General features: G+C 44.0%; 1 protein-coding gene across 1 annotated transcript; it reads left to right on the top strand.

Moving 5' to 3' along the window:
- The first annotated feature begins 1,319 nt into the window (after positions 1–1,319).
- On the top strand, positions 1,320–30,255 carry LOC144931073 (actin-related protein 3-like). The gene is made up of 12 exons (XM_078854995.1): positions 1,320–1,461; positions 3,933–3,988; positions 4,579–4,703; positions 5,974–6,084; positions 8,902–8,997; positions 11,870–11,977; positions 14,368–14,511; positions 15,870–16,043; positions 21,055–21,147; positions 25,529–25,654; positions 26,278–26,361; positions 28,486–30,255. Exons 1-12 carry the CDS (start codon positions 1,418–1,420, stop codon positions 28,579–28,581), a joined length of 1,257 nt encoding a protein of 418 aa, XP_078711121.1. The 5' UTR covers positions 1,320–1,417; the 3' UTR covers positions 28,582–30,255.
- Positions 30,256–61,668: the final 31,413 nt, after the last annotated feature.

Genomic DNA, 61,668 nt, shown 5'->3' with positions numbered 1-61,668 from the left:
AGTACAGTATATTAGTTCACTTGTTAGTCCTCAATTGGTCAAAGTGTCCCATTCAGAGACAGGAGCCCAGTGGCATCGTGGTATAGCCACTAATTATATTTTTGCCACGATTTGTTTCGGGTTGTTGCTTAATAGAATACTGTACAGTATATGAACAAATGCGAAAACATTTTTTGTATCATGTTGAATCTTAACTTAAAGCTTTCGCGACTGCAGGAATTCATATTATTTGTGTCTTTCGGTAAAGTCACGTAGAACAAAACAACACGAAACTATGCCGATTGCTTGTGTTGCGATCGATACGAATTTTATTTTTTTGTTGGACGTGACTTTACCGAAAGACCCAAACAATATGTATACACTTGATTTAAGATTTGACTTGGTATTTATATTTAGACCTGTTTCTGACATTAAACAGTAAGTGCAAGACGAAACCAGACGTGGACGTGGGAAAGGGAATATACAACGTTCCAGAGACACATTTTGTGTACCTATCTTCAAACATGAAAGGAAGTTAATGTGGAGGACACGACGACGCACGTGTAGCCAGGCGTGGAGGGGAATGGCTCTTCCTAGGGCCCCCAGCTGCATGTCGTAGCTCAGATTAGCGCGGTTGTCTACGTACGGTGCGAAAGAAGTTCAACACAGTACGTACAGTACCTATGGACAGTATATGCACGTCCCCTAAAGGGGCCCTCCTCTTCCGGGTCACGTGCGCCACAAGCGCGCGACATTTCACCTTTAACCCGGAAGCGGATGGACCCCCCATGTACCCCCTGTACCCCCACCACTCACCAACGAACGCGTCACGATTCGCGATTCTCGATCCGCGATTTTATCAAAGAATCGATTTTTACTTTATCCGAGGTGCACGTCGTAGCGGCCGCTAGCCGCAGGACGGCGGTTTCCCGCGAAAGCCAATACAATACGACGCATATGAATCTACACACACACATGCACGACTCATATTTTACACAAGCGAGAGCGAGTCAATGCGTGGATCGTTAGAGAGCTGAGTCGATGTCGCGAGGGGTGAATCGTCGATTCATCATTTCGCCCCGGACCCCCCTCCCCCACGCACCGGGAGGTGAGGGGGTGGTGAGCCCCCCCCATCCGCCCCACCAGCGCGTGCCGATCCTGTCACGTGTCCGGTGCGGCGATCACGTGATGGGCACGCGCGGTTATGGTGGTGGTGGGGGGGGTCTTGAGCTCTCCAGGGGTCAGAGGGGCGGGGCTGTTTGATGGTGGTGGTGTGGGGGGGGGGTCAAACTGAGGGGGGCGTTGCGAGCATTAAGAGGGCGGGGCTGACAAGAAGGGGGCGGAGTCAGTCGGAAGGGGGCGGAGTCAGTCGGAAGGGGGCGGTGTCTTCCGTGAAGGCGTGGCTCCACCGTCGTTCCGGCTCCTCAGCCCCGCCGACATGGCCGGACGCCTGCCAGCCTGCGTGGTGGACTGTGGCACCGGGTAAGACGGCGCTTTCACACGCACCACGGCAAAGTCGATCCCGCGCCCGGGGCAGTAGTCAGGGTACGGGGAAATCACGGAGCCCCCCCCCCCCCCTGTCTCCTGCGTCTGGCAGCCTCGGGGGCTGTCTTCCAACCCTGTCATTGCGTGAGGAAATTCCGCCCGGGCGGCGCGGGGGTGAAGAGTGAGCCGGGGACTCACTCGGGGGGGTGGGGGGTTGGAACACCGGGACCAGTTGACTTCGTTCCCTTCCCCTGATCGCTCGGCCCAACTCTGCTTCCAGACCCGGTCGCCAACGCTGACGGATTCCCACTTCCCTGAGAAAAATCCTCGCCGCCTCCAACGCTGCCCCAATTCCAATCCCGACCTCTAACTCGTGACTGATGGCCCCAGGGCGCAATCCACACACCCCATCGCTAACTCGACGCGTGCCATGGGACCCCAACCTAATCCTATCTTAACCCGCTACCCAGAACTGTGATCCCAGACCCCGATTCCTAATCGTAGGACCTGAGCCCCCAATCTGACCTCGGCCTTCACCCTGACTCCGTCTCTGACCTCGGGGGTCACCCACAAACCTCTCGGATGGGCCCCCTCGTCCAGAGCCAACGCGACGTGGCCACAATTCGCGTTAACAAAAATTCGTCTTTGCATGTTTGTAATGCGTTTGCGTTTCTTCCCGTCCGGAACTTTGAACTACGCGGCAGTATTCGTCTCCGGGCCCTCCTTCAAGTGTCCGTCTTTCTCACCACAGGCATTCTAACCACTGTTGCATTGTAATCTTTCAAGTGACATTTTTCAAGGATCTCGTGTGTCAAAACCTCTAGGCTGTGTGCGGTTTCTATCTTCCCCCGAAACAATGTTAAGGCTCTGTTTCCACAGCCTATATTCTTGCATTCCATACTGGTTATAATCAAGACACCCTTCAGGGATCTGTCATACGGTAGTCTCCAGTCACTATTCTGTACTGAACAATTTTAGTCTTTTCTAGACATTCTTCGAGAGTCTACTCACGATGTCTAGACTGCTCGAATATTGAGTGTACCTGGAATCCTTAAGGCTTTATTTTACCACAATATCTTGATCACTCTGTGTATCCATTCGCATTACACCCTCAAAATTGTGTCTTTGTAAATAATCTGTTATATTGGGAATTTTGCCCGACAGCTCTTTTACTGGATCATCTTGACTCAATCTTTAATCTGCACTCGCTTTATCCCACCCACATACATTGTTTCAGGGTCTATTTTACCATAGCTTCTAGGTATTATTGGCTGTGTAGTCTCATTGGCTGTGTAGATGAGAATGGTTTGATGTGAGCCTCTTGCTTCGACCTGGGGAAGCTCAGTTTGAGTTTACACCAATATGATTTTATTTTTGTTAGTAATTGTGTTTTTGCTGAACCACCAGCTAAACTCATCGGCCTTTTGAACGTGTGTGGTGTAATCAGGATTGGCAGCGTCTCAAAACTTCGGCAGTTTTCTCATTGCTCTGATAAGGGCTTTGTGCGCCCCCTTGAGCCACGCAGCTTCCTTGCCTCCTCACCCTACGGTATTATTATCACATGAATTGCGAGGGAGCTGTAATGACGGTGCCGTCGCTCAGGATTTGCTTGAACCCCCAGCACGTGAAAGTGTAACTCATTGGCACAGCCGTAAAATGTATACTGCCCAGTTGTCTGTAAGAATATCGTTTTACAGCAGTATGGTTATCCAACAAACGTGGCCGTGCCATTGGCTTTGTGAGCTCCGCAGTTGAGGTATATTTCTCGCATGTCAGGGAAACCTTAAGCAGATGATTGATTGAGCTTAATGTAGGGAAGGTATGCATTTACATCACATTTTGGAACATGCTCTGATCCTTGGAATGGTTGCTGCGAAACTTTTTGCAAGATGCATACCACAATTTAAGACGATATGGTGTTGTGCATTATCTTATTTTACATTTATCATGCGCCTTTGATCAACATCCAAAGCACCTTGTCATAAAGATTTACATTGTGATGAGGCAGAATAACAGCAATCTGACAGTACTAGGACACTGTTGGACCAAAAGTGGAGCTGTAATTTGTAATATCTAGTGCACATGATGGTTCCAATACGGGTGGCGTTCTCATTTTTGAATTGCATATGGCTCAGCTAAAACTTGGAAGGTTATACATTTACATCGCAGTGGTTTGTTGCTTTTCATGCCTGCACACTTGTTCCAGTTTGTCAGAAGTCAATGGTCTCTGGACAAACTGGTTGTCACTGTAGACATTTCATATTTCCACTTCTGGTCCACTGGTTGAGCAATGAACCACTTTGATTTGAGTGTTCCAAAGTTTTTGTCGTGTTGAACCATTGTTGAAATTATGCTCTCCCTGAGGACCCTGTGACTGATAAGAAAACAGACGTATTGTCTAATACTTATTTTCTGACTTAAGGCACCATTGGAATTTGCTGCCATTGAATACTTTACTCTTTTCTCAGGTACACGAAGATTGGCTATGCGGGCAACACAGAGCCTCAGTTCATCATTCCGTCATGTGAGTTTTTCCAGTGATAATATTTTTATGTGTTCGTAATTTTATTTAGCTGTTGTGAAACTACACAAGTGCAAATTGATGTAATTTAGAAATGCATTTTTCAACTGGCAGTGAATTGTAATTTGTTGATGGATATTGACGTACATTCCTGTAAAAAATTGTATACTATATTTGATGTTGAATTAAGTTAGCTATATTATATGCCAAACAGTAGTTTGTGAATTGTAAAGAAAAGTTTTATCTCTGTAAAGTATGCCCTCTAATGGTGACAGCGAAGACTACATGAAATTCAGCATGTCCCACTCCGCTACAAATGTGCTGCAAATGTATAGTATCCATTACCACTAAGAACTGCACATGCACCTTCTAATGTAGTGCAGTCAACTTGTTATTCATAAGGAAAGAAAGCATGCCTTTTTAGAATGTAAAATTAAAATAGATTTTTTTTTTCTGGAACAACAAGGGTGATGTTTATTATGGAGTGATGGTTCAAATGACTGGTGCATGTAAATGTGTTTTGTGGTACCAGTGATTATGGTAATGATAAAACCGTAGGACTGAGACTGATGAATATTTGTCTCTTGTTATAGGCATTTCCATCAAAGAATCCGCCAAGGTGGGCGACCAGTCCCAGAGGAGGGTCATGAAGGGTGTCGATGACTTGGATTTCTTCATTGGTGATGAAGCCATTGAAAAGCCCAACTACTCCACGAAGGTATGGATATCCACATCCATCCACATTTGGAATTGAAATTGAGGGTTGTGCTGAAAAACCTCAGCCCTTGCCAAATGAGCTGTGATGTTTATTTCATATTCTCACCTGTATGGATAAAATCATAATTTTGGTCATGTCTCTAATACTATCACAAACACCTTTGTAACTGTAAATATCAGATGTTGGGCAGAGGTATCATGGAACAAATTCTAAAGTATCTTCAAGTTATCTCTTATTCACAGGTGTCCAGCCACCTGACTACAGAGAGAAGTGTTTGTCACATGACAGTTAAAATTATATTTGTATTTCTGGAAATTAGCCACATTAACTTTAATACCAACGTTAATGATGGGTTTTTTCATCAGTCGTTGGTGACTGCACTTGATAACCCAGTTTAATCATGGGGAGCTGCCTGGATTCGAACCCAATATCAGAGGTGCCAACTCAGCTTAATGACGCCTGAGCCAACTGATCACCTTATTCTATCAATTATTTTAACATTTTTAAGTGAGATGATGCCTGTTATTGACGGCCCTTGTCCTTGGTATAGAGTTGTGTTGTGGAGAGTTATACTATAAGCTTGATTTATTTTACATAACCAAGTAATTACATCTTTCGGATTCATTTTAAATATCGAAGGCAAAGATTACTTATATTTTTAATTTTAAATAAATGGTTATAATTGCAATATGTTCTAACATGTGAATGATTAGATGAGTAGCTGGGAGAGATATCTTGTGCAGGCTGAAAAGGCTGTCTTGTTACAACTAATTCATGAGTGTATTCCATTGATGTTAAGCAGCCTAGACTTGAAAATCTGGAAAATAAACCAATTGTATTTGTTTATCATGAATGGCATCATGTGCATTTTGTTTTTTTCCCACAATTGTAATGGGTTTTCTCTTTGTCAGCATACACTGATTATAATAAAAAAAATTACAAAGAAACTACAAAAGACAACTTTAAATAATTAACTCCGTGAAACAATGGTTGCTTACTTGTACTGCACTATCTAAAGATATTGTCAAATATGTTTGCCAATAAATTACTAATTAATGAATCAACTTTTGACTTAACAGAATATCCATGGAGGGGAAGATGCATTCTAATTAAATGTAGCTAATTGGGCATTTGAACATGCAGTCTTTATGTCCACAAGTTATACTAAAACCCTGCTATTAAAAGCAAGCATGCACTCTTAAGTACTCTTTCACAGGCCTTAAATAAGACTGTTTATATGTTTGTAATGTTTTTCTTGTTGCCGTTATAGTGGCCGATCCGTCATGGCATAGTGGAGGACTGGGATCTGATGGAGAGGTTCATGGAGCAAGTGATCTTTAAGTATCTTCGTGCTGAACCCGAGGACCACTACTTCCTCCTGGTAAGTGCTTATCAGTCTTCCGCAGGCATGAGCCTGGCTTTACCGCACCCACACTGTGTTAGTGTTTTACGAGGATGTTACTTACAAGAAAAACACATTTGCATGGAAAAAATACTTTTTTTTAAAGTCAATGTCTGTGATCAACTTAACGGGACCTTTGCTGATCCCATTGCTAATCCTGAGCCAGGGGTGGAAATCCTCATTCCTGTGGTGGAGGCTAGTCTATCCATAGGACAACCGTTTTTGAATAGACACAAAGTGTTACAAATTTTATAACCTTGGATTGATGATGAGCCCAGTCAATCTTCATTTAGATTTTAAACTCCCAGCCGTCTGATTGTGAGTTGAGTGGTTTCACCACATCGCCACACGGCCGTGCATATTATGCATGTGTAGTCACTCGATATGTATTTACAGCACTAGATAACACACACTAACCCAACATTACACCATCCAGTCTTCCTATTTCGCCTCTACCCACAGGCCACACATTTCCATTGATTACCACATCCTATGACTCATTTTTCTAACTCGTCAGTAATGAGGAAGCTGTGCAGGTTTTGTGTAAAAATGCAGAAGCACAGTGAAAACTGACTTTTAGTTTTAGAACTTTCGTGACTGCAGGAATTATTATTTGTTTCTTTCGGTTAAGTCACGTCTAAAGATAAAATAATAAATTAAATTAAATAATAGAATAGACGTTTCGATTGCAACACAAGCAATCATCATCAGGTATAATGAAATAGCGACATAAAATCTAACCAGAAAACTATAGACAGACATATTAGCAGACAGATATCACCAAGATACATAGCGAGAGCAACACAGGTAACAGAGAGGGGTGATCGTCTCTGTGTGGTGGCCTTAAATAGACAGAGGGGGGGGCGGAGGCAGAGAGAGGGAGGAGGGTTAGAGAAAAAATTAGCATATCAATGAGTGGACCAACCACGTCTGTTGACCACTCATTGATATGCTAATTTTTTCTCTAACCCTCCTCCCTCTCTCTGCCTCCGCCCCCCCTCTGTCTATTTAAGGCCACCACACAGAGACGATCACCCCTCTCTGTTACCTGTGTTGCTCTCGCTATGTATCTTGGTGATATCTGTCTGCTAATATGTCTGTCTATAGTTTTCTGGTTAGATTTTATGTCGCTATTTCATTATACCTGATGATGATTGCTTGTGTTGCAATCGAAACGTCTATTCTATTATTTAATTTATTATTTTATCTTTAGACGTGACTTAACCGAAAGAAACAAATAATAATGACTTTTAGTTGTCCATCAGATAATTATTATTTAACTAAAGGTGCAACCTAAAACGAAGTTTCCTTTATGTTAAAATATTATCTTAATCCACATTTTGATAATGTCCATAGTTATACCATCTGGTTCAGGAGCTTACATTTTTTTCTCATCGTATGGGGTGTTGTTTACTGCTTTAGTTATGACATCGGGAGCCTCCATTTGTCATGGGTCATTGGTCCATGTTTCTCCCTAAGGCCAGGATCCACTGGGGCAATTTGAGGCCAATTGTTTCTGGCATTCATCACCGGCAGTGGTTGCTGCAGGATTGATTATTGCAAACCTTTTGTTTAGCAATATCTGAATAAATGTGATCACATCCCCCTGGTGGTCAACTGGGACAGCAGCATTAAATCGGATCACGGAGGTCACGTGACGTTTTTCAAATGAAACGTGCTTTATTTGAAAAATAGCAGCTTCAAGCCTATGCATGGTTTGCTTGGTCTTGTGATGGTGTGATGTATTGGTGTGATTTGATAATGTGGAGAGGGGGTGTGGCGTGCTAGTGTGGTGAGATGGTGTGACAATGTTGTGACGGTATGACCTGATGGTTTGGATTACTGGTGTGCCATTAGATAAATTTCAACAACAGATTAATTTCCAATCTGTAAACACATAAATGTGAATCAAACGCATTGCTTTGATTGACTAGAGGAAGGCCTGTCACTCCATTACTGGTGGCTGGCAAGTTGTCAAAGTTACTGATGGTTCATGTGTTGCTAGTGACGATTACCGGCAATGGATTTCCCTTAAAAAAAATGTCATGCTCGCATTGCTTCATACGATGCCTTCATTAAATTTTTATCTTGTGCTCAATGAGTTTTTCTCATTTGTTTTTCTGAATATGAAAATTATCTGTGTCTAGTTACATTATTTTAAGGCATGTGCACAATGATCCGACACAATTACTTATTTAAACCCAGAATCAGTTGTGGATATAAAAACATAACATAATCTCTTAAGAAGACAAAGCAGTGTTAAGTGACTTTGGTCAGTGGCAGAGCCGGGTTTCCTGGATAAATAATGTCTTAATTTTGTCTACATTTACAGGATTGTTGGGGTTTCACAGCTTTCTCATAATTTGAAGGACATGGTTTCACATTTCAGTTAAGGGTGAACTCATATTTATTATGTTTGTATTCCAGTTGTTGCACTCTTGATGAAGATAACTGATTGGTTTGTGCTGATATCGGTTGGCTTGCATTGTGCTATTTCCTGTTTGCTATGAGCCTATAATCAACAACTCCTGATGATTTCCTGGTCAATTGGAGATGCACTATATGATAAGCAGCCCACACGTAAAGCTGTGGTGGGAGTGCAATGTTAGTGTTATATACAATGTAGGACAAAAACATCACTGGTCAATCTCATACTGTGGCATTTTATATATATATTCTGCTTAAGAGAGTATTGTAAACAAAATTGTATGACTCAAATGTTAAAAATGCCAAGTTGTACACTAGAAATGCACGTGCTTAATACATTTGTGAATGGATGTTTTTCTTTGACCACAGACCGAACCTCCACTCAACACACCTGAGAACAGGGAATATACAGCCGAGATAATGTTCGAGTCCTTCAATATCCCTGGCCTCTACATAGCTGTGCAGGTGAACCTCCAGCTGTGAATGTTCACATGTATTTATACTCTATACTCTTGTACACCCATAATAGAGGTTTTTTGGGTTAGATCGCGCATATATAAATGTGTCGTTAAGACCCGCCACCACCTGACACAGCCAACTAGTAAGGGTTGTCACGTAAACAGAACATGCCAATTTGTCACGAGTATGGCACACTGGTGTGTTGGAGAGCCAAGCCACAACATTTACAAACTTAGTATGACGTTTCGCCAGTAATTACAACTAGCTTCATCAGGCGACAGCCAGATTTGTGGAGAAGTCTTATTGTTTCGTTCCTTACATAGAGGCGTAAATGTGTTGACCACCCTTCTGCGCTCTTGCACAATGATGGGGGGGGGGGGCGGGATTACTGAGGAAACGTACATTATGTATGTGCATTATGCGAGCCCTTTGAACTTGTCCTTCCTGTCTATTGTGTTTTTTATTATAATAGCCCTACCAATGGTAATCTCTATTGAAGTACGCTGCCCTTTGTAGGCATGCATTTAAATAATGTATTATTTGATGATTCGCTTCCAAGCAGAACTAAGACGGTAACTATCCGAATGGTTAAAGTTATTTCGATTTCTTTCAATTTCAATAGATTTTCTAATTAGTCTTGGCCAGTAGTAGCTAGTTTTGCACAAAACATCAACATCAAAATCAATTGCGTGTCCCTGTTGGCATGCGTGTTCTGCTACTGCTGACAGTTGCATTTGGGAGAATTTAATATTTCTCTGATGTTCTTTTTGTCTCCTGCTGATTATTCGTTCTGTTTGCCCAACATAACATTTACCACACGTGCAGTTAATTCGGTACACAACTTCTGTTGATAGCTTCAGTAATACATCTTTTGTACCAGATATTAAATTCTGTATTTTATGTACCATGCCAAATCTGACTCGGATGTTTTGTTTTTCTAAATATCTAGCTAGATTATCAGTTACTCCCGCAATGTACGGTATTTTGATCGTTTTAATTACTTGGGAAGTTTCAATGCTCTTGTTATTTGATTTGGTTTTGGTATTCAGAACATGCGTGCCAACAAGGACACTCAATTGATTTTGATAATGTTGAAGTTTCATGCAAAACAAGCTATGACTGGCCAAGATTAATTAGAGAATCTATCGAAATTTAAAGAAATCAAAATAACTTTAACCGTTCGCATAGCTACCGTCTTAGTACTGCGTGGAAGCAAATCATCAAATAATACATTATTTAAATGCATGCCTACAAAGGGGAATGTACTTCAATAGGGATTACCGTTGGTAGGGCTATTTTAATAAACACGATAGATAGGAAGGACAAGTTCAAAGGGCTCGCATAATGCACATGCATAATGTACGTTGCCTCAGTCATCCCGCCCCCCCCCTATTATTGTGCAGGAGCGCAGAAGGGTGGTCAACACATCTACACCTCTATATAAGGAACAAAACAGTTAGACTTCTCCACATATCTGGCTGTCGCCTGATGAAGCGAGTTGTTATTACTGGCGAAACGTCGTACTCTGTTTGTAAATGTTGTGGCTTGGCTTTCCAACACACCAGTGTGCTGTACTAGTGACGAATTGGCATGTTCTGTTTACGTGACAACCCTTACCAGTTGGCTGTGTCGGGTGGTGGCGGGTTTTAACGACACATTTACGCGATATAACCCCAAAACCTCTAATATGGATGATATTGGTCGCGAAAGCCTACGTGTTAAACTGACTCTTGTACACGTGTATTCTTCACAGCCAGCATTCTTTCCCACTGATAGTTGTGAAGTATACTGACTTTTCAGTAACTGTCAAACCAGTTGCCACAGAACTATGCAATATTAATTTGGGTCAATGATCTTTCATAAAACCCATGGTAATATATGACACGATATCAGTTTTGTACAGCAAATGAGCCTGGAATGTATGCACGCTCTGATCTTTTTTAAAATTCGTTACCAAGCATATGCATATGAATTGTGAATACAACTTAAAGTTTACACAAGCATAATTATATTTTGATTATAATAACAAGTGCATTGTTTCAATCAGTTTATTGCGTTGGCCTTGCAGTTACTGAGCATATACCTCCTTTGCAATTGTTTCATATGACAGTAGTAAAATGCTTCAATTTGTAGTGTAATAGCACCGTCTGCTGTCCAGCAACGGCAACTGCGGTGGACGAGCAGTACATACGCCGGTGAGCATATATGCGGGTGTGTTGGCAGGGTGGAGAAACTGGGGCAAGGGTCATGGAAGACCCCATCTGGAAGCCCCTGGAACCCGCTAGTGGGTTCGAGAAGGGAGGTGCGGCCAGGGCAGAGCCAGGCCGCGCCGGGTAGCATAAAAGCAGCTGAGAGCGGGTGCTCGTGGCTGCTGGTCATGGGAAGTGGACTCGTCTTATCGTCGCTGTCGTCTTCGCCGCTTTCGTCGCTGCCGTCTTCGCTAGATATTGTGTGGCCGGATAGTTGTTGGTTATCTCAGTCGGCGCCGTCGGTGTTACACGGTCAGGGTTGTGTTAAGGTTAGGCTAGATGACTCGGGAGAGTGCGAGGGTAAACCTGTGAACCTGAAGGTGTTAATAAGGAAGGTGCTCCTGAAAAACCTTGTCTCCTGCTCCACTGACACTATAAATGAAACAGCACATTTTGAGTATATTTTAATAAGTTTACAACAGTTGAAGTGTTACGAAAAAGAGTCATTCATAGAATTAGTACTTTTTTGCCCAAACGAGTTTTTGTAAAGTGACCAGCTAGGGAGGGAGGTAAGGGTACCACCAATGATTGACCACTTGGCTCTTAGGGGTGCCGGAACCCATGATATGCATCGTAAATCCAGTTAGGTTTTACCCAGCTGATGACCGTGAGTGTGCGCACACCTACAGGCAGTCCTGGCGTTGGCCGCCTCATGGACGTCACGTCAGGTTGGGGAGAGAACTCTCACAGGCACGGTCATCGACAGCGGCGACGGCGTCACCCACGTCATTCCTGTGGTGAGCTATGTGTCTCCAGTGGGGCTGAGATTGTGGTGGGGAAGGCTTTTGTTGGCTTCACAGTGTGGTTTAGTGAGGTGTGATGTCAAGGTCAGGGATTTATCACAGCCAGTGTTGTTGGATGGCAACCTAGGTTACAGGTTGATAATTCACAATGTCTTATGATTTGTGGTCATATTGCTGAATGACAGGAGAAGTATGATTACAATACAATTGGATCAAGTTTAAAACAGTCATTTAAATATGGTTGAAACGTTTGAAAATGTCTTTAAGAAATGTAAACTAGAATTTAGCAGGGTATTAAATTAAATCAGGAATAAATTCGGTTATCAGCAGCACAAAAAAGGGGAGGTAGTCAACAAGACATACAGCAGTAGCTGTTCAGGTATGAAGAACAACTAGGCATATGATAAAAAAATCTCTCTTTTGATGTCTCCTTTTTGAATGTGTTTAGTATTGCGAATGGTTACAGGTTGCTAATTGGTGATAACTGACATTCTGAACGAAAATAAGCCGCAAAAAAGGCATCCTTCTTGCTATACTCTGAGCAGCTTCCACTTGTATAACATTATCTTCATAACTTAAATAAATAAATAACAGTCATAAGTTTACAACACACTGTAACCTCAACTATTGAGCAGAGACGGTTCAATTAAAATCGGAAAAATCTGTATATTTATAAGATGGATGTGCAGTTCTGAGGGCTCATGCTGTAACCCCAGGGTTTGTCTTGCAAAACAGACAATGTTTCATATCTCGGTGGGTTTATTTCAGCTCCTGGTTACAATAAGGATACAAAAACAACTTGGTATACCCATATCTTTGTACTGAGAGTAAACCTAAGTCTGAATAGAAACAAGGGGTTTAGAGATTTTGAAAACAAATCTTCCAAATAAACTTTGTATAAGCCCAGATCTGGGGACACTTTTTCATGCATTTCTCTATGCAGCTGAAGAGGCAATCTCATGTGTTCCCTTTTTGGATGTCAAGCAAAAAGGCTGTACTGGTTCTTTTTTACTGCATGGGTTTTAGAACCTGTTTTGTCTTTTTTGTCAATGGCACAATGGGGATATCATTCTCCCAGATAATTGGGTTTCCTTTGTGTGATCATCACTATTATTTATTTAGTGTGGAATACACAAGGATGTATTGCATAACATACACAATTAAATCTGAATAATGCCTCTGTGGGTAGAGGATAAACACATCATGTCGGCATTGTCTATAGCGCAACCATAAATTGGATACATGCCAGCAATGTGGAGCCCTTATAGACAGCACACTGAAGTAAAACAGCTAGCTCCACATGATGTAAAAAACTGACGAGGATTTATGGAGATTATTTGTCCTTTTTGTGCTAATTTTCTACCATGCTTAATAACTGCACCATAAACATTGCGTGAATGTAAGTCATATGTGTATGCAGTTTACAAAAGTGTGCCTTGTATTTCACAAGGTGATTTTTCACAATGTGACCGAAGGGTGATTCTCACAATAGCATTATTATTGCCCCGTCACAGGGTGTCTCACCAAGACTCGCCGATTAACACCTCGCCACTGTCATTACCACTGCCTTTTGATCGAAAAATATACCCTAGGATAATGTTGCTCTCCATTATCTATGACGACTAGCTATTGAGCTTAACATTATCCTTACCATTTATTTTATTTTATGATAATAGTGGTGAGGTTTATTAGGTCTGTCCTCATACAACACTGATAATGTAGGCCTTGAAGATTTGATCAACATTCTCAACTCTTTGATATGGTGACCCACAATACTCCATCCTCATCCTCCTGCTTTTCTCATCTCCCTATTTGCAACAATCTCCCGTTTTAATGTTAACCATCAGTTTTATGCTGATGACACCTAGCTCTACCGTGAACCTATTCGGGCAGTGATCTTCTCCATGGGTGACCAAGAGTAATTGGTAGGAATTCCACATTCCCATGGTGTGGCTATTTTATCCCTTAGAAGCCACTGTTGATTTCTGTTACAGCAAGATGTGTCAGGAAGAGGTTGGGGTAAACTTGATAAGTATGCTAACACACGGTTAGGCCTTCTGTTACCAAAACCAGTATTGTAATGTTGAGCTGGTTCATCTGTGCATGTCCTGTAACAGTCAAACATGTTGAAAGGTGTTCTTAACATTTTAAGTATAATTTTAATTGTATTTAAACTGCTATCCATCTGTTTAGATCCCTTGTAAATTAAGTGAAGCTGTTTAATACATACATGAACCTGACATTGCTATGATATATTATTGTTATTCTGTGAAAGAGATATTGTTTTCATTAATTAATACTGTGTTTCTCATAAAAAGATCATTACCAATACATTTAAAGTAAGTCAATGGCTGCACCAAAATCGTCTGCTGTGGCCCATGCAGGCAGAAGGATATGTCATTGGAAGCTGCATCAAACACATCCCCATAGCTGGCCGCGATATCACCTACTTCATCCAGCAGCTGTTGAGGGAGCGGGAGGTGGGAATCCCACCAGAGCAGTCACTCGAGACAGCCAAAGTGATCAAGGTAAGAGAGATTTGACACGCGTTGCCTGCTTTAACTCATAGTTAAGCATGCTTTGTGTCGTCGTTCTTGCCACAGCTTTCATGGAGTACAAGCAAAGATATTTGTGCAAACGTCTATACAAAGTTTACACTGACCAATATCAGCTTGTAGCAGATACTGTACATGGGTAATTATCAAAATATATGTTTTTGATGAACACTGAACCACTTATGGACATGTCAGGTTTCAAACTAAATGGGCACAATCATATGAGGAGTGTTCTTGAAAGCCACAACTATGATAATTGGTTTTTTACCCTTCTATCTGGCAACAAAACTGACACCTTTTTACAAGGAGTCATGTTTGCATAGACCGCAATACCTGCAGTCATAATACAAACAAAAGACATAACTCTGATAATGTGCACTGCCCTTGAAGTTGATTGGTCCACACCCGAGACAGCTTTCCTTAGAGCCTAGTCTCACATGGGTTGGACCAGATGACTGCAGGTATTGCGGTCTATGCAAACATGACTCCTTGTAAAAAGGTGTCAGTTTAGTTGCCAGATAGAAGGGTAAAAAAACAATTATCATATTTTTACTGGCAAATGAGGTTCCCATAAAGCCACAACTATGTAAATATAGGTTGTAGATGTGCAGCCAGGACTATAAAATACAACTTCATCATTAGAAGCGACTCTGATGACATCACTGTGCAGTTACTCCTGTACACTTTTATGCCTAACTGGCAACGGATCGTAGAGGCCTCCACTCTCACAAGAGTCTGTGCTGCCTGAGCCGAGAGGCCTGTGCCCATCTTGACCTACTGCCAGATGTGAAATGTCCGGCATGCTGGACACTTTAGATTTTGATTTGGTCCCATGCCACACTTTTGACTTTACACATGGGTGCTATGGGCCAAGGGGATTGTAGGGTACCTTCCATAGGTCACATGGTTGCGGTTTCTGAGGCCGGAAGGTGCTCTGATTGCGTTGTTAGTCAAAAAGTGAAAGGCTATGTGACTGCGGACATACGTGCATGGGGTGAACAGTGCTGCGTTCCTTTAAAATGTTGCGTTCCTCTAAAATGCGACTACCAGTAGAGGGCACTCATCATTCATAGACCCGACATAGGCTCCAACTGCACCATTGTTAGCTTGGCCCTGCTTGTTTTCTTTCCAGCACTTTTAGACATGTGACTGCACTCTTTCACCACTCAGTACTTTTGTACTGCTTATTTTTAGTTGACACCCTTTCATACAATATCACTCATTTAACACTTGATACTGTGACCCAACTGCTTTTTTTGATGGTGTGAGCTATATATTGTGTAAATATGTTGGCATATGTGGTGACATATTGTGTTGTCTTTGTTTTTAAGGAGCGGTTCTCATACATATGTCCCGATATCGTCAAGGAATTTAGCAAGTTTGACGCGGACCCTAGCAAATGGATGAAGCAGTACACAGGCATCAATGCCATCACTAAAAAAGAGTTCACCATTGACGTGGGTTATGAGCGCTTCTTGGGACCGGAGATCTTCTTCCATCCTGAGGTATTATATGAGCACACAACATTCTACACAGTGGCATGAGTTACAGGCGTGGGTGCATGTGCAGATATTCACACCAAGCTGACACTAATTAAACATATAAACATGTGAATACATCATTCTGTACACTGTCTATATTTGGCACATGCTATGGTATTGTTTATTAAGCAATGGTAAAGATGCTGGTTTTCTCAAAGTACACTGATTTTATTCAGGAATTGTCCAACCATCCCAGGATTTTCTGTATTATTGTAATATCTTAAACAGCCTTGCTGTCAGAAATCAATAGGCTCAGACTCGTACACTTTGGTCACATGAGGTCTGGATTAACCTGGAGAAACCGTAGGTCATTGGGAGGTCAAGTGCTGGGTATCAAAAGCCAGCGATGGATTAAGAAGGCTTCCGTAGGCATAATAATGCACTATAGGGTACATCCTTGGTCAGTACCGTAGCGAGATATTTTAGTGTGTTGCAAGGCGTCCTTCTGTCTCTCCCCCCACTCCTCCACTGCACTGCCCCACCAAAAGTTGTAGCTACCATTTGTCACTCTTGCTTCGTTTCGAATTGTTCAGCTATACATTCGGGTGGTGCTGTAATACAATAAACTGGACACTCCGGAATCACCGATAAGCCCATATATGGACTAAAGTTGGTGTGGTGTTGCCCGTAGGTGCATGTCTTTGCCCATACAGTGATACCTCGGTTCACGAACTTAATTCGTGAACTGACTCTGGTCGTGAACCGAATTGGTCGTGAACCGAGGCACATTTTCCCATAGGGTTCAATGTAAATCCGGTTAATCCGTTCTGACCCTTTTTTTTGGTTTTTGAAGCACAAAAATATGAAACAAATGACAATACACATTACTGTAGTACTGTACAGTATAGTAATGTATAAAGAGAGAACACTAACCTTGCTTGAGATGACTTCTGGCATGGAGGAAGGCAGGTGGGAGGCGGGTGGGAGACAGTAAGCACTCAAACGGGTGAACTGTACAATACAGTAAGTACAGTATTGTACAGTACAGTAGTACAGTACAGTACTGTATGTGCTAAAAAGCACACCAAAAATCAAAAAGTCACTGAAAGTGTCTTCACAGTACTCACAGTACTTCTTTGTGTGTCTCTGCTTCTCTCCACGATCTTCCTATAGGAAGTCACGACCATGTGACTGCCTGGAATTAGCATAAAAATGGGAGCGGCTCCTGTTCGTGAACCGAAGCGGAGTTCGTGAACTGGAGCATATTTTTATGAAATTTTCTGTTTGTGAACCGAGTTGTTCGTGAACCGAAGCGTTCGTGAACCAAGGTATCACTGTATATGGTTTTGTGAAACCTGAATCGAGGTATATTGTATCGATTCTGCTCATAGTCGATCGGACAGCCATGTTAAGAGTATCGATTCATTGAGGGTTAATCAATGCTTAGGTTAATTGAGTAATTCCATTGGTTCGTATAGGCTCATGTGAAACGGCCTCTTTTTGTTGATTTGCATGATTGGTGATTCACTCGCAGTCCGTTTTTTTCGCATTACAATGCCCCTATTAGGAGGTGCAACCGTGGTGGCTGCCTTGCATTTGTTACAGCACTATCATCAATCTTCGTTTCAAGGCAGTGTTAAACTAGCCTCTTTCACAACCTTAGGTGTGAGATATCATGAAATGCTAAGTAAATTATACGGTCCCAATTAATCTTATAAAGAGGGAATATCACTGCATCACAACGATGCAGAAAGGCAGTTGCAAGGAGGGGCATGCATATTTTCCTGTACTGCATTCCTAACATTGCTACACAGTTAACTGCTTGTGTATCTATTTTATAACTACTATGCAGTACTGCCCATTCTTATAACATGAACCACTTGTTCCTCCTGATTGTGGAGGCACTATAAATAGTTGTTTTGCTATGATGCAAACAAGTGTTTAGAGTAGATCAGTACAATTAAATAATTGTGTAAAGAGAGTTCCAGCCCAGGTTAGTCTTGAACTTCGACCTTTATTACTTCTTCAGCATAGCACATAACACTTAAGGCAATTAACTCCATTCAAATGCCACAAATCCATTCTATCCGCTTCTTTTAACCCCCTCTCCATCCTTTCTGGAACTTTCCCTTATTCCACCAATCCCCTTGGTTTCTCTCAACGGTCTCCCAACCAACTCCTCATTTGGATTTGGGTTTTCGTGGTCTCTTTCTTATTACCCTGGTAACCAATCCGATTTTTAATGGTTCTCCATATTCAAATCAGATTGCGTGCCCTACATCGTCTCCCCCTGTGATACCTCGCCAATGAGTCGAACGTGGTGTTTGAACTCACAAGCTGTTAGTGTATATTGATTCATAAATAGGGTTCACCTCTTGGTGTCCCTTACAATGATATAATGATGAAGCGATAACATAATTATTTGATCACAACAGAATAAAATTCAGGCTAAAAATTTGATTTAACAACACACAAAGGTGTGCTTTACATTAACAAAATATCTCAATTCAAACCACCGACTCAAATAACTAAATATGTGGCCATTTTGTCATTGAGACTACCAACTCAAAGAGTTGAGAAAATGACCATTCCAACAAGCAGCAGTGAAACAAAGACAATCGTCACTGCCGCCATATACCTCCCAGAGGCTTATAGCGGCAGTGAACATTGACTGCTGCACTAATGAGACCTAATGAGTTTTAATGAGGTATATTGCAGCATCAAACATTGATTACTGTCCTGATGAGTCCTAATTAGGATGACAATGGTGCCTTTGTTCTAATGCTGTCTGTGAGGATGGTCACATTTTTTGAAATCTAGGAGTTGATGGTATAAATTACAAAATGGACACACATTTACTTATTTTTTAAATCCTTTATATTAAGTTCACTTGCTTGCTTGCGCGCTTACGACCGTGCAAATCTTTCGGTCGTTTTTTAACCCACTTCCCGTAATCCAATCGAGCTGACATTTTGCACACAGACTCGTTGTGCGTGACAATTTATTTTCGTGAAAAATGTTTCCTAAATTTTACACTTTTTAGGATTTTTTTTTTATATTTAATTACCAATTGCTTAATGGTGGCAGGCAATCATCTGACCCATAGGTGGCAGCCATCTCAAGCCAGAGGACGAGAGGACTCTAGCTGCCACTCATATAAAGGATTTATAGTGAAAAACTTAGTTTTTACGGGTTAATTTTTTTAGCTTGCGGTCTGGATAAGCCTGAGAGCTTTTGTTTCAAGATGATTGGATGAAATTTCTTCATAAAATTCACATTTTATTTAACAGCAGCAGATATCTATGGTCACACATACGTGTCCTCATGTTATTCTTTCAATTATACATGTGTGTTACACATGTTGTGGAGTCAACGGCTTTGGCCGTGTTGACTGATCGTGAAATATCACGGTTTGTTAGCATTATTAACATTTATTTATGCATGAGTATAATGTGTAATGGTTGTCTCCTCCAGCAGAGGGTATGATTGGTAAATGTTTTCATGGGTTTGGTGGCTCACATCGTTTTCATGAAAAACATGCAGTAATTTCAGGGCTGCACCCTGTCCTGCATACAATTTCCATGCAGTTTACAAATATGTCAATCAATGCAACTTAGTGGTTTGAGTTGCAACAATTTTCGCATCACTTGGGTCCATATTGTTCTTAAATATTGCCTATCTTAAGCATTTGCACAAGGCTATGCACCTAAAGCTTCACTCTTGCTCGATTGGCACACTCCAAAAGCATATCTGACCTACAAAGGGTGTCTTGACAAAAATTATAACCTACTTACATAATGGAAATAATTGAGACATTTCAGAACAATGTAAAAAACCCTATTGTCTTTCATGAAATAAATGAAATAAATGAAAAGGGTGAGTATTATTATTGAATCTGTAACCTCCCCAAATTTAACACTCCTTTCTTCATTGAGGCGTTGGTTGGGTTTAACAGCACTATCGTAGGTGCTGGCCCCTCATTACTGTCAAACCCAGCCCATGACAGCGATGTGTCTTCATCATGAAACCATTTCTAGCTGGTTGTGTACAGACAATACTGCTTGTTACAAGCGAAAATGAATTTTTCCAGTGTTAGATATAATGTTAATGCACTTGTGAAGTGTGAAAATTCCACGTACTTATGTTGAAGACCAGCAGCTTACAAACACATTCAAATTCACACCATAGCTAGCAGAATATTAACTACTTTTTAATGCACAATTTTAACAAGAAAGCCAGCTTGTTGGATTTCATATATCACCGCACCAGGCAGGCTAATTAAAGAAATAAAAAATGTAAAAGAAATTTTACTAAAATGTATATATAGTAGAAACATTTACCTACTATAGGATTTTAAAGATGTTATTTAATGTACAATGTATAATAGCAATGCATTCGAACATGCCTCATTGTTATAATGTATACAATATGTAATTAAAGTATAATACATTTACTTAAGGAAATATGTAAGTGGTTGTCGATGGTGGGTAGGGGGTGACAGGGGAGGGGGTGGTGGTCTGTACAACAACGCATGCACTGCACACATTCGTACATTTACAGTAATACATTTACTTCATATAGTAACACAGGGTTGTTGTTGTTTTATTTGATTAGTTTTGCAGCAAGTTCGACTTTTTAGTTAGCCAGACCAGAGCTGCCTGCTCCTCATCCGTATTGGATTGTTTGGCAAATACTGATTTTGAAAGTGGCAAGTAACCAGAGTAGCAAAATAAAATGTATACCGGTAAATACCAGAGGATGACACATAAAGATCCGTAGATATAGGTCAGCGACCTACTTTGTGTACCTATAGCTACTGTCTACCTCACAGGCCAGCAGATTTGTATACAATAAAATATGCATGGTATATTTGTACCTTTCCTGTAGAGCATTTAAATCCAGGTGTGACACCACACCCGAAATGACATCATATGCTTCATGAAGCATGTGAACTGTGTGTCCATTGTAAAATATACCTTATACTGTGTTTGTTTCAAATATGGTCTTGACAAATGAATAATCGTATTTCTTGCAGTTCTGCAACCCAGACTTCACCCAGCCCATTTCAGAGGTGGTGGACAATGTCATTCAGAACTGCCCCATTGATGTGCGGCGTCCACTGTACAAGGTGAGTGCTCCTGTCTGTCAGATGGGCTCTGCTCTTGTTTGGTCAAAACATTCCACCAAATCTCAGGGCTTAAACTGTCAGAACTTATGCTTCGGACTCTTGCCTAGCAGAAAAAAGGGAAACATGCTTTTATGTGCCCTTTAAAAATATACACACATGTACGTGCATGCCGGTATATGTTGTCAAGTATAATTGCTTTTTTTAGGGCATGTTGTATTTCCCTTAGGCTTGGTGTTAAATTATTAAATGTGGAATTAAAATGTTTTATTTATTAAAGACTTCACATCATGTCAACTGCTTATGTTCTGAGAAGGGATATGTCTTTGCAGCCTATATTATTCCTCACGCGTTATTTGTCTGGTTCTACATACGAAAGCACCACTTATTGACAGCTGATAATTAAATAGCTGGCCTGAATATTTGACCAGCATTTTGCAGAGCCAGCTCACAAACGACTGTGCACTCCACAGGTGGCCTTTTTCACATTTACTGTACAAAAAGCTGGCCAATTGACCAGATATTTGAATACATCTCCATTTGCATCCTGCAGCCAGTGGTGGAAATTTCACATTCAAATCATGATCAAAAGTTGACTGAACTTATAATTACTCGAGAATCAACAGAATGAGCACCGCTCTGCGAGAAGTAAAGAAAACCCGTAGGCATTCTTTCTAGAGAATGGCCCTTCCTTGCCTTTGAAACATTAAATGTTCACGTTTTAAGCAAAGCCACCAACTTTTGCTGAGCACTACCAAAGGCTAATTTTAGCACTGACATATACAAATGACGATACAAACAGTGCAAATCGTGTTTATTATAGTGAAACACTGATTCCATAACTGGAAGCCTATCAATTACAGTGAAATCACCTGTTGAAAAAAGCTGAACATTGTAAAGGCTCGTATCCTTGTAATTTTGTTTTATCAAGTTCTTGTAAACATCTGTGCAATATAATTTATTCCAGTATCTACATTAGACAACTTAATAACAGCATATCAGCTTTTAACTTTTTTCTATCAGCTTTTAAGTTAAGCTTTTAACTGTCCAACAGTTGCAGCAACTGGCAGAAGAAAACAAGCCATGGTGAAGTGTGGTGGCATATTTTACTGTTGGCCAAGCTTTGACCTCTTTTATTGTTACAATATATTATGAATGTGTGCCAAGCACGAAGGTTAGCTAACTCTGGATTACATAATTAGGCAAATAGTAATTTGAGTTGCCACTGGACGACTGCTTCACTCCTCCCTCTAGAAGCAGATCTATAAATCTTCTTGGTTCTTTCGGTAAAGTCACGTAGAAGGGAAATAATAAAATAATAAAAAATAAAACATTAAATATATTATTGTTTTATTTGTATTATTTCCCTTCTAAAAACCATCCATTTTAACTTCTTTTCAAGTCTCTGAATACTTAAACTCTGCACACCATTACACATTCCTATAAAAAAAGCACATAATATATTTTATTATGTTGTATATTGTATTATTTTATTATTTCCCTTCTACGTGACTTTACCAAAAGAACCAAGAAGATGAATCCCTGCAGTCACGAAAGCTTTCAATCGAAATTCAGATCTATAACTTTTTTCTCCCTCCTAAAACACAATATTGGGAAAAATTGAAATACACGTCAACGATATACCAATTTTCAGGGTCACATTTGGGGAGCTTCCATCGGATCCGCCACCAACTTCCCCGCCTCCCCACCCCCCTTCCAATCTTGCACTACATTTTTTCTCCACCAATAATTGCATTCGATCATCAGCTTTGACCAAACCAATTAGTTTGACTCGTTGGTTCTTTCGGTAAAGTCACGTATAAAGATAAAATAATAAATTAAATACTAGCATACGACGTTTCGATTGCAACACAAGCAATCAGAATGCTAAATTTGAGAGAGAGATAAAGCACAGAACCAGAAACATATAGACAGACATATAAGCAGACAGATATCACAGAGATACATAGAGATAGAATTCTCAGGAAGAATGTAATAAACCAGGTAGGGTGTTGACTGTTATGTTATCCGACTCTCTGTTGTATTACATTCCATTTCTAAGTATACTAGATTTGTGTTTCTATTTCATTTATACCTGATGATGATTGCTTGTTTTGCAATCGAAGCGTCGTATGCTAGTATTTAATTTATTATTTTTCTTTATACGTGACTTTACCGAAAGAACCAGAGTAATTCCTGCAGTCACGAAAGCTCCAAATTAAGATTCAATTAGTTTGAAACAAGTATAATCATTGATGGAATATTCAGCGTGTCCCTAATTTGTGCAAACTAAAAATGCACTTATTCTGCCATGGTGGTCTTCATTTGGAAAGGGTGGGGCAAAGAATTTTGCAGACTGCACGCATGTTTAAAAGGCACATGGATTGGATCGCCAATTTCACTTCAAATTCACTTCGGTGGCTATGTCCTCCCCCCCCCCCCAGATACAGAGCAGTGCGGTTTCACACTGGAATTGTGCCTTTTGAGTTGTGGGTACATTTTTAACACTTCTATAGCCCCCACCCAAACTCTGGCTGAATCATTCCACCATGCAGAACGAAGGCACAAAAATGCGTTAATTCCAAACTTTCTGCACAAAGAGCAATTCACCACAAACCAGGCCTCAGACTTTTATCAGAAACTTGTTTGGCAATAAACTCTGCAATAATCAAGCTCCTATATCGGTATCAGAATGTATTTAAGGTACTTCATGAATTCCAAATAGATCTCATGTGAGACTTAGAATGTGTTAAGTTCCCCCATTTTTGGGATTGTTTTGGCTATTTTTGGATGGGTGGCTCCGTTGTAAGGGCACTCAACTTGCGACTAGAATGTGATCACTTCAAATCCTGACCAGGGCTGGATGCAGCCTGTTATTTTTCTGCAGTAGATAAAATATATAGTAGTATACATTTTTGTTTTGGAAATCAAAAGTGGATTAACTGGATTTTCACCACTGACTCAGGACTGCTAACAGAGATGAGCACTACTTCCCACGTAATTAACCGCTTTGATTTCATTTTAATGGTTTATTTGAGATAGTCAGTCAAACATCAATGTAATAGGCTATTGGTATCATGACAATGCAATAACATTTTCATTGTTATTCAAAAGCAGCAAAGCATGAAAAGTTGTTTTCAAAATGCATTTTCCATTAATTAGCTTTATATGAAGACCGTTGATAATAGGTTTTCCACTTTTTTCTGGCAACATAACAGGGATTAAGATGTTAAAACACCAAACTGAAACCTTTTACAAGGAATCATGTCTGCATTAACCACAATGCTTGTGGTCAGAATGCAAACAAGGAGGTCCCATGATAAAGACCGTTATTTAATGGTACAGCAAGACATGTATACACATGTCAAGTCACTTGTTTTCACCATTGGATGTAGCCTTATTTATTTTCCTCAGGATTTTCGAGGTTCTGCATATTTCGCTTTGGACACTAGATGGTAGAATGCAGCAGAGCTTACTTTTTTTTACCTCGCCACTACTGAGTACTGTGGAATGACATGTGGAATAGTTTGCTGAAGGTAAACATATTCCTGCAGCATTGCAGAAATTATTAGATGTGGTGTTCAATGAAAACTGCCCATGAAATGGAAGTGAGCAACATAAATGCATGAGAGGTTACGCATGATGCACACGCGTATTCCTCAAGTGTTTCCATTGCTTGATATGAATGCTTTGGAGCGCTACGCATGATGCATATGTCCGTCAGCGAGTGGCTGTTGTGGTTCCAACAAGCAACAATTTCCGATTATGTTTATGTAATTTTCTGAAATTGCCTAATTTTTGCCAATTGTTGCAATGTATGGAAAATGCAGTTGAAATTCAGGTGGGTGGTGAAGCGTAAACATTGAATCACACTTGGCGAAATCGCGCGCAATCACTTGCGGAATGAGGTTTTTTCGGTGCAATAGAAAGAGCTGGATGTTTCATCCGCTACATATATACACATTCGTATGATTCATGTAACTTAAATACCTTTGCTTAAGGACCTCATGAAATTGGTCGTTGAATTTTAACCTGCTTGGTCGTGACGACATTTTGATGTTGGATTTATTTCAATTTCTAAGTGTATGTTTTAATGCGTTTGTAAAGAATCTGTTAACTCACAGCCAACACCGGTGACGATTATCCAAACCAGTCCTGGGGCTCCCCCAGGTCGACTCAGCCTCAAATGAGTACCTGTGGCAGTGTGTAAACATTGCCACTGGGGAGACAAAGGCGTCCGGGCATGGTGCTGGCCACCCATCCCCTTGTGTGCTGTGCCATCCTTCATAGGTGCTGGCTTGCAACACTTGCCCCAACAGTCTGTTAAGGCTATACGGGGGACATCTGTGTGTGCATGCGTGCATTCATGTGTATCTGCACCCAGAATGTTGTGCTGTCTGGTGGCTCCACCATGTTCCGCGACTTTGGGCGTCGTCTCCAACGGGACCTCAAGCGCACTGTGGACAGCCGGCTGAAGTTCAGTGAAGAGCTAAGTGGAGGCCGGATCAAGGTGATTATACTGCCTCCAGCGGTACACAATCGTACACAGTGTGGGACCTCATTGTTCCAGTTGCAGCTCAGACATTGGGCAGATTAACCATACCGTGGTAGCTGTATGTCATAAATTCACAAAATTCCACAACCGTGCACGTCATTTGCAAAACGAGCTGCAAAACCTCTTTTGGAGCATGTGTATGTGGAGCCAAGCCTTGGACTATGCATACTATTTTGGCTGCAGGTGCTACTCTGTGCCGAGTACCAGGTTGTGGGGCATGCACAGAGCCACGTGCATTAAATGAGGCACACCTCAAAATTACGGAGTAAAGTACGTAGAATCCGGAGGTGGCTAAGAATCCGTAGTGCTGGCTTAGTGCTCTGATTAAGCAAACTCTAACAATGTTTTGGTTTGCTTTTTCCAGTGGATACATTTCACACTTATATGGCAGGGGTCTGTGTCCCCATTATAACAACCACTGTTGACTTCTCACGATTGGTAGCTATTATTTTAATCCTGTAGGTAAGATATGAACTTAAAACGTGCCAATTGTGGGTTGTGTACTCTTACATCACTGTTACCCAGTTGGGTGTAATGATCACTTATGTTGAATAAGAATGTTGTCTTTTTTCTTGCAGCCTAAACCCATCGATGTGCAAGTGATTACCCATCACATGCAACGCTATGCAGTGTGGTTTGGGGGCTCCATGTTGGCTTCCACAGTAAGTTTCCTTTCCAAAATGCCCCAAACTAGATGGCAGCGACATGAATTAATAACCACGTGCACATTTTTGTATGAGCTTTCAGGAGTATTTTATGTTACATATTAGTGAATACCATAAACATTACAGTTATAATTGCTGAAGCTGTTGGAGACAATATTGAACTAATACCACATTTTCAGTAGTATTATTTCACCATTTCCAATAGCCTCAGTGATGAGACAAGAATCATCTAGCCTACATGTCAATGTGGAATTATTGTCAGTGGAAGCTATTCTTAATCCTATCATTGAAATCAGTTTACTTGAAAAGCACAAAGTGAAGCATTATATTGACAAAATATGGATAGACCATGTTGAAATGTTTTATTTAACTGCCATATCACATTGGCTGCAGATCACCAGCGAAAATGTATGCATTTAAGAGATCAAAACTACAAATCCATAGGGAGAGACTGGCAAGTTCCCTGCTTTACCGTCAGCTATTTGCCACCACCTAATACTGCAGGTCGGTGTGCTTCTTGCACAAAATGTTACAGATCCTATAATTGTACCAGCCCAATGTCTCATCATTGCTGGTTTTGGGTTTTCCTCTTGCTGACTCGAATTAAATAACTGAAGCACATCTGTTACTTAGTCGAACTATCATGAGCAATAACCTATCATTTATAGGTTGGCATTAACATTTAATTCATTCTGTAGATTTACAATTTTCCTTAGATAGCCAGAAAATATAAAAACATTTTTATCTCAATCACTGGCAACATTACAAAATATGAATGTATTGAACATACCAGTTAGCTATGTAGTATACAATGTATATCATCATGAATCTTCAAGCATCTTACAGTCAGATAAAATATGCCACATCCATTAGTTCTTATAAAGCATCCCTACCTCTGCTGGTCATGGCAGAAGCAGTAGCCTCCTACAACGGGCACAAGAGCTGTATCTTTGTGTGTATTTTATGGCTGAATTAGCACTTTTATATTTTTTTGTGCTCCTGCAAGGCACAATTTATTGCAGTGACAGGTATATTGTTGGAGGAAAATTGTGTTGCATATTTTAGATATTACGAGGCCATGTCAAATGTTATTATAGTATAGTCTTGCTAAAATGCTACGATAGCAATATAGTCTTGTACAAAAAGGTCCAGACGCATTGGCAAGTTGTTATCCAGGTTAACTATAATTTTGTTGAATCATGTGTGAAAGAATCTTTTTGATATGTATATGCTGTATGTAATGGGGTCACGTTACCCATGCAGCAACAAGAAGTGCTGCAATTCAATGCAATGCAATGTAAAAAAAAGTATAAAATTGTGATCTTTAGTCATAACAATTTTAAAAAAAAACGTCGTGGTCTATTATTTTTTAAACCTACGTGACTTTACCGAAAGAACCAAAGAGTACGAAAAGCATTTCTAAAGAAATGAGTTTTCAATGTAGACGTCACACAATGTGTGTTATCGAGACGCACATATATGATGCAGTGAACAATCACACACATGGCTACAAACACTCTTTCACATTTGTTCAGCGCTGCAAGGCTGTTTTCTCTCTTCCAACTCGCTCAAACCCGCTGAACACCATTTTGTAAATTTTCAGGTGTGATGACGTCACATTGAACACATAATTAGACCCACCCCTGGCCCTGCCGGGCCCCTCGCCAGATTCGGATGCATTATGAGGCCAGGGTATCATAGTTTGGTTCTGGTTCGGCACTGCAAATAGCCAGTGGAAAACCACCTGTACCGTGAGGGTTCTGTGTTGGTGCACCTTAGATGTACCAGTGAAAAGGGGCTATTTGTCATTTTCAACATGTTACTCAACACATTCGTCAATAACATTGCCTGAAAGAGACAATTATTGGTGTTGTTATTGTACTAATGTGAGTTTTTTTGTTTGTGCTTGTGCACCACTGCCAACGCATTATCACCAATAGAAAAAATAAACATGTTATAGGTCTGCCGAATGCTGTATGCACTGCTGTTTCTATTGAAACACTTGAAATGTCAAAATGAATTAAACAAAAATTCACTTATAATATGAGCTTAGTTTCAGTGAACTTTGAGTAGGTTGGACAATTTTCTAACACCATGCTTTGTCACCCCATTGACCCCCAGCCTGAGTTTTTCCAGGTTTGCCATACCAAGAAGGATTACGAGGAATATGGCCCCAGCATCTGCCGTCACAACCCAGTGTTTGGCGTGATGTCCTAACACTTGCACATTCCGTTTGAGTTCTGCCAAACAGGATGTTTCCAAGCCTTCTTCCCAGCTCTTTCTTCTTCAGTGTAGAGAGCTCAGACACAACACACTGTAAACACATACCACCTACGAAATACCTTTCCGCTCGGTTTGATTTTTTTATTTTGTGACAAATGTTATTTGTATGCAAATGCTTGCATTGCATTACTCAAGTATTTCAATGCAGATGTCATGGGCTGCCCCTTGATCATCAGATGGTTCTTTGCTGTCTGGGATGTTATGAAAAGCCTTAAGTACCAACATTTTATCTAAAAGGTGGCTGTCACAAATTGTGACTTTAGTGGTGGGCAATAATCTGCATAGCACATTACCGAAGTGTCAGCTTTGCTCTGAATTTGCCAAAACACTGAATATTTTTTCCCATTCTGCCTCATTTAAACGGTTCATAAATGTGTTGCCAGTCTTTTTTAAAACGCCAATTTCAAAATAATGTTTTGAGGATTGCTTAAAAACAAAAATAAGTGCTTCATTGAAATTGCCACAGGTTGCCACCATTTGTGTGGGCTTTGGAGATGGATTGAGCAACAGGGTTTGAATAAAAAAAAATAGATGTCTGCTATCTTCTGAATCATTGGTTTCCTCAAGAGAATCAGGACCCGCTTCTAAGCTTTGCTTGAAAGAAAACATGTTACGAACTCTACATGATTGATCCTCTGCAGAAATGTTTGTTGGTTATCGGTTGTGATTGATAATGGTAAAGCAATTTTTTTTATTACACTGTGTCTTGGCACATGCACACAGAGTGGTTTATCAGGACAGGCTGGCCAGTGGTTGATTGTGAAACAATCGGCCTGCCATTACTTTTTCTACTTGTACATCATGCATTATATAAGGTTCCAAGTTGGGTAATTTCGTTTTTTCTGAAGATTTTCTTTCTGATCAAAATATAAATTGGCGCCATTTTGACACAAATTTGCAGTAATGAATGACTAAACTTGTATATAAGTACATTTAAGAAAAATTTAATAATTAACCTTGTCACTGAAAATATACTTTTTAATCAAAATCAAGTTGGCATTGTAATTTGGGACTGCAGAAAACACATTTTGTTAGTTGTGTTTGTAAGATAAGATTTCCTCCAAAGATCCAAGTTTTGATGTTAAATTGATTATGTACTGACCAAACAATATACTTTTTTTCGTAATTACTTTAAACAGGGTTTTGGCAAAAAAGTGCAGTATTGAGGTAGTCTGCTTAAATACCTATCATTGGATTGATATTTTTGAAAATGCATTCATCGAATGTGATTTCACATGGGTGTGTGATAATTCAACATCCTCTTCTGCAAATGATGCATTCCCTTGGTTTAAAGCAAAACATGCCAATATCTATCCTTACCCCTGAGAGTGGCTGTATTTCTGATAATTCTATTTTTCAATTACAGCGTGGACCAAACACTCTTCTATATCAACTGTAATTGGTGACACTTTCAGCTGAATGCCAGAAAAGGTGTTTTAAGTGACTAGAAATATTAAAATGTAAAGTCACTGGATACTCGGAAATTAATACCATAAAATGGCTTTTCATGTTGTTGGATCTGCAGTATAGCCTTTTGTTATTTTTCACGTGATCTAAATACTGATTGTATGAAAGGTACAGCATTCCAATAAAAGGCACTTCTTTGCAGCTGAATGATTTTTGAATGTTATATACTAAAATATGTGGTAGCAGTTGTAACGATACTTTTCAGCCCATTAACCCATTCCTGGACAAAAACCTCCCTATGCCGTGCTGGTCATGGGTTTATTTATTTATATCATACTTCACTGTGCTAGCTGATATTGGTTGATGTGAATACTCTACTGCAAATAGCCAGCCTACTTTTCTGATGTGTCCAAAAGGAGGCTTTTCAAAGTACATCACCACGAGACTCAGAAACTTGGCTGCAATAGGAAATTAGAAGACGGTACAAAAAAGTTAACTGCTGTCCAATCTGCAGAGTTTAAATGGTCTCTCAGTTGTCACATTTCTCGAGCTATGCCGTTTTCCTCCAACACCCAAAAAGTTATCAAATGTCTGCCTAGTAGCTCATTGAAAAATGTTACGACGCATTTGAGCCAGCTGGAGGACTGTTACATGCGGTACTTAGTCTGAGGACATAGAGGTCATATCATATACTAGATAACCAGCTCATGGTGGTGCACACCATACATTGTTAAGCTGTTTGCAGCGTGACCATATACTGACTTTTGACCTCGGTATTGGCTCTTGGGCCAACAGAATAATGCGTTGCTATGATAGAGCCATCATCTCCGCGTAATTTTCAACAGTAGAAATGCAGCTCCATGTTTCACAGCATGTCTGGATGCTGCTGTGGTGAGTCAAGCTGCAGACCATCAACACAGAGCCATCAAATACTCAGGCAAGGGGTATTTAGGATGGCAACATCTCCAGACTATCTTTGTGGTCCCACGAGCATATAAATGCACAAAATGTACTTGTGCCGAGTGATTATTGTTAGATGGACAATTAAACCTTATGGCGGGACCCCGGGGTCCCGAATAAACGGAGGTCAAAATCGTTAATATTTTATTCGAATCAATTCATCATTCTGTTGTCATATCGTCCAAGCGCAGCGAGGACGAATGCGCAGAAGTGCTGAACAAGCGAATGCATTTCATGCTCGGGTATGGGCAGGATCATAAGTCTTTTCCTTAGCTGCTCAAACTGCCTACACGACTTAAGTTCTTTATTTGTCATAACGGTATGCATAATACAGTGAAACTGCTCTCTTATCTTCATTAACACGTTCCTTCGGAGTGGGCAGGTAGGAACTTGGTTGGACAGCGCATTCGTGCACGACAGACAGACAAATAATCCCTGGTGGGCAAGTGTGGAACCTGTTGTTCCTACCTGTATAAAATATAACTTGACTTGAGGTAGCCAGGCAGCCAGCCAGGTAGCCAGCCCCCTTAACTATCGGCATCCTCCCCCTTGCTTAGGCCCCTCCCATTACCCCCTCCCTTAGGCCCCTCCCCTGACCAACCCCCCATATCCTTAGGCCCCTCCCCTGACCCCCCCTCCCTTAGGCCCCTCCCCTGACCCTCCTCCCTTAGGCACCTCCCCTCTCCGTACCCGGCAGTAGGTCTCCACCAATCAAAGAGCTGTTTGTAAGGTCTCCACCAATCAAAGAGATGTGTGTATTATATATTTATTTATGCACGACAGACAGACAATAAATCCCTGGTGGGCAGTGTGGAACATTGTTCCTACCTGTATTATTTGTGACCTACCAATGTCTGCAGCCAGGATCAATCGATGGCAATCCTATTACCTGCAGGTATTTAACAGATGAGATGCGTTGCACCGTTCATTTCTCCTGTTTAATAATACTTCTCTCGTCCGTATGCATCTGTGCAGATAGGGTTTTTTTTACGGTTAAGCCATAGTCCCCCACATACCGCTCATATCATTGCGGATAAGAGGAGCGGCGACCCACTACTCTGCAGAGTAACATTGGTATAAACACTTATTACAATATGAGCCGTGCATTGAAAACGCGTACTATTTTATGTACTGTTTACAAAGTGTATTCACAAATCCATACTAAGAAACTGATTGACAGAGGGATGTAAATTATTTTTTCGATAGTGTATTTAAATCGAGGCACTGCAGGTAAGTAGTTTTCAGTTTTAAAGGCATAGTTTAACAAGACAACACTTGCCACCATCCTTCAAACTCATTGGTGAAAAAGAGCAAAGTTTTTGTTACATTATAAAATAATGCTTATGCGAGAGCGGGGGGCTATATGGGAACCCTGGGTCCCGCCATGAGGTTAAATTCGAGCCGTACAATAAAGCTGCATAAAATATTGGGCCCTGGCATTATGGATGGTTCTTACCCATAACATTAAGCAACCCAGTAACACTCGTTTCATAGGACACTCTGCTGGTAAAATTTAATAAATACAAACTGGCCCCACGTTTTTACTTTTGAATAAAGTAATACTCCGATTTACGTCTCCCCCTTTAACGTCGTTTCTCAAATATGTCGGTACTTTATTAATACCACTAACTGATTTGCGTCACCTCAACCTATACGTCACTGACAGCATCATTCATCTTTTCTCGTATCCATCGGCTCAGCCGTCGCCTCTACCTACCCTGTAAATTGATTTGATTTACGTCGTTTTGATATTCGTTGCACTTTTCAGGAACGCATCTCCGATGTATACCGGGGTGTTACTGTACATAAATTGATCCAGAAGGCCAATTGGTCACTTAAATAATTTAATTGGTATGTTGATTAAACAATCTCCCTATATCATTACTTTACAGTAGTTAGTTTCATATAGAGGCTTAACAATTCGATCTGGTTACCAGCTCAGAATATAAAGGAAAATTATAATATTATGCAGATATTTCTGTTATCCAATCGCTTGCAGGGAAAGTGCATCTGAAATCCCATTTTCTGTGCGTTCCAAGTAAATCCCATTTAAATTGTGGCTGCTCGTGAATAATTAGGCCCATGCTCTTCGGGTTTTTCAGGAAATACTAGATAAGAGAGCTGCTTGGAAATTTGTTGCTGGCCCAAAGTGCACTTTGCCTAATCTGTGCCGAATCCAGGAACCAAATCGATTATATTTTTGGTGGGGTGAAGAGTAAAGGTAGAGGGCACCTGACTGCTTCAAACACATGTCTTTATCCTAAAAGCCTCACTTTGTCTAAATACATTTTCAAATGGGTCTTTATGTATGTTGAAGATTTTTCACACCGCATGGAGCCGACCATGCTAATCGGAGGCGGGTTTGTGTCGAGGCAATCAGCTTGAGTGTCCTCGGACCGCCCGCTAACCTTGGTTAGCGGTCAGTCTTCAACAATGTACGTAATTTTCTCTCCTGCACCACAGCTACAGGCTTGCTGCACACAGGCCTTGGTAATTTCTTGAGCACGGTGAGCAGGGCCCATTCATCCCACTGGATCATAGGATCATCCCCGAGGAATTGGTTCCTTGTTGTGTATGAGAGCTACCCGTGCTCCAGTGACTTTGCTGATGCGTCCTGGCATGGCATATAGGCCCGCAGTGCGTGCTGTGATGATAGCAGCAGGTGAGCCAAAGAGATTGACCGCAGACTTTGAGTTTGTGTGAATATTCTGCAAAAGCGTGGCAAGCCTTAGCCTCCCGATGGATGTGAGGAGGGGTGATGTCGCTCATAGATGGCAGCCAAATGGAGGGTATGAGTCGAATACTTCTGTAGATTATGCCAATTTTTGACCTATCGATATATATAGGTTAGAATCCTACAAGTCACACTGACATCCAAATGGAGAGGGGATCGCAACGACTTCGAATAACAGCACATGAGTGTATGTTTAATGTCGATTATGTTTACATGACCCATCAAGCCCGTCTCTACACTGGATTATATAGGGTTACAAGTTTCTGTGTAGACAAATGGATACTGCATAGTGGCTATGGAGACATGTTGGGCTATGGGGTGCAGACCAGGCGTAACAATGGTGCAGTTTTTTCCCGTGCTGGAAGCCCATGGCAAAACGGGCCCTCTACAATGTAACCCACACAACCGGTGTTTCATCCGACCGACCTCCCACCTTTGGAACCTCTCTGGGTGCTGTTAACTGGCCTCTAACAATCTAGGCTTATTCGTGATTTGATGAACTATTACGATGTCGAGATAACAAAGAACCATTTTGTTTTCATTGTGTTGCATTGAAGCACCTCTAGTGGCTGCAGGAGTCACGAATGAACGAATTACATACGAATCAAAACCATGTTGATTCTCACATGCACAATTGTAAGCGTGCATCGTGAGCATTAGACAGTCCCTCCAGAAAAACGCGGAGTTTTTTGGTGATTGTTGCGGGCAAAAATCGTTGATTGTGTGGCACGTTTTCTTAAAAAATGCGATGGAATATGCGGGATATTTATGCAATTTTATGCGATTAAATTGCGGGAACTTGCAAAAATTGCGGGAACTTGCAAAAATTGCGGGAACTTGCAAAAACTGCGGTTTGATGAAAAAGAGAAAAAAAAGTGATTCCCCCAACACCCTATTCACTAGGCTACTACTTTAATGTAAAGAGTCATTTCTTATTACTTCCTATGATAAGCAAGCATACTACATCACAGAAAGTGCTGGGAATATTTAAGTTCTCATCTTGTTTTATTTCAGACCTTAACAAACAGATGGCTCAAACTTACAAAACATTGAGTCGAACAAGTTCTGTAGCTTTACAAAATGAATATGCTACAACTTCTGTAAAAATGAATACTAAAATATTAAAAAATAAAATGTGTGCTTCCTGTTTTACAGAGGTAGCTATGCAAAATAATTTGCCCCCACTGTCATGTAACACACTGGGGAACTGCTTTGCGCGGTCTTTTGCGCTTATGTTTGTTGGCAAATGAGAAAGATTTGCGGGCTTCATCATGGTTTCATTGGCATCGCGGGGTTTGCAGCTTTTCAATGATGTCGCGTAATGAGTAACGTCACTTCATAACGTTCCCATGGCAACAGGGGAAATGGCTGCGCTTGTGTGAAGTAAACGCAACATTTTTCAACTTTCTACTAAGATATATGTGACTTTTTGCAACGAAAATGCGGGGATTATGAAATCATGCAAGCCCGCATATTTTGCGCGCGGAAATCTGCAATTTATGCGGCGAAAGTGCGGCGTATTTGAAAAAACGCGCCCCCCGCATAAATATGCGGACTTTGGCTGATTTTGCGTGAAATCTTGCGATCGCATAATCGCGTTTTTCTGGAGGGACTGATTAGAACCAAATAATAATCGAATCAATTCATCATTACATCCCAACTGCTAGTTCTCCTGCTGCTGTCGAACCTACTTGAGTAACCCCAGTAAATTTAGCATTATTTTTGGAGCCACCTCAGGGGGTGTTATTTGCCGACCACATGCACCGAAAGTACTCTCAGATGAGGACTTTACTTGTGACAGTGCTGTGGTGAGCAATTTCCCAACCCGTGCAGTCTGAGCTCGAGCACTGTGGTTGGTGGGAGCAGTGTCCTCACTCGCAGTTGCCCAGAGAAACAAGTCACATTGTCCCCTTCACATGGAGCTGCATGTTCTGATAGGTTTAATTTTATCAGCAAAATGGGATGGCGCCAGTACAAACTAATGAATCTACAGTATTGTGCACCACTACTATCCTCATCAACACTACCACCACCATACAGTATTGCAGTACCACCATAATTACTAATCTCCTGACCACCATCACAATTATCCTTACCAGAACTAATATCATCCTCCACCACCACCATAATCTACGTAAGCCAATGCTATCCTCACCACTAGTCAGCCATTATCTATCATCATCAGCCAATGTGTATCATCATCATTACCATCAGGCAATGCCTTAATTATTATTACAATTACCAAAATACGATCGTCATCCTAATTAATTTCCCGATGGAAACCGCGAACAACGCACCCTGAGCAGAGGGATCTCATTTGCATAAGGGCTGTCCTTATGGGAACAAAGCATCCTAATATGTGATTAAGGCCCCCTCCATCTCTATGCTATATATTTTTTTTCACGCAGGGGTTAAACCATAACAGTTCATGCAAATTTCCTGTAGACATTTTCCTGCCTTGAATAATTTTGGAATGATTGCTGCAGTCAGTTAAACATAAAAAAAATAAAAATCTGAATTTCCGTGTAATTACGGTCATTAGGAATATTGTAGATAATCTAAGTAACGGATTGTCGTTTGCAATTGACAGCGATTAAATTACTGTATTAGTTCTGAATTATTACTACAATAACATGAAATTCTGTAAATATCGAAAGAAATAAAAGCCAAGGAATAATAGTAAACTGCATTTCGAGACAGGACTGCAAGTAAAAACGTTCGTGTTGAATGGTGATTTGTATTTTAATAATTACTGAATAAACTGAGAGCCATGCAATAAAAAAAGTAATTTACATAATTTTCGGGAATTCTGCAATAATAAGTTTAAGTTCATACATTTGGCATTGGCTTCTTTACAGTGTTGGATAATAAAACATGTAAATGTGGATAAAAGTATACTCTGATATAGGATGACAGCATTGGAAACATCCTGAATCTGGGTAACGGTGAAATATCTTTTTTATATATAAAAAATGCATTTATGGATTTTCCTAGGGAATGTTCGAGGTGCTGGTTCGGTATCAGCTCGACATTTATAACTCTATCGTGTTAGCTAATGTTCTCTCGTGATATTTTTGTGCAAAAAAGTATCAATGTCTCCAATGTGATGTGTTGCAGCTTCAGTATATTAATTTGGCCCAATATATACTGCATGGGTTTGTTATAGATGATGCTCTACTTATATTGTGCCATTTCGGTGCGTCTATGTTGCCTTATTTGTAGTTGTTTGAGTGACATAGTTATACTCAATCGGTTATACGTAGTTTGACATGGGTCTAAAAATCCTCAATGTCAATGTGTCAAAAGGTTTTTTTCTCATTGTCCTGCCTCTGACAAGAAAGATTTCACTTTTGTTGGAAACGCTATCTCTTTATTTGATGCGCCATTGTGCGTATAGACGTAAGCCCATCTTGGCAAATAATCTTATGATGGCGACTCATATGTAATACATGTTTTGGTTGTGGAATGCAGTGTTACTCTGCAAGTTCTGCAGTGTAAAATGTGGAAATCTTGTTTGGTTTGCTGATACCTAGAGTGATGTAGGCTGAGCTGCACGTCAAAAGTAAGTGTCCAATACTCAAATGAGCATTGTAAATTGTAAATGCTCATTTCCATGTTGATTCAGAGACAGTGGTGAAATTCAACATTCTGCATAGGACCAATTTTGACTTGCTACCAAGTGATATACTTTTTTACCATTTTAAAATAACATGTGTAAGGCTTTTTACTGTTGAAGTCTGCCGCCAATCATGCTGTCATTTTTATTTTCTTAGCCACAGCAAAGCACCTAATTTTTCCCTCTATTAATGCCACAATGAACCCAAGCTTAAAAGGTAACAATCACAATTACGTGTTTGCAGTAGGAATATGTGTATTGCATTATTGTTTTGTAAATGCAGAGAAACAAAGCTATTTTTCTCAACAACATATTCTCTGCATGGCTATGAAGAGTCGTTTGCTCAGGGGACATTTTGCAGATCAAAACCAAATAATAATTTGAGAAAACTGTGTTGCCATGCAGTGTGAGCAATTGCATCTAATTGCCTTTGGAATGAAAAAGACACAATGAACACTGCAGGATAGAGCTTCCCGTGTGGTTTTTAAATTGCTGAAAATGGGTCACAAGACTTGAACAAGTCACTGAGTTTATAACACTACATTAGGGGCATGGCAGGTGGTCCAAGAAGTGGTGATTTCCTCCGCAAGCCTAGCAACAGCTGTGACAACTCTTTATTTTTTTCCCCAGCTGGCTAAATGCACATCAATATGGTAATTGTAGAAATTGTCCCTTTATTGGTTGATTTTCTGAATAGCCGTGTGGTCAAGCTTTTACTGCAAGAACTGTTTTATTTATTTCCGGCCTTCATATTGACACGGTACAACTGAGGCCTTGAACAGGACAGGATCGCACCCCATCAACCTCATTTACACTTTGTGATTGAACAATGCACTGTAAACTACAGTGCTGTCATTGACCCTTCTTATGAACATTAGACATGCACCACATTGTAAAATGTGATCTTTTATCTTTAAGTACTGTGTCGAGCTGGCACCACCGAGATCCTGGGGTTGAATCCAAGCAGCTGCATTTGATTAAACTGAGTTCTCAATCAAGTTCATTTTAAAGTCTCAGTCTAGACATTAATGACTGCACACCATTATCACATTCAATTTGTTTCAGTTTCTAATTGGAATAAATTCCAGCTCCGAGAATGAAAAACATAATTTCGATTGCCCTGTTGCAAACATTACTCTCTGTGGTAGGGTGAATGGGAAAGTGCCACCCTCTACTATACGAAGCAGGTCAGTTGAAGGGATCTTAGCAGTAGCTCTAAATATCTGCATCTATGGAGTGGTCTTTAACATGAAGACTTGCACTGCACTGCAAGAAATCGGAATGGCTATTTCCTTACATGTGTAATGCGAGCGTAAATGGGGTTGTTGCTGGGCTCGGGTCCAATCACACGGCCCGGGGTATTGGGGGGCGGAGCCTGGTCTGCGGGGTGTGTGGGAGGGGCCACCGTTCACCTCGGCTCCAATGGGAGGCGAGGTGAATGAGGGCGGAACCAGCGGGGTAGTATGGGAAGGCCGGATCTGAGGGATCCGGAAGGGGAGGAGTCAGGGTCACGTGGGGGGGAATGTATATAAGTGGGAGCCCGGAAGAGATCGGGGCAGTCGGGGAAACTAAGAGGCTGAGCGACGTTGGGTGGTGAGAGGGATCCGCGCCATCGGCCACGTGGCCGAAGGACCTCTGCACGCCGTCATTCAGCGGTGTGCGGAGTGCGGGAATAGGGGAGTGTGCGGGGCACGAGAGAGAGAGAGAGAGAGCGTACGCTGGGGCGTACGCGAGACAGGACTGGTCCGGGAGAGGGAGAGAGCGTGCGTGGGGCGCACGTGAGACAGGACTGGTCCGGGAGAGAGAGAGAGCGTGCGCGGGGCGCACGCGAGACAGCACTGGTCCAGGAGGAAGGCCAGTGGGGGTGCGGAGAAGAACCTAAATAAAAGACGAACGGAGACCAGCATCGCCTGACAGAGTCCTTTATTACACATGACTTGGCACTGAAGCAACATCTGGATAATATTGGGGAAAAAATAAAATACTCTCACGAGAATACTGTTTAAACGTCTTACCTGTGTTATAAGGAACATACAAATATAAGGAGAACTTTATTCTGTCTCCACATATATGTAAAATAAATAAATAAAGTTTTAGTCCATCACTCGATTAGCCTTATAGACCAATACTATTAAGCAGAATGTATTAAAGTGTAATCCATGCCAACTATGCCAGTTTCAACAATTTTGGACCAGTTTCAACATTTTGGTCTCATCAACATTCAGGCTTGTTAAACAAATGCTGCTGGATTTTAATGAAAAATGGTCAGTTGCCTCGAACATTAGCCCAATCTACAGTATATTATTGCCAAATGCAAAAAATACCCCCATATTTAAAAAATCATTGGGTGGTGCCATCGCCATTGATGATGCTGAGAAAGTGAAAATTCCACATTCATGTGGCATGGACTAGTTCCGTCACTGGACAAACGCTGTTGACAGCCCACAAAGTGGTATTCAGCTTATGAACTCCAAATCTATTATAAAGGATTACTTACAATGGCATTGCTGAGTAAAAAAAGAAGTGCTTATATACCCGTTCCATGAGTTTACGTTTATGGCCAACTTTTCCCCTGGTACTTTTTTCTGTCCAATCAAGTTCAGATCCTTGTGTAAAGAAGAATTTACACACTTTTCTTGGGATGGTTTCTTTATTGACGACACGTTCACTCGAACAGGCAGAGACCCCATTGCAACAACCCCGAGTCTCCCGCGCATCTCCCTTATGTACGGACCGAGGCCACGCCCCCCTTCCCGAACCTTCTCGCTGACTCTGGACGCTCGCTCAACCAGCAGATTCTACCATCCTCTTCCGTCACCTGACCACGCTCCCCTTCTCGATCATTCCCATAGCCACCAGTCCCTTCGTACTCCCGTGGCCACTAGTGCATTCACACCGCAGCTAGACTCTACTGTCATTCCATCACCCCTATTTTTTGGTTCTTTCGGTAAAGTCACGTAGGTAGAAAAAATAATAGATCACGACGTTTCGATCTCAATGCAAAATGTAGCCATCCCGGCTAATACCAAGACTTAAAAAAGACAAAAATTCAACAATTAGGGGCAGAATGACAACCACATCTGAATAGAAGAAGCCGCAACTCGACTATAGAAACCAACAACAATACAATGAGTGAGTGGTGCAAGCCACCTAACACGAACAGCACAACCACCCCGGGGTACACACGAAAAAATGTTTGGCCTTGGGAATAGAAAGTTCACTTCGTGTTTTGGAGAACCGCGATCACAGCCGTAAAGTTATCGACCAGGTCCTTGATGCCGGTCCATTGCACATGGCAGAGTCTTGTGGTCCTCTGAGACTCAGAGAGTCGCATTCGGTGGGCGGCACAATGCGTTCCCTGTGTTTTACAATTACTTTGGATGACTGCCCTGGCACCTCGGACACACCAGACCCCGGCCGCACAGGATATGGAAATGAGATGTCTGGGCGGGGATGGACGTATGGTTTTAGGCGCGATGGGTGGACAAACCAACAGCGACGCCCTGCCTGTACTTGCACGCACTGCGGACGATTCACTTCCACAATCTCGACCGGTCCCCGCCATAGGCAGTGCAACTTAGGTGATGTACGCAGCGGCACCTACAGACAATGCAGCCACGCTGTCGCCGAAAGCCCAAGGAAGCACGTGCTTGCACCGCCATGCGCTCTTCTCATTAGCGGCTTGTGCCCTGGCAGTATTTTCCCTCACTGCAGCACGTGCCTCGGACACCCACCTGAGCGTAACCTGCAGCGTCATGGGTGCATCCAGTATTTGTTCCTTTAAAGCCATATACAGTTGAACCTCTATGGGGGGGCTCGTGCTCCCGCCCGTACATTAGAAAAAAGGGGAAAATCCCATAGAGGCATGTGGAGCTATCCTGTATGCTGCCAGAACCTCAGGGACATGCAAGTCCCAGTCCGTTTCCATTTCTGCCTCATTCACTGCCTGACAGAGCATGGATATTATCGTCCTATTCAAGTGTTCTACCATTTCATCCGTTTGAGGGTGGTATGGGGACGTTCTAATCTTTTTAGTACCAAACGTGTCACACACCTCGCGCAGCAGCTTAGATGAAAAATTTCGACCATTGTCAGCGAGAAGCTGCTCTGGGGCCCCCTTGTCTAACATGTTGCCGTGCAGGAACACGTCAGCAATGGATGTAGCTGTTTGATCCGGTAACGGCCAAGCCATTGGCCACCTGGTAAAATATTCCACCCCCACAAGAAGAAATTTGTTCCCCTTTTGTGAACATGGAAAGGGGCCCAGGATATCTAGCGTGACCAATTAGTTGATACAGGACACCGTGATCACTGCAAAGTCACAGTGTCTTATGACGTCCAAGGTGCAGCAGCTTAGTGTCATGCACCGCACGCATCAGCTTACCCCGTAGGGAAGTGGAGACCACCAGGCACCGATGATGGGTGACCCCATCCCACCGCATTAAAAGTCCCTCATGGATAATGAACTGCGAGACTCCCGCCGAGGCAGGGGTATCCCGCTTTGTTTCCGCATGATGCCGCAAAGCTAACAACGAACCATCCTCCATCTGCTGCTGTTCACATTTAGCATGCGTCAGCCCCAGTGTATTGTCACTAGGCACATTCGCTACGGTGGGTTCTGCCTCCCCCAGCGAAACCTTCATATAGACCACCTGGAAGGAGTACTCTTGCAGTATTTCCAGCCAACGTGAGCACTGACTGGAAGGTTGGTCAACCCGCAGGGAGTACTGCAAAGCCGCATGGTCAGTGCGGACCACGAAGTCCCTGCCATAGAGGTAGGGCCTGTATTTTTATATAAAGCAGATCATTGCCAGCAGCTCCCTCGGGGTAACACAATACCACTGCTCAGCCGGCGACAGAACGCAACTACCATAGGTGATGACCCTCTCGACTCCGTTTTTTACTTGAGACAGGACAGCCCCTATACCCAGGTCACTCGCGTCAATGTCTAAGATGAAGGGCAGAGAGAAATCGGGATAAGCCAAAGGAGGTGCATTGGAGAGGCAGTCGCGTAGTGCGACAAACGCAGCCTCTTCCTCCTCTCCCTATTTGAACTTTTAGTTATTGGCAGTCAATGCATGCAAGGGCTTTGCAACGGCCGCGAACCGTGGAATGAACCGTCAATAATAGGACGTGAATTCGACAAAACTGCGCACCTCACCCACAGACTTTAGGGTCGGCCAATCCCGCACGCACACTGTTTTGTCGGGGTCTGTAGCTATTTCAGAAGCGCTCACAATGTGTCCCAAGTGTCCTTTATTGGGTTCTGTCCTCGCACCCGCTGGTCCTCGCTCCGACCCTCGCCGTGCGCCCCGCGCACGTTCCGTGTGGCTCTTTCTCTCCGTCGCCGTGCGCCCCGCGCACGCTCCGTGTGGCTCTCGCCACGCCGTCTCCACCGGCCCCTCCGTGTGCTCTCTCCTCACCCGCCCGGGCCACACCGCCCTTCGGGTCTCCCACACCCACTCTGGCTCTCTCTCTCTCCGTGCGGTCCCACACGCTCCGCTGCCCGCGCACGCTGGACCCCAGTGCGCCTATCGGCCCCGACCACGTGGCAATGGCGCCACTTCTCCCTTCACCGCCAGCATGGCTCCCCTCCGTGGTTCACTCTCTTCTCACCCTCCTCCTCTCCTTATATCCCCTCTCCCACGTGACCCAAACTCCACCTTCTCTTACTGCCCCTGTCTCCGCCCCCACTCACCCCGACAACCAGGCTCCGCCTCTCCAATACCCCGGCCCGTGTGAGTGGTGCGGAGGCAGCGCCCACCCTGTCCTTGCTCGCATTACACAAGTACCATACAGAGGATTGCAATAAATTACATTGTGGGCTTCAATTTCAAATTAGCAGAGCGTACTCTGGATAACACCGTACGCAACTGTTGCTAATGCTTCTCGAATGTATGACCGAACACGATCACATCATCCAAATAAATGAGGCACGAGCCCCATTGCAGTCCTGCCAGAACCAACTCCATGAGCCTCTGGAATGTGGCAGGTGCCGAATGCAACTCCATCAGGAGATAATTAAACTGATACAGTCTGTGTGGCGTACAAAATGCAGTTTTCAGTTTAGATGACTCATCCAGGGGTAATTGCCAAAATCCCGACAGCAAATCCAGCGTAGAAAAAAAACGATCACCCGACAACGCGTCCAACGTCATATGCGGAAGTGGGTATGCATCAGCTTGTTCAGTTTATGGAAATCAACACAGGACTTCAGACTACCGTATTACTTTTTCACTAGCACTACAGAGGCACCCCAAGGACTGGTCGACAGCGAAATTATATCCGCCGCCAACATCTCGTCCACTGCCTGTTTCACATGCTCCTTCTCCACTGGACTCATCCGATATGAGTTCTGGCGAATCGGGGCTGAGTCTCCCATATCAATAGAGAAGTACGACCGATGTCAAACTTGCCCTTCCTGAAAACGTCCGAAAATTGCAGCAACAACGACTTCAATTCACCCCGTTGCGCCTTAGATAAATTAGGATTCTCATTCAAAGGGTTTCTCCCCACATTTCAACTGACTCGGCTCTCTCCTCTACCGCTCCCACAGTGTCTGTCGCTGCTGGGTCTCCCACCTCGCAACACGCGGGCATCGCATGAGCCAACACGGTACCCGCTTGTACCATAGCCATCCTTCCACCCACATTTAACACTTGCAGGAACGGTTTTTGGCTCGCCCTCAGGATTGTCTGCGCACCCACCAGCGTAAGCCCACGTGTCGCTTTGTTGGATGGCATAAGGAGAACCGCCGCATCTGGGTCAGCCGAATGTAACCGCTTGCGGTACCGCAAGGGAACCTACATCTGCATGCCTGGCGGGCTCTCTACCGACTCCCTCACCAAGGCCTTAATCACGACGTTTGCACCCGCCTCCCTTCCAACAAAATCCAGAAAAACAACCGCTGACCCGACAGCATCTCTATACAAAGCTGTGTTTGCTCGATGTATGACTGGCCTGACCCTGTCAATCTCCTGCCGCAATCATAATGAGAGCACATATTTGAGAAACGACGTTAAAGGGGGAGACGTAAATCGGAGTATTATGCAGCCAACACTCCTGGAACATGCAGATCCAAAATCGTTTGGGCTGCTCTGACAGCAAGAGTAGGCATAGCTGTCAGAGTTTCATGCAGCTGTTGTACCATCCCATCCGTCTGAAGATGGTAAGGGGAACTTCGAATCTTATCAGTGCCGAGGACATCGCAAACTTCTCGTAGTAGCTTAGAGGAACATTTTCAGCCCTGATCCATAAGAAGCTGCTCGGGTGCACCCTTGTCCAACACGTAACCATGCAAAAACGCATCCGCAATAGAGGCTGCCAACTGGTCGGGCAGCGGCCAGGCCATAGGCCATCGTGACAAACATTCAACTCCTACCAATAGAAATCTGTTCCCTTTCTGCTTGGCAGGAAATGGCCCGAAGATGTCGAGTGCGACCAACTAGTCGATGCGCGAAACCGAAATAGACTGCAATGGAGGCTGTGACTTTTCCAACGGCGGTTTCCTACGTGTGAATTCCATGCAATCCTGAATGAGGTCGTGCACGTCGCTTGACATCCCCGGCCAATAATAATTGCATTGCAACATTAGTAACGTTTCCTGCACTCCAAGGTGTAACAACTTGTTCTCATGCACTTCCCGAGTTAGCTTGTGGTGGAGGGCAGCGGGCACAATGAAATGGTGCCGATGGAACACATCCTCGTACATCATCAAGACACCATCCCTTAGGACCGGTCACAGGCTGTCAAAGGGAGCGGACTCCTTCCATCCAGTTTCCGCTTGATGCCGTAAGGTCATAAGGGACACATCCTCCAATTGCAACCCTCCCCATTCAGTCCGCGTAAGGTGCAAAACACTATCCCCTGGCACGACATCCTCGTCGGGCCCTACTCTCCCAAACCTTGGCATAACAGGAGATGGCTTCGCCGCCGGAGGTGCATAATGACCCGTGCTCGATGCACACATACAACCAGTCATATCACAGAACACATCCGAAACCTTGCGTGGTAGCGATCGTAGCTTTCCCTGCCGCGCCGGAGACAACTGCGGGTTTCCCTGACTCAATACCTCCGCCCAGGTTTTTACCAATGTGACATTTTCATCCACAACGCCAACCATTCCGTTGCACGCATATCCTTCATGAAACGTGGCTGTGTCGCATAAGCCAGCACCATCCCCGCCTGAAGCACAGCCATCTCTGGTCCTACATTTAGCACCTTCAAGAACGGCTTTTGATTGAGGCCGATGACTGTCTGTGCGCCAATCTCCAAGTCACCGTGTTCGACGGAGTCAACAAGACACCTTAATGAGGATCCGCTGCCTGTATTCGTTTTTGATAGCGCCGCGGCGGCATATGCACCGATTCCTTGGCAAAAGCCCGGACCGTAACATTAGCAACCGTACTCTTGTGTGGGATCCGCAAAATAAAAACAGTCTGTGGCCCGATGCCATCTCCACACAGCCATGATCAGTGAGAATCTTAAGGGGCATTTTACTCATAAAATCCGTGCCCAAAAAGCAGGGCACCGCCAGCGTCCTCGAGATCAGTACCGGCCCAACAACTGATATCTCGCCAATCTCGATACGGGCCGCTATTTGCCCTATAAATCCCATACTACCACCGTTCACCACCGGTCTAACAATCCGGTTCCTGATCAGCAACAGGTAAAAAATAACATCCGAAATGATGGTGGTGGAAGCACCCGTATCAACTAACACTCGCACCTCAATACCTTGAATAGAACCCGACACAGCCAAGGCCCCTGCAGCAGCCCTGATAACCCGATACGCTAACGTTTTCCACTGTGTTCCCGACCTAGGCCATCCCTGTGTAATCAATCCATCCCCCAGTGGCAACGTGAGTGCGATGTGGGGTGGAGATGACCTTCGTAAGCCTAGATGTATGAGGTTGTAACACAGGCCGAGTGTCTGGTGTGTCGCAACTCGCCTGTTGGGGTTGGGATGCAGCTGTCGATGGAGCCGGGTGCGCCGGAGACGTCGTCGGAGCTTGACGCGGGCTCAGACATCCTCACGCGAAGTACCTCGGCTGGCCGCAGTGAAAACAGGTCAGTGCGGCCCTCCGTCGAAGATGATCCTCCTCCTCGCGCAGCCTCCAGTCCCACGACTGCCACGGCACCTCTCCCCGTCTGCGACTCCCCGCCGCAACCGCAGCTGCAACGTCACCCTCCATCGGTAGGTCCTCTGTCGGCTGATTCACGACGTTCCGTGGTGACCACCCCACTGGCTCACCATCTCGGCTGGGGTCACCCATCCAGGCTGCCATCTGGGACCAACGTCGCAAGTTCTCGTGGGCCTGCAGACATCGGGCGGCCCATCGGGATGTCTGCTCATCCTCATCGATGACCGGCAAGACGACCCCCATTTCACATGCCAGTCCCAACATCCTTTCCATTACCAGAGAGTCAAGGGCCTTCGGGTCTATAGTAGGGTACGCCACTTCCCCCAGCACCAACAACGTGCTACAGTAGGCGAGACGCGTCTTGGCCTCCCCTCGCCTCCGATGCAAAAACTTCTTACAGGTGTCGGAAGGTGGTTCATATACCTCAGCCATATCGGCGCATGTGTAATGGCATTGTTGGGCGCGATACGCGATCAACACCACTCTTAGCCCGTAGTACCGGCCCGGTGTCAACAGGGGGCGGAAGAGAGGCTGAACCAGATAGTCTGGACGAAGTCGGGCCGTTGGGCCCAGGTAACTCCCAGGGAGGATCATGACCGAAGGTGCAGACCCCAGACCCCAAGAGGGGGCTGAGGGGATGAAATCACACTCCAGGTCCCTCTTGAAGGTTCCAGAAGGAAGGCGTGGCTAGAGGCGGATAGAGCTGGGACCGTATATAAAAGCCGGACCCCTGAACGGGTCCGGCAGTTGTCGTCCACTCGAAGACTTGAAGAAGCCACCCTGAAGACCTGGAGCCGGGGCCGGACCTGAGGACCTTGGCTGGGTCGGGTCCGAGTAGCCCCATGGTTAGGATCCGCGACTGTTATTGTTATAATAAACGTATTGCCTCCAAGAAGACTCTCTCTCTCCATTTGTACCCACTACAACTGGTGACAGAAGTGGCCAAATAGTTAGTTAGCATGGAGACGAAAAGAAAAATACGTACCAGGGCTCCGGACAAAGAGGACGACAAGTGAACAGCCCCAGGGTTGACCTGCCGCGAGTTGCCCTCGCCCCCCCCCCCGCACCCCTCTGGATCCCCTAGGTGGCACTGTGCTTTGCCCACAGGTGCAACTGGTAGAACGGGCTGTTAACCCTAATTCTATTGTTTATCAATCTCCCAGCGGCACGCGCTCCAGTGACTCATTCACGTCACTACACATGTTAAAACAAATCTGCCGCCAACCCGCAAATTTGTCCATCAATAACCCGCCAACCCGCGAGTAATTGTGAGGAGGAATCTGCCGCGTGACTCCTCTTTACCATGAAAATGTCGTGTGCAATTGGAAGCTAATCTGCCATGAACTTTGGGAAGATTCACGGATGAAGGCGGAAAGTTGAAAGAATAGGGCCGTGGGGTAACTGGAGTTTCCACGGAACCTACTACTCCAGTAGATAACAAGGGGTCGCGGTAATATTGTCGTGCATGAGAGGAGTCCTCCTTTAGTACAATTGCTGCACTGTTTATAGTTCATCGAGAGGCCAGTGGACAGCGATGGAGGATGTTGATGACAAGTGGTACCTGCACCTCAGCTGGTCATTGGTAGCACATTTAGTTTTTTTCCCCCCATTTGTGTCCAACATTGCCGCTCTTTATTTTACCAGTTGATGACACCCCTCGATCACCAGCTCCACTTTTGAGCCATAAATTACTCACCCATTGCTCACACGTGCCAATGCCTCGGCACTCTGTTGCAAGGCTATCATATTGATTTATGAACCTTGATGTTGCTCTATCAAAGAAGGTGCCATACGATAGCTATGATAAAGAATACATTTGTAGAACAACAACTTGCACGTGAACTGATAGGCATTTGCAGCTACGAGTGATGTCCCTCACTATGAATGCAACGGCTGTGCTTACTGCGTGAATGCAGTACCAAACAAGAACGTGTAACGCTGAAAAGGTATGGTCATCCCATCGTAAATTATGAATATGTAGTGGCATGATTATTGATTCTGCACGAGGAGTGGCCTGCTTATTTATTCTGCAGGATTTCTGAAGCTCAACGCTATTTAAAACAAAACATGGACATAAGCAGTGGCTCAATAATCATGTAATACATATTAAATAACTCGCTCACATATATACTAACAGTGTGTATTAAACATGTTACTCACCTGGGTCATTTTGAGAATAGTGTGTAGACCTGGTGCCATCAGATTTACAGGATAGGCTGTAATGTGCCTTGGTAGACATTGATTATAGCCTAAGGAGAGGATTTATGTAAAGAGTTTATTGATGTAGATATAATAAGTCATAAAATCTATGGACTGTACGTTATATTGTTGGACAGAACAATTTACATTATTCTGGAGTCGTGGTGGCGAGATGTAAACTACCTCACCGGACGCTTGCATATTTGGAGTTTGCATGTTCACCCTGTGGTCGTCTGGATTTTTTCCGGGTCGTCCGATTTTTATCTCATTGAGAAACATTTGGCTGCTATAAATTTCCATGTGATAAGCCACTGCGTTGAGCTATCATTTGTGGGCAGGTCGCTTCTGAAAAAGAGTTCTATATAGCTGAGTGGGCCTTACCTGGTAAAATAACATTTTTTTTAGAGTTTACAAGTTGGTTTTGTTTGCATGTTTGCGGACATCGACATTTTTTACAGTTCTGTTCTCATTCCACTGCTGGATGAGGGCCTGCGCACACCAACCATGTAGGTCCTGGGCTTTATTAGACCATACCTCTTCATGCTGGTTAATGTATATTGGTAAAGGTGGGGAGTATAGGCATGGGAGCATAGAAAGTAAAACGTAGAGCAGAGTATAAAACAAAGTAGAGTACAGTCTGGGATAGCATGATTTGTTATTCTTGCAATTTTATTTCCACTGGGCTCCCTGGTAAAATGTGCACTGAGACAACAGATTGGATACTCTAATAATGCCCCCTACCCCACCGCTGCTTACTGGGTCTGGCGGTAATGTGTGTCTATTTCACAAAGCTGATTTGACAATGCCAACTTTAGAAATAAGACTTTTAAACTGAAGTAGGATTTCATACAGGCTATAGGAAGACATCGTTCTTTGTCTGGAGAACAATCATTGAAGCCAGTGCTCACTGCAGGTGTATTATTCAGGCTCCATCTCTGTGTGACCTATCAACTTTACCTCCAAGTCATTCCATCGTACCCTGCTCATCGTAGCTAACAGGTAATGTGAAGCTTACTCTGTAATTGGGAGCATGTTCTCCGACACTGACATTTCTCTGAATATGAAAAGTCACAGATATTAGAAAAATCCAAGTGTTGTGAGCGACTTCCGAGACACAACGTGTAGAGGGCTTCTTATTTATTTTCATACTTCAGGCACAATCACTAGGCGACTAATATACATACACGGCTACGCATAGCTGACCCACCTACACAGCCCCATCGTCGGCATCTAACTATATAGCTGGCTGACTAATATAGCGACGACAACGATAGGAGCCGTGCAGAGGATCGGCCATGCGGCCAGACGATGAAGAGATGACAGCGAAGACAGCGACGGCAGCCAAGACCCGGGACCCCATGACAGCCCCGAACCCTCAGTCAAGTCCCTCTTTTATACTTCCCTGTCATTACATCACCCCCCCCCCCCCCCCCCACATTTAAAAGATAGCCGTCCCGGCTAATACTAATAAAATCAAAGACATTAGCAGTTCCACAATAAAAACAGCAAAAAAAGACAAAGACAACAAACAGTTTTTGTTAAGGCAGAACAATCCGCAATTAGAAGGGAAAGACCCAAGCAACAACTCGAGAAGATAGGGGGAAGGCCCAAGCTACAACTTGGAAGGTAGAGGGAAAAGGTGAGAATAAAGAGAGGGAGGGAGGGAGAGAGAAAGAGAAAAACATTTCCCCTCCGCATAACTTGTGAGTGCGACCGCAACCCCCCCCCCCCTCATTACATACACACAGGGACATTGCTATCACCGAAAACTACAAGATTTTGACCGAGTCCTCGATGCCGGTCCATCCACGGGGGGAATCTTCGCATTCTTCAAAGGGGATGCAGACTCGAACAGAAGACCCGGAGAAGTCAGTTCTATTCCCGGCTTTACAGGTGACATAAGCCGAGTTGCATCCGGCGGCCCCTCGCATTCGGCAAGACCTCGTGACCCGCCAACCTTCAGGGGCTCGGAAACTGTGGGTGGTACAAAACAATTCTTCTGACGCACGCTCTCCGTGGCCGCATCCCCCAGCTCATCCGACACATCAGACACCGGCTGTACAAAACTTGGAGGTGAGGTGTCAGTCTGGGGAGGAACATAAAGTTTCAACCGTGACGGATGGACAAACCAACGGCGATGGCCCACCCGTATACGCATGCACTGTGGCCGTTTAACCTCAACCACTTTCACAGGACCTTGCCACGGCCAATGCAATTTCAGGGGACGTTCCCAATGGCACCTGTGGGCAGTCCAACCACGCCCTGTCCCCTATGGCCCAATGCAGCACATGGTCATGCCGCCCTGCTTTTCGCTCGTTAGCCGCCTGCGCTTTGGCGCTGTTTTCCTTGGTCGCTCTGTGTGCTGACGAAACACGCTTTAGCATAATTTGCAGGGGCGTAGGAAAGATCTTTGTTCTGTGACAGACCCAATTGAACCTCCAGGGAAGTTCTAGATTTGAAGCTTTCGTGACTGCAAGGATTCATACTCTAAGGTTTTTTCGGTAAAGTCACGTAGGTGAAAATAAATAATGAAAATAATATAAATAATAATAGAAATAAAATAATACATCACGACGTTTCGGAGGCAACACAAGTTTCCGTCATCAGGTGGGACCATCACAGCTAAATTTACTGTATCAAGTGAGGCAAAATTCCAAGAGACAAGCTCTTAAATACAAGTTAAGGAGGAGGGGGGGGGGCTTATCTGAATGTGGTAGCCAGTGAATGGAACGTGTTGGGGGGGGGGGGTGAGGCTAAAAGATAACAATCGGTGTACCTCGACTTGGGACTGGCTAGAGACATGGGGGTGGTCTTACCTGTGTGTGACGAAGACATTCAAACATCCGATGGGCCGCCAGGTGTCTTCAGGCCCACCAAAATCTATAGCGTTGGTCTCAGATGGTGGTGTAGACGGGGGACCCTGGTCGAGATGGGGAGCCGAAGGGATGGTCGCCGAGTAAAGTTGTGGTGATTCCGGCCGGCGATACATCTTCGGAGGGGGACGTCGCTGCTGTGGTCCCACCATGGAATCAGAAACGGGGGGATGCTGCGCGCTGTCGATGGAGCTGGAGACCACGTCAACGTGAGGACTGGGTGGCGCAAAGGCCGCCTCTAGCCTGTTTCCGCTGCGGGCAGCCGGGGCACTTCACGAGGGGATGCCAGAATTGCCTTCCGACACCGACTGCTGCTACAGCGCCCGCTGCCCCTCCGACGGCTCCACCTCAATCCCAACAGGCGAGTCAGTACACATCAAAAACCTGGCCCATTTTGCAATCTCAGACATCTGATGACTCAGGGTTCACTCGCTCTCAGCATAACACACATGTTGACACTGGGCAACGGGATTCGGTTGTGCAGGGGTGGCCTAGCTCGAGGACACAGTGGAGGACATTGGCGCGTCGTGTGGTCGCGGCGGCTGTGGGTTCCTTGGCGGTATCTGGTTCGGTGCAAGGTGTGAACACGGGAGCCTCGGCTACCATTATTTCGGACGTTATTTTTCAATTGTTGTCAATCCTTGCTCGTCAAATACGTCGTGTTGTTAATGCTTGCATCACGGCAAATGGTGGGAGCATGGGCATCATTGGTCAAGTGGATGCCCACATTGAAATTGGCGAAGTAACTGTGCTTGGACCTGTCCTGACCTCGAAGTCGCGAGCTGTTCCCTGCCTTTTGGTAACGATTTTCTCAAAAGGATGCCTGTTAAAATCCTCGTTGATCAGGGTTATGTGGAAATGCTGTCGGGTTGCAAATAGTTTTTTGCCGTCGTCGCTACGTTCGGCAGCAAGCGTCACGGTACAAGGTCTTGTTGATGTTGTGGTGAAGATCCCACCGGGATCTCAGATGCTTGTACTGCTACGCTATCGTAAGGAAATTAAAAGTGTTGATTTGACGGCTGGGGTCCTTTTGACCCCGTATAATATGGCGACTCGTGGACTGGCACTAGATGCCGGACAGACAGTCTTTCGCTCCGACCAGGAAATGTTCTTGCAAGTGCTTAACGTGGGCCCGGATGCGGTTGTGGTTCAAGCTGTTACGGTGTTGGCTCACGCCACTACCGCGTTTTGTGAACACGATGCCGTTGTGCCGCAGAGTGTTGTGGGTGCTATTGACCGCATTGGGGTCGCGGATGAGATGCGGGCTGAAGCACTCTGTCGGGAGAATTCGCAGTTGTCTCCTGAGCAACATAACGACTTGCGTTTGCTCTTTTGCGAGTTCTCTGACGTTTTCAGCAAGAGTGAATTTGATAACGGTCGGACTTCCCTGTTGCATGATCGTATCGACACAGGGGAGGCCGGACCTATTCGTCAGAACTTGTATCGTTTGAGCCCAGTGAAAAAGAACGGATGCAACGGGCGGTCGACGACATGTTGGCCGCCGATATTATTTCTCCATCTAATAGCCCTTGGGGAGTGCCCGTCGTGCTTGTTAAGAAGAAAGACGGCAGTCTTATGTTTTATGTTGATTTCCGTAAGTTGAACGAAGTCTCTGTGGCCGGCGCATAGACGACTCCCTGGAAGCCTTGTCTGGTGCGTGGTTTTTCTCCACTCTCGATTTGTCTTCTGGGTTTTGGCAACTTCCCCTTGACAATTCGTCAAAGCCGAAAACCGCGTTCCGCACGCCCCAGGGACTCTTTCAATTTAATTGGCTTCCAATGGGCTTGAATTCGGCTCCGGCCACCTTTCAGCGACTCATGGAACTCGTCTCGACTGGCCTGCAGTGGGACTCTTGTCTCATTTATTTAGACGATGTCATTGTGTTCAGCCGCACTTTTGACGAACATCTCCGATGCCTGCATTCCGTTTTCGCTAGGATACGGTCAACCAATCTGAAATTTAAATCCGCAAAATGTCATTTGTTACAAAATTCGGTACGCTATTTGGGTCACATTGATAGCGCTGAGGGCATCACTACAGATCCGGAGAAAATGGCCTGTGTTCGCGATTGGCCGACCCCCAAGTGTGTGGGTGATGTGCGCAGTTTCTTTGGGTTTGCGTCATACTACCGTAGGTTTGTACCGCAATTTGCTACGGCCACCAAACCCTTGCATGCCTTGACTGCTAAGAACCAAAGGTTCCGGTGGGTGCCGGAGGAAGAGGCTACATTTCTGTCTGACGCGCCCACCCTCGAGTATCCCAATTTCTCCCTGCCATTTATCCTGGACACTGCCGCTAGTGATATGGGCATAGGCGCAATTTTGTTTCAAGTTAAGAACGGGCTTGAGAAGGTGGTCACGTATGGCAGCCGTGCCATCTTCCCCGCAGAACGTCGTTATTGTGTCACTAGGAGGGAATTATTGGCCATTGTTTATTTCATCCGACAATACAAACATTACCTCTACGGCAGGGAGTTCGTTGTTCATACGGATCACGCGGCCCTCTAGTATTCCCTGAAGGTCGACCAACCTTCTGGCCAACTTTTGCAATGGCTTGAAATCCTACTGGAATTCTCATTCCACGTGATATATCGGAAGGGTGCTCGACATTGTAACGCAGATGCCTTATTCCGGTTGCTTCAATCGCCTCATTGTCCATGTTCGTTGGGTGCGGACCATTGTAGACCCTCTGTGTTACAACTGGCTACCATTATGTCTGCAGTTGCTGGTTCGAAGCCCGATGGGGCAGTTGCGCCGGTTGATAGCGTGTTGCACCTTGCACGCTCTGCTTGGGTGCACGAGCAGTTGAATGATGATTCTCTACGTGTCTTGCGGCATCGTGCGGAAATTGTACGGGAAGCTCCCGCGTCAGTTGATGGGGCCCGATTTGATCCTTCATGACGACCTTTTGATGTGGAGAGAAAATTTGTTGGATCACTGGCGGGTTGTCGTCCCCACCGCTCTTCGGGGTGACCTGGTTCGTGCATTGCACGAGAATAAGCTGTTGCACCTCGGTGTCCAGAAGTCCTTGTTGACATTATAGCATGATTATTATTAGCCGGGATGACCACTGATGTTTCCAGGTGGGTCCAAGGATGTGCCGAATGTGCGCGCAGGAAACCGCCGCAGAGGAAGTCCCATCTGCCGCTGCACTCCATTTCGGCTTCATGTTTCAACGAATTGGTGGCCCTCGATATCCTTGGGCCCTTTCCGGCCACTCCAAGAGGGAATACATTTATTTTAGTGGGGGTTGAATATTTTTCCTGATGGCCTATGGCTTGGCCGTTGCCTGATCAGTCGGCGGCCTCCATTGCGGAGGCGTTTTTGTACGGTTATGTGATGGACAAGGGAGCCCCTGAGCAGTTGCTCACTGACCAGAGGTGCAATTTCACGTCTAAACTGCTGCGCGAGGTTTGCGACGCTTTTGGTACTAGGAAAATGAGGACGTCGCCGTACCACCCTCAGACGGATGGGATGGTGGATCGCCTGAATAGAACTTTGACCTCCATGCTCTGTCAGACAGTTGACGCCGGGCAGACAGATTAGGATTTGCATGTGCCAAGTGTACTCGCTGCGTATAGGATGGCCCCTCATACTTCCACGGGGTTTTCGCCACTTTTTTCTCATGTATGGGCGGGAGAATGTGTCCTCTATAGATGTCCAATTGGGTTCGTCATTAGATAAAAGGAAGTCCACATTTCCTGACCATGTGCAAATTTCCCTGCAATGAATTTCTATGGCTCGAGAGGTGGCCAGAATTGACGCCACCAAAGCACAGGTGCGCAATGAACATAATGCGGGGAAACGGGATCACGTGCTGCCATGGTCCGTCGGCGAGGTTAAACGGCCACAATGTGTGCGTATCCGGGTGGGCCGTCACTGTTTGTTTGTCCATCCTTCTCAGTTGAAGCCGTTTGTCCCTCCGCGGGTTGCCTCTTTATCTCCAACGATTGGCCTGCCGGTGTCTGATGTGTCCGATGGGCCGGGGATGGTGCCTTCAGAGGGCATACATCAAAAGGATTGTGTCATGCCGTCCACAGCATCCGAGCCTGTGACCGTGGAGGGGGTTCGGAGCCTCGCCGGGAGCAAGGACGTGCCTGCTGCCGCCGAGCCTGCTGCTCCTGTGCCTCCCGTGTTGCAGCCCGCGTTTCCAGATGATCCGGCGATTGGCACACCGCCTGAGCGGGGGCAGGAGATTGTCCCCATTGAGGGACCGCCGTCGTGGACTCGGTCCAAATGCTTGCGGTTCCGTTGATCCTTGTTCTGGGATTGCTCGGGAATGTCAGAAGTGCCGAAGGGTTGTTGTGTTCTGTTCCCTTCCTCTGTCTTGCTCCCCTTTGTATATCTCCTTCTCCCCATGTCCCCTCATTTTGGGTGTTAATTGTTCTAACAGGTTGTCCCGTCCTTTACGGCAAACGACACGAGTCCTGCTTGTATATCTCTTTATTGTCCATCTTAGTCTGCACATATGTGCACGTACATATTAATTATTAGCCGGGATGGCTACATTTTTATTTATTACGGGGGGTGATGTAATGATATGATGACATCTGCTGGTGGGTAAAAGGAAGCACGGGTACAGGCACCACTATAAACATATTCCAATCCCAAAGGGAGATGTATCTAGGCCAAAGATGAAGGGCGGGGCCTCCCGAGATACCCCGGGAACCGACGAGAAGGTTCCACGAGAGGGCGTGGCCGGAGGCGGAGCCTAGCTGTACCTGCGGCAATATAAGCGGAGGTGGAGGAGGACTTATGGTCGGGTCTGGACTACGTAGCTGCTCGCCGTCATCTCTCTCCGTCTTTCGGCCACGTGGCGGATCTCCTGCGGAGTTCCATCACCCTTACCGGCACGCCGTCAGCCAGCGGCAAGGCCAGGAGTGGACGGGTGGAACCCTGCCGGATGATCAACCGTGTGTGTAGTCTATAAGGACGTAAATATATAAAGTGTGTACTCGGAAGAGGAAGAAGATAACTTTGGCCTGTGCTGTACCCGTATGTGAAATAAAGAAGAGTACCCTCTACACGACGTGTCGCAGAAGTCGCTCATTACACGTGTAATACTGTTTGTTTATGTTAATTCTCAAACTGCACCACTTACAGGCCTCTTGCAATACTAACCTAAAATAAGGAAGAATAATCATGTACATGCATAGATTCTGTAACACTTTACAAAATGCATTTTGTTCTCAGAAGTGTTTATTTTTTTTATGAATGTCACACTACTTTAGTATACATTCATAAACAAAGATATGAATTGCTCTATCCATACCGAGATATTTGATTGCGTATGCTGGATAGAACTGGAAAACTAAACAGAGTATGTATACCTATGGCTATTATTGCAGTTGGACAAGAAAGAGAGGTAAACTATTGATCTGGATGAGAGCGGGTTGGAGTGTTTTTGTAAAGTTGAAGTTGATACATAAAAAGAACATAACAATGTGCCTCGAGAAGGAATAGTTTAATGACGGTCAGCCGAGACGGCTGAGTTTCATAAAGAGGGGGGGGGGGGGTGATGTAGAGACGTAAATAGCGTCTCCACGGCGTATAAGCCGACTACAACCACAACTGGTAAATGAGTGCGCACGTACCTCTTGATGGGGCCGACGGAGATGGCGAGGTCGTGTTCCTGGCGCTGCTCCACAGACCCGAACCTCTCGCGGTCCATCTCCGAGGGATCACCCCCTCTTCATTCTCTTCCTCCGAAGAAGCCCTGGTAGGTTGTCTTCTTCTCGTGTACATTTCAATCCTACGCTATCACCTCGCTATAAAGTATTTTCACTTTTGGCACCAGATGTAGTGTGTATCTCATGAGGCACACACAAAAGTCTGGAGGCACCACGATTTATTAACAACTTAACAGGGCTACGGGTTAACAATACTCGGGGTTATTTTAGACCCCCAAATGTTACTTGAGCCCCTGATGACCGACGCTCCCAGACCCCCGAAGCAACACCGCACGTTTAGCTCTCTACGCCAGACAACCATGATCGCTCTGCCTCCGTCCCTCTTATTCTCTCGAGCGTGGCCTCGCTTCCGCCCCCCGGACACACCCCTCCTTGGTCTCTCGCGACGGAACCAGAGCCAGCGTCACATGTCCTCCGGGCCCGCGTTTCCGGGCCCTCTTCACTACTCCGTGTCGGCACGTCCCCTCTCTCTCACTGTGACAGGACCCTGCTTTGTAGGGCCTGCTTCTCCAACACATCTCCGTCGGCCCCATCGAGAGGTACGTGCGCACTCATTTATCAGTAGTCGGCTTATACACCGTAGAGACACTATTTACGTATCTACAAATGCGTACTCTCTGATAGGAAATTCGCCCAAAATGTTCACGAATTACAAAAATGGAAAAGCGATTAAATAAACAATATGTTTTAGGGGATAATGCCATGCTGTAATAGCCAGTAGGCTGGACTTGAAATCCAGAGGTCGCTGGTTCGATTCCATCTCCTGGCACTGCAGTTGATACAATGGAGCAAGTTTATTAAATCCTACCGTCCGCCCGCCTCTGTCTAACCAGCAGGATAATTGGGGCCAGCACGGTAAGTCTGTGTGTGGTTGGATAAAATCTGGGTACCTACATTTTTAAAATGTTATCTGACCAGCGTGGAAGAGTAGGCCTACATATCATCTAAAGGGTCCTGCCTAGAGCTCCCGCGAATGGAAGTCCTTCCACCAGCAATGGCACGAGCGATACATTGAAGATCTGCACCTTTCCCTGGAAAGGGGCACATAAACTACGCGGACCTTAGTCTCGAACACTTTGCACCTGAGTTTAAAGATGGGGGGAACCTCGACTCTGTTTAGTTCTTAGCATGACCTGCATGAATGGGTGAGAAATTATTAGGTAATTTTGATGTTACTTACAGGAACGTAGCAAGTGGATACTGGACTGTGCACGTTTTGTAACCTATCTTTGGATTCACATTACAGGTAAAAAGATGCATTGTAATCTGAGAACTTAAGACCGCTTGCTCGACAGCAAACAAAAAGGTTCCTTAAATGGGGTGTCAATTTTCTCATGCATAAGTCAGTTTGTATTTTAAAGTAATGGCAAACCATAAATACACCAATACATTGTGACAGATGGTGCATTGCATTATTAACTAGGGTGGTGAAGGCTAAACTATGACGAGGAAAATCAATAGCGTTGCACAGTCAGCACTGGAGTGTATTTATTTTTATGAGAACAGGAATTGGAGGTTGACCTCAGGGTAAAGGTCGATATGTTTAGTCTCCTGTGATGTTAATTGTTGCGTAGTATTCTTTAAGCTACCACTGACCATCCAAAGTTTGTGTATAGAGTACAAGGAAACATACGCAGACGTAAGTTCTGCATACAGATGCATTCATACGACAGCTGCTGATTTGTGGATTTTTTTTTATAAATCGAATATTCTTTGTGGCACTGTGGAAGGTCAGGGATTGATTTGGACCATTAACCCGCTGGGGTGAATAAGTTAAACACCATTTTGTAGGAAGGCAACAGTAGCTCATGTGTGGAGAGGCTGGTCCCGACTGCTATATGAATTGTGGAATTGTCCACCACCATCTCACCACCACGGACGGAGACGAGCACTGCCCCCAATAGACATCTGTGAATAAAGAGATTCGTAGCGCATTGGATTCCTCCAGTCTAAATATTCTGATAATTATTGTAGTATATGGGCACACTGTCACTTGGACTTGACGCTCGTCATTCTTTAAACGCTACACGTCGCTTTAAGCTTTACATCGTTAAAGTACTGAAACGATACATTTTTATTTTCACAAAATACATTATTTTAATAATGTATAATACATTTTAAGAACAGCACCAAATGACAAGTGTTGCACCACCACTGCTCTCAACTGCCTCTGCCACAAAAGTTAATGTTATATTTTCATAGCCCTTTCACTGTATTTATTAATATAGGCATATTGCATTATAATAAACTTCACCGCCACAGTTTTCAGGGTACATTTTAATCTCCAGCAGTGCAGCTAGACCGGGGTCTATCACAAGGTGTTCATGTTGGTCTGTCCCAGCACCACCACCAGCAGCAGCAGTGGCCCCTTTTCCTGCAGTCAGACAGAGGCTGCCCCAAGATCTCAGCTCTTGCCACAAATGAACCACAATACCTTGCTGATCTCGTCAAGGACCATAAATTCCACTGTGTAACATTTTTTTGTTCCTGGGTAGTAAGTGTTATTTCCTAATTGCGTATGCCTCAAAAGTACATAAATTAGCTATTATTCTCCACAAACCTTGCTTTTGTGACCAGGACAGTGATATTTTAAAATGTACCTATTTTCAATGAGAAAACGGGCGAATTTGTGTCTTTTCGTTCACATAAAGTCAGAAAAAACAACATATGAATCAAAATTAACATGTATTTATACTAAAGTAATACAAAAATTACTACAAAAGATTTAGACACCAAGGCGCATTACGACAGGCGGAACTAGCTACAGCAGATCGAGCTCTCTATGGCGAGGAACAACGTCAAGTGGGAGCCACTGGTGGACCCCCCAGAAGGTGCTGATGCCACCACTGCACATCAAATTGAGCCTTATGAAACAATTTGTCAGAGCTGTAGATAAGGAGTCGGCAGCCTTCAAGTACCTTCAAGACTTCTTCCCTAAGCTGTCTGAGGCAAAGGTCAAAGCTGGTGTCTTCGTCGGACCAAAGATAAAGAAGATCCTGGAGTGCAATGAATTCCCCAAGAAGCTCACTAGTAAGGAGAAAGCGGCTTAGAACAGCTTTGTCGCAGTGGTTCGTGGCTTCCTGGGCAATCACAAGGTCGAAAACTACGTGGAGCTGGTTGAAGAATGGGCTGTAGGATGTCCCTCAAAGTCCATATCCTTGATGCTCATCTTGATAAATTCAAGGAGAACATGGGAGCCTACTCGGAGGAGCAAGGTGAGCGCTTCCACCAGGATATACAGGACTTTTAATGTCGCTACCAAGACAGTATAACGAGAACATGATGGGAGACTACATTTGGGGGCTAATTCGTGAAAGTGATTTACAATATAATCGTAAATCTCGAAAAACGATTCACTTCTAAATCTTTTGCCTACATGCGTGTATTACTTTAGTGTAAATACATGTTAATTTTGATGAATATGTAGTTTTTTTCTGACTAATGTGATCGAAAAGACACACATTCGCCCGTTTTCTTATTGAAAATAGGTAAATTTCAAAATATCACTGTCCTGGTCACAAAAACAAAGTTTGTGGGGAATAATAGCCATTTTCTATATTTTTTTAGGCATAAGCAACTACGAAATAACACTTACTACCGAGGAACAAAAATTGTGTTACATAGTGTTATCACGCAAACTCTGGTCATCCTCACAGCAGTGGCTTTCGGTTGGCCATCGAACAAAGACAGTCACTGCATCGCGCGCTTTCAGATGCTCTCCTGCGGCCGTCTGGAATGCTCTTCCTAAAAATATTAGGAAAGCACTGGAGATATGCACTTTTAAATCTAGATTGAAAACTCATTTCTTTAGAACTGCATTTTGTGTTTAGTCTGTTGTCCTTTCCGTTTACCTCTGATTAGCACGGTTGGCTACGTACGGTGCCAAAGAAGTTCAACAACCATACATACAAAGCAAGGTAGGGAAGATGGCTTACAAGACGTGTCGTTGGCTCCAAACCTTATTCACCTCCTTTCCCACGCTCTACTATCTCTATCTGGCTGTGCCCCCTCGTCGTCACCTCTTCACTTGGCAAACATACAGAGCTCCCCTTACTCTGCTTCACACGCTTCATTCAGTTCGTGTGCATTATACCAACCTAGGTCAATGACGACCATTTGTTTTGCACAGCCTTGCACATGGTCAGTAATGGTGCTTAAATCACCAGCTGTGCACGGTTCCTGCGTAGCAGGCGACGCTACAGCAGAAGAGCAAGGAGGTCATTGTCCACTCTTCATCACGGACGCAGTTCGTGCTCTGGCCCTTTTCCAGATAGTTCCACTTGCTGAGGTTTGCTGTGCACGCCTTGCATCACTGATATGTTTATACGGCCCCTTGTTCGGTCTGTTGGGATGCTCCTGTATTTAGATGCTTTATAAACTGATCATAACATTTCCTTTAG

This window comes from Lampetra fluviatilis, chromosome 1 (genome assembly GCF_964198595.1).
Source record: "Lampetra fluviatilis chromosome 1, kcLamFluv1.1, whole genome shotgun sequence".
NCBI lineage: Eukaryota > Metazoa > Chordata > Hyperoartia > Petromyzontiformes > Petromyzontidae > Lampetra > Lampetra fluviatilis.
This window is presented reverse-complemented; position numbering and strand designations above follow the sequence as displayed.

Coding starts and splice junctions, on each gene's coding strand:
- LOC144931073 (XM_078854995.1), top strand. CDS start 1,418: ATGGCCGGACGCCTGCCAGCCTGCGTGGTGGACTGTGGCACCGG. Junction 1,462..3,932: donor GTGGTGGACTGTGGCACCGG/GTAAGACGGCGC, acceptor CTCTTTTCTCAG/GTACACGAAGATTGGCTATG. Junction 8,998..11,869: donor GCCTCTACATAGCTGTGCAG/GTGAACCTCCAG, acceptor GCACACCTACAG/GCAGTCCTGGCGTTGGCCGC.